At 39.5% G+C, this 72,089-nt stretch overlaps 1 long non-coding RNA gene across 1 annotated transcript; it reads left to right on the plus strand.

The window, feature by feature from the left end:
- Window positions 1-12,544: 12,544 nt before the first annotated feature.
- LOC143643714 (uncharacterized) lies at window positions 12,545-37,071 on the plus strand. Its single transcript, XR_013156343.1, has 3 exons — window positions 12,545-13,108; window positions 16,487-16,528; window positions 36,890-37,071. It is a non-coding gene; the product is annotated as an uncharacterized LOC143643714 (long non-coding RNA).
- The last annotated feature ends 35,018 nt before the right edge of the window (window positions 37,072-72,089 follow it).

Genomic DNA, 72,089 nt, shown 5'->3' on the forward strand with positions numbered 1-72,089 from the left:
CACCTACTTAAAACCATCCAGGGGCTTCCATCACCCTTCAGATAAGATGCAATCTGCTTAAGATGGCCTTTAAGGTCCGACATTGACCACATCTCTGATTCCATCTTCTCATCCCCCCCGCCCCCCTCGGTTCACTGTGCTCTGGCCACTCCAGCCGTTTGACTATATCTGAAAATCTTAAAATACATTTCTTGCATGGTAAATTTGCATTTACTGATCTCTCTCATTGGTATGCTCTTTTCCTAGATCCCCCAATGTCTTCTTCCTTCTAATAATTTTTTGGTAAAATATCACCTCTTTAGAGGAGCCTCCCCTGATTCTCTACCTGAAATATTTTCCTCACTGAATTGTGTCTCCCCAAAAGATATCTCCCCAAAAGTCCTATCTCCCAGCATCTGTGAATGTGATCTTATTTGGAAATAGTCTTTGCAGATGGGAGCAAGATAAGGATCTTGGGATGGGCTCATTCTGAATTTAAGGGAAGTCTTAAATCCATTTACTGGTGTCCTTAAAGGAGAAAACTGAAATTTTGACTCACAGATATGGAGACCCAGAGAAGACTGTGATGTGAAGATTGAGGCAGAGATTGGAGTGATGCATCAAGGAATACCAAGGACTGCTGGCAAGTACCAGCAGCTGGAGAGAGACATGGAAAGAATTCCCCCTCAGAGCCTCCAGGGAAATCAACCTGGCTGTTACTCTGATTTCAGACTGCAGGCTTCCTGTCCTATGAGAGAATACATTTCTCTTGTTTAAGTCACCAAGTTTATTATGGCAGCACTAGGAAATAATGCATTCATTTTCTCCTTACCTTGTTTTATTTTCTTCAAAATACTTGTAATAATCTGAAATGTTACTGTTATTTATGTGTTTACTTGTTTATTGTCTATTCCCTGACCAGAACGCGAGCTTCATAGAACAGGGGCTTTGTCTCGCTCACCCCTTTTCCTTCTACACCTGGAGTAGTTCATAGCACACAATAGGTACTCAATAAAGAAATAGTGTCAAAGCGCAACACTGGACTATTAGCATCAGCATCACCTGGGAAATTGTTAGAAATGCAAAATTGTAGGCTTTAACTAGGACCTACTGAACCAGAGAGTGGGACCCAGCCGTCTCTATTTTAAGTATTTTGATGCATGCTCAATTTTGAGAACCCTCTGACTTAAAATTGTGAAATGTTTTTAGGACTATTGTACTCCAATGGAAGCAAAATAGGAAGGTATATTTTAGAAAACTTAAATAGTTCAGACAACTTAAGGAAGAACTAACATTTATTACCATGTCACATTGCAAGTACTCAATAAATTGTGTCAGTAATAGCGCTTGAAGTAATATTATTACTGTATCATGTTGTAGGTGCTATATTTAATCCCCACAATAATTCTTTTTTGTGGGTACAAATGCTTTCATTCTTTATGTAAGTTTACTGAGGCTCAGACAGTTAAGTAATGCATCCCAGAGCCCCCAACAAGCAAAAGGCAGAAAGATTTCCTTATTTGCTTCTTTCCTTTTTCGAAGAGATCTAACTAAGGACAGATCACTGATGTGGCAGCAGATATGAAACGAAAACACATTTGGCATTTTCTGAACCAAATGCCAAGTTTCCACATTTGGAAATGATGAATGGTAGGTCTTGGCATCAAGGGAAACCTCAGAAAGAGAAGTAGATGCCCTTTTGTCTGGTGGAGACAATTCAGAGACACTGGTTCAAGCTGACCTTGAGGAGTCCCCTCTTCTTTTGCCTTAGAAGCAGGGGATACATTGAACTTTGAATGTGAGCTGAACAAAAGCTTGGCTTGGGCACGAGAAAGCATGAATAATTGTAGGCTCAGCAAATCACGTGGGTCACACTGCCTTCATGGAAGAGAACTGACATTTGATGGTGATGGAGAAGATGATGATGGAAATAGATAAATATATATACTTCTGAAGTCTATTCACAGTTGTTCTTGGAACTGCATATCCTGAACAGTTATAGACAAAACCCCAAACAGCAAACTCCTAAAATTATGCCACAGCAATATGGTCAATTTAATCCTGAATATTGATGGGGAGATTACATCAACTGGCTTTTCCAATTCCTCCTTATCCTTTCCTCTGACTTGAGTTTTCATAGCAGCATCAGTCCATTCCCCATTTCATAGTTATTTTATAATATGGAGGCAAGTATTCATGAAATGGATATGCTTTTAGGTCTCTAGTGTAGAGAAGGTCAGTATTTTATCAATGTCTATTTTAAGTTGACTTTATAGGTATACATTTATGAATGGAGGATTTTCCAAAGATTCAAGATAGTACTGTTAAAGTTCTGGCTTTGAGGCCACTAGCGCCCCAGAATTCAAAGGGTAAAGTCCAGGGACAAGAGCATTTATAGAAAACAAACTCACTGTGCTGGGAGTTACCAGAGAGAAGGAACTCTGCCTGAATCAGGTGTAGCCGTAGTCCCTAAGTGAATACCTAATACACAATAGGCATCTAATAAAGCTTCTTGGAAAGAATAGCTAGATGGTGAATGCACAACAGGATCACAACAAATACATTTTTCTTTTTTTTTTCTGGCTGCTCACAGGGACTTTAATAAGGCATGGGCTGTCTCTTGCTTCTTAGGCTTACCAGGGTTCTAACTGGTTCATACACCGTTGGATACTCTCCAGCCAAGCGGAGGCCAAGGCATGGGCTTTGTCCTTGAAACCACGGTGTCCTTCCTTGGTCAACTTCCAGAGGCAGGATCCAGGCCATGAACTGGCCCTTCCCTGCATGCTCACAGGTACTTTCTCAAAGCTTTCAAGGAAGCACAGGTCATGGCAAAATGTATTCTTCTGGCCCTCTGGAGCCATCTGGAAGCAGGGGAAATGTCTCCTAGTCACTCAGGGAAGAGGCAAACCACTTCTGTGAGGGTATTGCTCACGGGAGGTAGGAGGCAATGACTCCACCACTGTGACCTTGGAGCAATTGTAATCTTCCTTTTTGGGGAAGACTGAGGGGAGGGAAGTGGGCTTGTCAGAGCTTTCCAAGGGGGTACGCCGTGTTGACGTTTATCTGCATGCACAGGTTGGTTCAATGTCAGGACCGTCTTTGTCAGGAGTGGGTTTCTTCTCCAAAGGAAGTTTGGGGGACTCAACTAATCGGAGTCTGTATCTGGCAAGGCTCCGCTTTGCTAAGGTTGGATGGGTAGTAGTTAAAGCCAGAAGGATTTATTCTCATGTCCCAGTCCAGCGGCCCCGGGAGCTGGCCATGGAGGCTGGCCCAGAAGTTGAGATGTCAGAGTTTCAGGCCCACTTTTGGGAAGAGGAGAGTCTCACAACAAATATTTTTTTCACCGGATAATAGAAGGGAGGAAGAAAGGAAGCAAGAATGGACTCTCATGGTCTCTGTCATACAGTAGGCATTCAGCGAACATTTATTGCTTAAGAAAGAACTGAGAGCCTTAGAGGATGTCTAGTGAAGGTTTGAATAGATGTTTGAGAACAGAAGGCAGTCAAAGAATGACACAAGAATGAATAAACAATCAAATTTCCTGCCACATAACTGAGAGCCACAAGCTGAAATGGAAAGACACTGGGGTACTTCCTGAGAGCAGTATCCTCATGCTTTGAACGTCTTTTTTTTTTTTTTTTTTGGTAAGTCTTCGTGTACTCATCCAGCATTAACAGAAACTTCGGTTGTTCATTTACGCAGTAACAGCTTTATTTCTTTTCTCAACACTTCCCAGAGGCACGCAGACACTCATTTGGCCAAGCTCGCACATTAAGACAAGGGTAGAGTTCAGGCTTCTGACACATCCACATTCATTAGAACCACCAGAAAAGCCATTTCCCCCATCCTCCCACCCAAAATGCCTAAAGAGCGGCTCTGTTTGCGCACATAGATCCAGCGTGTCAGCCCACATGATGGAGTTCTGACACATTTGGTCCTTTTGGAGCCTGTGACATCATGAGCTTTTCTAGACATCTCTCTCCACTACCCAGATACCAAGGCCATGCAACCAACCCTGCTCAGCTCTCAAAGAGGACTATTGTGGAAAAGCTTTTCTGGAAAACAATAACACTTCATCTGTAACTGACATTTCCTTTAAAACTGAGATTCTATTCTCAGCTTGTTTTTAATTTTCTTTGGGTCAGGAGACTGCATGTCACTGAGATCCAAAATCTCTTCCTGTTTGGGAAGGAGGCATTTTCTGTTAGGGGCCTTCATTCTTAGGTATGTTAACCAAACCCATTGTGCCTAAGTTTCTTCATCTGTAATAAGGGGTTAATAATAACAAGTATTCTATAGGGTTGTTGTGAGGGTAAAAAGTTATGGTATGGACAAAAGTACAGTACCTGGCTCTTTGGAAATACTCAGGAATTCCAAGTTTTGCTGGCACAGTAGTCAAGCCTAGGAGAGCCCACTAATATTGTGGGGTTCCATATCCTGCAGAGTAGCCCTAGGAGGAGGGAAGGAAGGGTGATGAGGGGATGGGCTGAGTGGGTGGTTTGTGCTGTTTCAATTTTACCTGTCTAATAGTTTGGGCTCCATGTCAGAGCTTCTGCTTAAAACAAATGTTGAAAATTTATGGATCTAGCATATGCTTACATTTTCAGTAGTATTTCTACTATACCCTCTAGGACCCTCTATCTCATAGAGAGCTATAACCATAAGGCAAGAAAAAGCCCAAAGTTTACTTTCTTAGCAATTCTTTAAGTCTTCCAGAAAAAAACCTTTCAGAATCTGAGTTGTGAGGAGGCCAGAATCTAACATCAACCAATACCTTCAATTCTCTGCATGACTTTTTAAAATTTGTTATATAGAGATTCAAATGTGCACCTTACCAGGTAGATCAGAGGGCTGAATGAGAATGAAATAATGTGTGTGAAGCCCCAGTCCCATGGGCAGTCAGATCTTCCCCCATTTCCCCCAGTGAATATGTGCCCTTCTGTTTGCCTAGATTCCTTTTAGCTTGAGTATGCTAAATTCTTGGTTCTGAGCTTTTTTCTCTACATGAATGAAAACTTCTGTTTGAGCTCCAGTCCTGAAGGTCCAGTGGCTGGTCTTGTTTTTGATTGTCTTTTCAGGATCCTAACATTAGCCCTGTGAGTTAAGCAGAGAAAGTAACATTACGCTTCTTTTTCTATTAATAAAGCTGAATTTCAGGCAGGTTTCGGAGATGTGTCCAAGATCGTGAATCTCATGATGTCTGAGCTGGAATGTAAACTCCATGTTCCCTGCCCCACTCTGCAGCCTTTGGCCATCTCAATCGCTACCATCGTATAATCTCTCTCCCAGCATGGTGAGGTGCGTTTTCATATAAGATGATTTTATTAATCTCTCGATGGGTGGTAAAAATACTGGGGAGGGAGGTCACTCCACCTCGGTGGCTGCTTCAAAGGCCTGGCAATGTGTGGGAGGCAGAAGGAAGGGGTTGGAATGACATTCGGCCCCACACACCGTGAGAGTTGAGTAGGTGGGAGACGTTGGGATAAGTCAAGCGTAAAAGAAGAGCGAGATTTTCCAAGCACTGCCCTATATAAACACAGCCGTGACAGAGGGAAGGTTGCACACAAGGACACCCTTGAGGTCTCCTTGAGTTTTCGAGGGGAAGGGCTGAGTCACCATGGAAACACCATCACTTGCTCTCCCCCAGTACGTAGTCAAACAAGGTGTGACTCTAAAATAATGTGGCTGAGGCTTTCCAGTTCCAAGCCATTCACATATACATTCACAATCTACCCAAAGACTCCCCACCCTGACATTTGAGATTCTAAACGTCTGTTTTATTCTCACCCTGTAGGTTCTCTTAACCTGGAGCCTTACACCTTGATCTTTACCTTATTGGAAAACTTTCTCTTACCTTCACCTGTAAAATTTCAGCTGCAATTAACAGAAGATGCAACTTCAAGTGACTTAAACACTATGTATATAGGATATATACCTATTTTGTATATATTATGTGTATATATGTTATCTTAAATAACAAGACAGGAAGGGAAGAGATTGCAGGGTTGGTTAACGCAGGGGCTTAAAGTCAGTTAGCAGCTTTCCTCCATCTTTCTCTACTCTCATCTTTGAAGGGTATGTTTCACTTTTAGACTCATATTATTATAGTCCCAAGAAGGCTACCATTGCTTCAGCTTCACATTCTTAAATAGATGTATCCAAAGGCAGAAAAAGTGTTCCTTCTCCTTGTGATGTCTTCTTTTTTTTTTTTTTTTGTAATTAGGGAAGAAAGTCTTTTTACAGGTTCTCAGGAAGACATCCTCCTTCCCTTCCCTTCCCTTCTTTTCTTTCTTTCTTTTTTTTTTTTTGGTCACACTGTGCCTTGCTCTTGGCTAAAACAAGCTATGCTAACAAGAATAAAATTACTACCACCTGTATAGACTAATGAAGACTCATTCCCTGGAGTTGGAGCAAGAGGACAGGTCTGTCCAGAAGAAATAGCCAAATTAAATCAAGGATTGGTGGCATCGGGGTTTGATGGCAAGAAAAGAAGAGGAAAAAGGCTGTTGGGTAAGTGACCAAGAGAATATTTTGCAATATTACTCGTCTGCTTTGTAGATTAGGTAAATGTAAAGTAACACGCATAGTTCCTGGAAGAGAGTAGTCTCAATAAATGCTACCTCTTCTGCCCTTATTTTTATCCCATCTTCCATTTGTTATTCTCCAAGCTGGCTCATAGCCTTAACTCGTATTCTCCTTGCTTAAAAGGCCCTCTTTCTGTTACAATGCTACCAATACCTCAGGGCCCATTTCAAGTGTCAAATTTACAGCAATATCTTCCTTGAGTTCTCAATCCTCCAAAATATGTATCGTATCAATTTCTTATTTAAGGACTTATCATACTTTACCTTGCATTTATGTACTTCTGAGATCCCCCTAGCATGTGAACTCCTTGAGGCTTAGACCAGATGTCCTTAATCCCTAAAGACTCTGAATAACCGCCTCCTCCCATCAGACCTGACACATGGTAGGCACTTGGAAAATGTCTGTGAGATTGAATTGGATGCATTTTGTTCAAAGTCGCTGCCTCAACTCCATAATTCTAGAACTCCAGTATTGGCCAGAGCTTGTGACACGTTCTTTGGCTTGTACCAGTGGTAGCAAATCTCAGACCTCAGAGGATGGAGGGGCTTTTAACATCAATCAGATGTCATGTCAGTCCTTGTCTATCACAGTTAGTCAAACCAATGACTACAGGTTTCAGTGAAAAAGATGTGAGGCAGAGCAGCATAGTGATTGAGAAGAGTTCATGCTCTAAACCTCACAGACCTAGCTACTGAGTTCAAATTGCTCTACATTACTGAGCCTCTGTTTTGTCATCTGTAAAATGGGGATAATAATAGAACCTCCTTCATTGGGTGTTGTGATAATTAGTAGGATAACGTAAGTAAAGCCCTCACTGTAGGGCCTGACATGGAGTAAACACCTAATACATGTAGTGATTAAGCCATGTGATCATGATAACGAGTAATAGGAAGGTCTCAGACACTAATTTTGAAAGTCTTTCTCAGAGGGAAGTTTCAAACTGGCTTGATGGATGGTGTTATTAAATGACGATTTAGCCCCTGAAGGTATCTACCTGTGGTGGCTTGATTTTATGTGCCCCAGAAAAACATATTCTTACTCTTCATCCATTCTCCTGTGAAACCATTGTAAATAGGACATTTTGATGAAGTTACTTCAGTGAAGGTGTGTCCCACCTGCATCAGGATGGGTCTTACTACCCTGGAGACCTTACAGGAAAGGCCACAGAAAGAGAAGAAACAGGACTCCCAGTCAGAAGCTGAAAGTCAGCAGACTGCAGAAGAGAAAGAAGGCCCTGCCATGTGCATTGTCAGGTGATGGGAAAACCGAGGAACTCCGAAGATTGCCCACTAGCCAAAGATAAGACTCTGGAAGGAAGCAAGTCTTCTAGCCTCTGAAACCGTGAGCCAAAAAATTCCTGTTGCTAAACCATCCCATTGTATGGTACTTGTTTCAGAAGCTGAGAAACTAAAACATACCTTGATGCAGAGAATTCATTTGAACATCACAGTTTTGTCACATTGCCTTAACTAAGATTCTTATGGTATCCAGTTAAACAACCAAATACTCAAAGTAGCTTAAGCAAAATACGGTATTTATTTCAGAGATACCCAGGAGTGGGTACCCTAAAGAACCTGATAGCAGGAATATAACCAAGGATTGTGTGTCTATCTGTCACTGTGTCCCCTAGTATCTAATCACTGCTTCTCTCTGGGCATCTGCTCTGTTTTTATCCTTCCTGGATAAGAAGGGAAGCATACTGGCTGATGTGCCCACAACACTTGGATTTTCTGCTCCTCGGCTCTGGTCTCTAAAACTAAGTTGATGAATCTGAATTCCAATCACAAATTCCCAGGAAAATCGGATTGGCCCTGCTAGTCAGGTGCTCATCCTGGGTGACACTGGGATAGGAGCTTGTAGAACAAACATGACTGTTGAGAGTCTATCTGGTGGCACTTGAAGAAAGGGGGCTCATGTGGTTAGACAGATCTACCAACTGGTGTTCACAATAATAGTTTAACACTCAGGTTGGCTACTTTTAGTCATGGTTGCAACCCATAATCTCTTCTTAGCTGTCCAGGAGGGTCTCCCATTCAATAATCATAAATCCTGCCCAAGAAATTGGGTTAAGGGAAACTGCAGACCAAGTGGTCTCCTTCACGTTTCTTCTCAATCAAATTATTTCACATGTTCCAGATGCTATTCTCCTTTCAAGAGCCCAGAGTCTACTCTGGACAGGAAGAATGGTCCTTGGCAATGTTACAGACTGATGACAAATGACCTGTCATTACAACAACTCTGTAGACGTGTTTTGCCAGTACAAAAGGGCGGGGGGGGGGGGGGAAGCCACAAAAGGAGAAGAAGGAAAGGTCTTTAACATTTTGGTCACTGAAGTCTTATCATCCATCAGGATCTGGAATTCTGCCACCTACCCACTTGGCCATTTCTGGACTAGAAATGATGAAAATAAGTCACTGTGGTTTTTGGGTTTTTCAAAAATAGAAGAAAGATTTGGCTAAAATGTGGCTTGTCTGGGTTTCCAGATAGCTCTGCTTATACAGGGCCATGAAGACCCCAAGGTACATATTGTAAATATCATTAATATAGGTCACCAAAATCTCAAAGCTGTCAACCCCCATAGATCAGAGGAGGATCATTTTTCTTAGCTTTATCATGTTTTCTGATATAAATGCAGTAGATTATCACTCAAAAGAATTTACAGAAATGTATGACTTAGAAAATAAGAATTCTCCCATAATTTTGTTCCACAGATAAAACCACTGGAAGCCACTTGCTTGATATCTTTTCAGAGTTTCTTTATATGCTTATGCTAATAGAGGAAAAATCATATTTTTCTACATATGATTATTTTTACCTAAATGGATTAATACAGTAAGGTAGCTCTGCAAAACTTTTTAAACAACTTTTTGTTGTAGTAGCATATATACAACTCAAAACTTCCCATTTTAACCACTTTCAAGTGTGCAATTCAGTGATATGGATTACATTCACAACTTTGTGTTACTATCACCAATATCCATTACCCAAACTTTTTCTTTACCTTGAACAGAAACTCTGCAGTCATTATGCAATTCTTTTTTAAAAAACAATTTCTCCTGAACATTTTCCCCAGTCAGTACCTACAGCTCTCTCCCTCATTTTTGCAAATTTCACAGTTTTCCATTGTATGGACGCATCTTAATTTATTTATTCAGTCCCTACCAAAAGCTATTCAGGAAGTGAGGAAAATATGTACACTTCACATTTTTCCTCATTCTTCCTTTTTTGCTCCTGACAACTGTAACATTTTATTGGCAAAGGTGACTTTTGGATCACAAGTCACAAGTGGCTCGTGTGCACTCCAATAACTTCATGATTGCATTAAAATTATGTCTCTTACATATTTAGCGTGATGTTCAATTTTTGCTTTATTAATTCTCACCTTAAATAAATCACCTTGGAAATTAAATGGTAATAGAATGCTCACAGACCTACATAAATCTGAGAGGGATTTGAGAGCTGTAGATTTAGGGAGAATCTGGCAATGGGGTCAAAAAGTTCTTCCATAGTTTCTGCACTGCCTTTCAATTTTTTCCCCCTTGTTTGGTTTCCATGGGAATCAACGGTGTGTGGTATGTGTGTGTGTGTGTTTGTTATGCATGAGTGTGTGTGTATCAGAAAAGAAGGTTGGGCAAGGATGAACTCTCCCAGAGGAAATAGAGACATCCAGGTAGAATTTTGGAGTCACCAGGCAGTAGGAGAAGTGATAACAGTCAATTAGGACAAAACTTGGAAGCTTTTTCTGTGGTTTTCATGAATTTGGGAAATGGGTTCTTTTGCCGATGTGATGATGCTTTGGGGGTCTCTGACTAATTAAATGTCTCTGGGCCCCTCTGTAACAAATATTTTGACTTCTGAAAAACACACCATTGGTAAACCAGGATATTCTGCGAAAACTCTGACTGTCTTTATTATTCATTCCTTCCTTGAACCACACATGTTGGAAAAGAGCTTTGGTTAAGCTGGATCCTGGCTGCAAGGGGGTATGAGGTTGGGAAGTGTGACTGGAGAGGGGTGGGTAAGAAGCTAAAATGAATTCAAGGCATCTTGCTACTGCTTTCAAATTACTGTTGTCTGTAGTTATAGAAATGTTAGTTTGTGTTGCTTAAGAAGGGCAGCCTATTTTACAGAAGCTTTTATTCTTCAAGCGCTAATTTAAGCACAGCGTGGTTTCCTGAGTATAAATACAGATTTAGTGTGTACTCTACCCTACTCAATATACGATAGTGTATCTGCAAAAGCCACCTTGTCCTCAATTTCACATTGCAGGGAGCAGGCGAGAACAATCAGCTTCACAGCTCTGATATTCTTTGGGGACACGGACTTTTTTTAGGACCACAAACACCATTATACACGTTGTGATAATAAGCACAACTTTTTACATTAAATTGTCCCTTTAGAGTATATAGCCCCTTAAATCCATGATTTCATATATTCCTCTTTAGAAATCTCTGGGGGTAGACACAGATTATCACCCCCAGTCTTGCAAATGGGGAATTGAGAGGCAAATATTATGATAATTAGGAAACACGAACCCTGCAATCAAACAAAACTGGGTTCAAATCTCTGGGTCACCTTTGTGTGACCTTGAGCAAGTTATTGAATTTCTTTGCCCTTCAGGTTCCCTTTTCTATAAAGCAAGAGTAATAACTTCTACACTATAGGGATTATTGTGAGATTAAGTAAAATAAGGCATTCTTAACATTCAGTATAGTGCTTGGCACATAGGAAGCCCAGGACCTAGGAAGCTCTCAGCAAATGTAGAAATTATAAATATGTTCAAGGATACCAAGACGATAAGTTACGAAACAGGACTACAGTTTGAATATGATTCTGAACCACGTGTGTTTTTTACTACACCATACAGTGTGTCCCAAGACTTTTGGAGAAATGTATTCTCTCCTGTTACAACAATCTAGAATTACCACTTTGTGGGAGCTGCACATTTAAAATGGACTAATTTGGTCAACTTGAGCCTACTTCAAGAAAGAAAGAAGGCAAAATGAACTAACACATTCTGAGCTCTTATTATATGGCTGCTAAGTTTACAATACAATCTCATTTTATGACCACACTCTTTTGCTCATTAGAAAGACAATGAATAGGGGGCTCTGAAAGTAGCTAATTTCCCAAAGTCACAGAGCTGGATGAGGCAGATGAGATATCAAGCCCAGAGGTCTCCAACTCCAATGCCATCTTTCTACCCCTCTGGCTGAGGGCCTCACTAAAGGCATCTTCACGTTTTGGAGGGAGGCAAAATTGGGGCTGAGAAGATGTGGGCTGCATTTGGTTTGCCTGCCTGCTTAAAAGACTTCTTCCTCAGTCTGCCTCCATAGACTATTTCGGGGCTGCCATGTCACTTTAGTCTCCCTCAGAGAGCCCTAAAGAATGCAAAGGAAAAAAGAAACCCAAGGAAATCTATTATTGGCACTCGCCCTCAATTTGCTATTATGACGTCCATCTTGCAAATAAGTGTTTATATCCTTATAAGGTTCTCTGCATCAATTTAACTATGTTATCTCCCAGCAGACGATACAAAATGCAATCTTCATAGCATAAGGCAGAGAGAGGTGGGAGAATTTCTTGGCTGGGGAATGAGAGAGAAATTGAAAAGGGCCTACTATGCTGAGTCACGCTCAAACAGCTTACTATGGACCACATTCGGGTCTGAGCCAAGACGCAACATTCGCGAGTCAGTTACAGGTTGTGGCCACCGAGAGGTTCCTCTTTGGGAACACGTCTTCTGAAAAGAAGCTGCAGTGAGGAAAAAAGGGGGCAAAATGCCAACATCCTGAACATTTTAAGTTCATCACTTATATTTTTACACAGTTAAATCAAGCCCAAAAAACAGACAAAAGAAAATTATGTTTCCACCAGCTTCTCGCAAGCCTCCCCCAAAACAGGCTTGCCAGCCTGACGCGTTAGCTCTCCTCCATTTGACATCATAATAACACCAGCTAGCATTGCTGAGTGATGCTTGTGGGCTAAGCACTGGGCTCAGGGCATCAGATGCTTTTTCTCATTTAATCCTTGCAAAAACTCCATGGGGTAGATACATTTATCATTCCCATTTTGATATGAGAAAACTGATGCTTTGAGAACTTGCATAACTTTACCAAATTTCAGATCCAGAGAACTGCAGAGCCCTACATTGGAACCTAATGCTTTGGGACCTCCCAAACTCAATCGTAAACTGCTGTGTGCTACTACCTAGCCTCTATCTAAAGCCAAAAGGGGCAAGAACATTTTCAACTCAGGGATCCCAAAACTGGGTTATTATCCGAATAAACTGGTGAGCTTAAAATGAAACAAAAATCCCCATCTCCCCCCCCAAAAAACAACAACCATAAATCACTGGACCCACCCTGGAAGAACCTGATTCAGAAGAATTGCATTGGATCCCGAGAATTTACTTTTGCGTTCCCTTCCAGTGATTCTAATGGAAACTCAAGTTAGAGACCACAGATCTCACCTATTCCATTCATTTATGAAGCAACAGTTTAGAATAATAGCGACTTGCCCGTGGAAGTGGATTAAGTTGGTGGTAGGCCAGAACCCGACTTCTATTGCTCTCCCCATATTGCTGTATCTATCAGTTGAGTAAAGAGCTAGGAATAAATGTGATCAGACATAAACTCTGAACAGATTAGATGTGTTTTAGGTTGGTGCAGAGGAAACAGTGGGGCCGGGATATGAGCAAAGACCAGATTCATCAGGGAAGGCTTTTGGAAGGAAACAGATTTACATGCAACCATGTTCAGTAAACATGCCAGGTCCTCAGTTCACAGTAAGTAACATTTGGAGAAATAGGAATAAGGTATCAAATCAGGGGATATTCTCAGAAGAAGGAGAAGAATCCCTACGAGCATGGGGATGGGAGTGTTTTGTCAGGACAAGGAAAAATACCAATCTGAAGAGTCCACCAGATACAGTAGCACTCAGAGATGAGGACAAAGTATGTAATTTAATTAGACTACCTGCAGTGAGCATTTGCCATTTTGTTCACTGTCCAGAAAGAGCCCATAGAAGTCAGTGGAAGTTGAGAGCTAGATAGATCCTTGCTCTCCTTACCTTTGACAACTGGGGCATGGGTTGGCACTTGGACAATCAGATATTCCCAACCAGGTTATGCGTCTAATCAACTGACTCTTTTGAATTCACTTGGGTGATTGCAGCAGAGGTGTCCGGGGTCCAGGGGTGGCAGAGGTGGTGAGGCAGAGGTCGTATGCAGTGTCTAAGCAGATTGTTCCTGGGATGTGCCCTTGGCTGCAGACATCCCTTTACTCCTGCCCTTTGCTTGAACCACTGATTTGGGGAGCCATTCAATAGCCTGCTGACAAATTTCTTTGCTGCTTCACTTAGCCAGAGACAATTGATGTCTTTCAAAACCAAGACTCTTGACCTATATACCTCCCCACTCTGAAGCCTACTGCCTCTCTACTAGATTTTCTAAACAATTTTAAGTTCAACAGGTCACAATTTCTTCCCTGACAACGTTCGATGTAAGAAGCCTCTTTTAAAGCCTTCATCTTATTTAATTCTCATTTATGAAGTAGCTATCACCATTGCTCCCATTTTTAAAGATGAGGAAAATGAAGCTAATGAAATTAAGCAAGAGCGTTGGAGTTCAAATCCAGGCTCTGAGACCTTGGGCGAATCTTTCTTGGGTGAGTCTTAGGTTGTCTTTGAAAGGGAGAGAGGGACCACTTAATTCCCAGGATTGTTGGGAGGATAAGGTGCATGGCAAAATATCCTGGATATTATAAAACATAGCTTAAAAAAAATTATCATCTTTGTGACTTCTTCCCCCAGGGTGTCCCATGTATTTTAATTCCCTTAAAAACCATATTTCAAAGGAATAAAAATTGTAGTCTAAAAAATCACCAGTACTAAATGTCATCAAATCAAAATGTAAAAACTGGATAATTTTAAATGAATTTGGGTTTTGATTGCATTTTTTTAGACTGCATTTTAATTCTAGTTCTGGAAGTGGTTCATTTTGTTGTCCCTGATGGGACATATTTTTCTGAGTTGTAACTGTTATATAGAGACACTAGGCTGAAAGTATCTCTCTAGAAGAAGAGGAGCCAGTACCAACTCCAAAGAACTGGGTTTCCTATATTTTCCTGGGAATGTAGGAAAATTTTCTTTTAATGGGAAGGTTTGTGAGACCTGATCTACTGGAAGCAATAAAGCTATCACTTAGAATACTCATGTGCAACGAGGACTCCCAAAATTTCTCCCCCTGGATGAAATGCCAAGAGCCTAATAGGCAGATTAGGAACCTTGGGCCTTCCTTTAATGGAGGATGGAAGAAAATACTTTTCTGGGCTTGGTGATCTTTTCAGAAACTGTTCTGCATTACAGGTGGCTGATCCTATGTTGCCCATTTTCATTTAGAACCTAAGTGACTGATATTAGACTCTTCCGAGAAAGATGGGTATATTTGGCCTCTTTCATCTTCCCTTCATATCCAGAGCCGGGAACAACAGATTATCTGAGGTTAAGTGTCCATGGAAAACTCTTTTCTGCTACACTTCCACTCCCATTTTCTTTCTCATAGCCTTGGCATTACAGGCCATTCTGAGTACCTAATGTGAGCCCCAAATACGTTTTTAATCTGTAACCACACCTGTTCTTACTATTTTTTCCTTTCCCCCAATTCTCCAACCCTTTCTCACCATAAAATTTCAAAGGAAAAGGTATCATTCTTCTTATTTAGTGCTAACTTCTGTGCATGGTCTTGACCCAATCCTTTCCCAAGTGTTTCATATTCATCTCCTTTCACCCTCCCTTTCCTAACTCTTTATCTCTCTTTATAATCTCCCCAGACTATAAGTACATTGCAAGTTGTTCCTTTTTTAAAAATCCCGTCTTTTGACTATGTTCCTTTCCAGCTACGATCCTTCTACAAAGAGATGACTTTAGTTTCTTTACATCCGAACAACTGGGAAGAATTATCTCCACTCCTTGTTGCACTTCCTTCCTTCATTTATCTCCTAATAATTTTTTTCCTTCTGGCTCCTAATCCCACCACCCCATTGAAGCTGCTGTTGGTCAGTACAGTAATTGCCAGTGTGGTGACCCTGTAGCTCTTATCTGCCTGAAGACTGAAACATTTGGGTGTGATGACCTCTCCCCCCTCCTTGAACTCTCTTCCTTCTTTATTCTTCTGAGACCACTCTCCCCTGATTTCTGATTCCCCTCCCACTTCTATGGTCATCTTCCTTCACTTTCTTCTTTTCTTTCTCCAAACCCTTAAATGTTGGTATTGCTCACACGTGTCAGTTGACCACAAATCAATAGTCATTCCCCCTAAATTTTGTTCAGCACTTAGGCAGAGTCCTATTGATCTTAGTGAACAAATGCTCTTACCTCAGATCTGGGTATCCAGCATGGTTAGTCAAGCAGGAATGATAATCTTATTTTCCTTCATTAGTAATTTGCATATAAGCCAGTTTTAGCCAATGAGGCATAAGGATATATCTTCTGGAGAACTTCTGAGAATTATTTTTCCATGTGAAAAGACAAAAGCTCACAAAGTAAAAACCTTTGCTATTACTTCATATTCCTGCTATCAACATAGTTTAGTGAGGGAATGAAGTTTGGGTTGTGGCAGCCATTTTGGGACCATGAGGCAACAAACTTGGGGATGAAATGCCAATATACTGAAAATGGCATTAAGGAAAACAGAAAAAGCTTGGGTGCTCAATGACATAACTGAACTTTGGGCCAAACTCAGAACTACTCACTTCTACAATTCTTACTACACAATACTAATAAATGGCTTAAGTTAAGCCACTGTTATTTGGATTTTTGGCTACTTACAGCTGAATGCATCCTAAGTAATACTTAAGGACTTCAGTTTGCTCTGATTCTCTTATTTTCTCCCTTTATCTTTTTTTTTTTTTTTTTTTTTTAGGTATATGGTCTGGGAATCAAACCCACGTCTCCTGAATGGAAGGTGAGCATTCTACCACTGAACCACCCATGCACCCTTTATATTCTTTTTATGGGCACTCTTTTAACATCCATGACTTTGAGTATGTCTGTTACCCTGATGAGTCCCAAATGTACATCTCCAGCCAATGTGGGCACGATATGGTATACTGAGCATTTACTATATATCAGGGACTGTTATAGGTACTTCATACATTTTAGTTAATCTTTACAACAGTTATATGGGGACTGGTTCATTATATTCACCATTTTACAGGTGAAAAAACTAAGCCATAGACAGTTAACTAACTCACCAAAGTTTATAGAGCTATTATAAGACAAAGCCATGATCTGTAACCCATCAGTCTGACTCCAAAGCCTGAGTTCTTAACCACTGCACTCTGCCTCTCACTGTTAAAAAGCTCAAATACTAAAAAGTGTTTCTTTTCATAGAAGTACTATCTGACCCCTTGTTTATTTCACCTTGGTCAGCCATCATCTGCTTATTTAGGATGCTTCCTCTGCCTTTCTCCTGTCAACGCCTGAGAAGATGGAAGAAGCTCTAGTTCTCTCATCTCTTCAAATGGAAGAGCCACAATTACTAGAACAGTTCTTCATGTAATGGGTTTCCAGATTTCTCCCCAATCTGGCCATTGTCCTGTAGTCTAGAAACACCCTGGCTTGACTATATCCCTCTTCAAATAGGATGCTCCTCTCTGGACTTAGCACTACTCATATGTGTGTTCTGACTACACAGGGGCCAATAGGCCAATCACATTCCAGAAATCTCAAATTATGACATTTATGAATTATTGACCACTTACTATATACCAGACTTCATACTAGATATTTAAGATGCACCAAAGCTTCTCCAGTGTTTTGCTGACGTACTCTAAAGACAGAAAAAAAATGAACATGTATTTCTAAGGAACTAGGAGAATAGACCACATGGCAGTTCTCTGCTGTTTTTGAAAATTCTTTACCACTTTGAGCTTTAAAAATGTCAGCAAATTTGGCTTTCTGCTCAATAATAGATCCCTGTTTGGTTTAATATAAAAATAGGTTGTATGCGAGTTGCCACTGAGTAAAACAGACACACTGGGAATATGCCTTATATACATGGCTTCCCAAATTCCCAAGCATACTGCCAAATACTCCTAGGGATTTGCCAACCTAATCCGAGAAGTGTGGCCATACACTATCTTTATTACATACAACAACTGGGCAAGGAAAGCATATTTTGGAACAGCTCAAGAAACGGAGGCTCAGAGGTAACTTGCCCAAGTTCTCAAAGATAGTAAGCCAAACCTGGCTTTGAATCTAGCGCCAAGTCCTTTCTGCTACACTCCATGCTAGCATTGAAGAGAGTGCTTATGAGTGCATATGCGAGAATTCAAGAGGAGAATCCTGTATAGTATATGAACTCTGCAGTATACTCCTGCACACGACTGAGTCAGCATGACTCACAAATACGAACACTGCTCTTTAGCATCTGCTCTGAGGGTTGCTCCCTGTCTACCTGACCCACCTTTCCTCCACTGCTCCCTCCCTGACCATGAACCCCAGGCCTGAGTCCTTTTCTCTGTTCTGTGATTACAATTTCCACCCTGCCACTGTGACTGAGAGCTAGAGAGATGCAGAACATGCGAGTTGGACATGTTTATTTTAGATGCAGTCTCACTAGAACTCACTCTTCCTTTTTAACAAATGCTGAACGTGAGGCTCAGAGAGAAGAAGTGATAGAACAGAAAAAGAGTAAATGACAAGCTTGAAGTTATATCAGAGTCTCCTTGAACAATGACTAATCCAGCTAAGTCAGAAAAATAAGTCCGCACTGCCAAGGCTACAGCAGGACCCTTTGTCTCTACATTTATCCAAAAGAAATCCATTCTTTTCTAATGAGAGCTGGGGAAATGGGTTTGAAGCAAGGATGAGGTTCATTGACAGGGTAGAGAGAGGGTGGAAAGGATAAATATTTTTCTCCCTAGAGAGAATATAGAGAAGAAAGTAAAACAGATTAGGACAGTTCTCTCAGCCCCAGGCACTGTCGCAGCAGATACCCTTGATGACCAAGGAAGCCATGGAACTGATTGAAGCCCCATAGCTGATAGTCAGAAGTCTCTTCTTATAAAGCAGACAATAAAACAGAGACAGGGAAATGTTATAGGCCTGGGCCCTCACTTCCCTGCATCCCTTGGCAGTGTGTAAGCTGCACTGGCTTTGCCTGGTCACTGGCTTGGATTCAACAGCACTGCACATTTTCCATCACACCATCTTAGTTCCTGTTAGATGTCTGAAGGTCTTGAAATTATACCACTGAGAAAAGTCTTCCAGTCAGGGAACAGGACCAAGTATTAGGCCTCAGAAGTCAAACTTCCTTGGTTTGAATTCCCCTTCACCCTATAGCTGCAGAACCTTGGACAAGTTATCTGCCCTTTCTATAAAGTGGAGTTGATAACTAAGCCATCTGGGGTTCTGGTGAGGACCAAAGAAAATAATGCACACAAAGCTACTTATACATAGCAAGTGGCAATAAATGCCAGCCATTAGTAATATATAATTAATGAGTCACTTGCCTTTCCCAGATAGTATGAAGTGAAAATGGGAAATACATTTAAGGCCCATGTGATTTGGTACATAGTATAATACAAAAGCACTAAACTAGAAAGCTGTTCTGTTGTTGCCTTGCTGTCTGATCTTGGGCAAATATTGCTTCTCTCAGGTCTCTGTATTCCCATCTGTAAAATGAGAACTCACCAAAGTCCTTCTGTGGTTTACAGCTTATAGCCCCTGTTTTCATTAACACTGCAAACCATTAGGAATGTATTTGGAGAAATTAGAGTTAGCTATACATGCTGTTCAGTGCTAAGAACTTCCTTTTCTCTCGGCCTCTTCCTTGAGCAAGTTACATGAGTTATGGGGGCTGGTAAGACTGTGTGTGAGGCATGGGAGACATAAGAACATTCAATTCAAGAACAGAAATTTTTTGGGGAAAAATGTGTGAATGTATGTGTGTGTGTGTATTTTAAATTAGAAGTCCAACAGAGAGATGGGAAATGGAAATGGCCTTATTACCATGATCAGAACGTTGTGTCAGGCAGTTGTGACTAATTCACAGATAATGTGAGCTCCGGAGGTGAGTTTTCAGGAAATGGATTGGCAGATATGCTATTTTTACTGCCTCCCTCCTACCCTGGTTGGCCAGAGCCTCAGGTGAGCCTTGCTCATGGGCAGGTGGGGAATTTCCTTGAAGTACTGAATGTACAGATATGGCTTAAGTGTCTGTTTACGCCATAAAAAGAGAAGTAGATGAGCCACACAAAGAGTACCTGATGGGAAGAAGAACTTAAGCCTTTAGTGCCAAATTCAGATGCTGCAAATCTAGACTTTGTATTATCTCTTGGGTTTTTGTGCTCATCTTTTCTACCAGGGGTTCTGGGCAAATCTAGATTTTGTATTACCTCTTGGGTTTGTGTTGATCATTCTTTCTGTCAGGGGATCTGAGCAGCTCATTTCCTTTCTCCATAATTAGAGGTTCAGTAGGTATCTCCACATTAAGTAAGAGAGCTATCATGTGTTCATCAGGCCAATGAAAAGGGGAGAGACCCAATATACATTGGGAGCCAGTAAAGCACTACACACTAGGCTACTTTACTTACTCTTCTCATTAATCTTTATAACACCTGTGAGATGGGTATTATAGTCCTTGTTTCACAATTAATGAAACAGAGGTTCAGAGGGATTAAAGAGCTTGCCAAAATTTAAGCAGCTAAGAAGTGGCACCTGGCATTGGACGCAGATACATCTGATTTCAGAGTCTTCACTCTTTCTAGAAAACCAGGTCAACACCATCTTCTCAGCCAAGAGTCAAGAAATACATTTGTCTTGCTATCCATCCCCTACAACTCTTCATTCATTCCTTGTTTTCCAGTTTTATTACCTTTCTTGGTCTATAATGTAAGGCTGTTATTAAGAAGACTAAATTCAGTAAAAAAATATATTGAATATTTATCACGTGGCATGACTATGCAAGCCCTAGGAGCCTAAAATAAGCTTTTGACAAACCAAAGGCGAAAAAAAACACCAGGCCATGAATCAATAACTGTTATATAAATAATGAAATAAAAAAAGCCCAAGGTAATGTATTATATTTTACAGTGCAAATTCTTAGAGCTAGAATAGCAAATACATATCTGCATACCATAAGACCTATCCATAAGCCCAAGAGAGACATGACTAATTGATCACAGAACTCCTTCTCCTAGAATTTGAATGCAACCTCAAAATTCTTCTCAAGTCTTCCTCAAGAAGTGGCCACCAATTAATTTGGGGTCTTTTTGTCATCTATCTTAAGGGAAGCCATTCATTTGGACTTGAAGAAGCAGCAAAAATTTTATGGGAAAAGTTGTATTTGAAGAGGGATTTGATAAATGAGCAGTATTTTAGTGAGTAGGCAATGCATATTCAAAGGAAGTAGCATGAGCAAAGTTTTAGAAGTTGGGAGAGAAGAAATTTAGGAAGATTGAGTAATTTGTGTGTGTGTGTGTGTGTGTGCGTGTGTGTGTGTGTCTTGTGGGGTTCAGGAATGGGGACTAGTTGTGGGAAAAAGAGACTGGGAAGTTAGGTTGGACTAAGGTATTGAGGATATTGAAAGATCATGTTAAGATACCTGACTTTCTTTCCTACACCGTAAAGCAACATGTTCAGAAGTGCTTTTGAATAATACTTCTAACAGTAGGCTGTGGAAAGGGTGAAGGGAGTGAGGAAACAGGAGATGGAGGGCCACATGAGGTGCAAATATTTAAAAAAATTCTAGATGACAGAAAATAAGGGCCTGAATCAAAGCAGTGCCAATGGGGAAGAAAGGAAGTTACCACCTATATACCAAAGTACTCACGTTGTTCTGGGCTCTGGGATACAGCACTGAATAAGAGTCATATATAGTTTACATTGTAATGGGGTGATACAATAATAAGTAATTAACAAAGTTTACTTCCCTAACAACATGAAGATCAGGATTAATTCAGGCAGAGCTAAGTGTAGTGAAGAAAATGAAAAGAAGGTAAAGTGTTAAAGAAGTGACTGAAGAGGACAACTTTAGACTGGGTAGTCAGGGAAGATTCCTGGTGGAAGGTGTTTCAGTTTGCTAAAGCTGCCCAAATGCAATATACCACAAGGAATATGGATTGGCTTTTACAAAGGGGATTTATGAGGTTATGAATGTATAGTTCTAAGGTGATGAAAATGTCCAAATTAAGGCATCCAGAAAGATACCTTGACTCTGAAGAAAGGCCAATGGCAACGAGGTTCCTCTGTCATAAGGGAAGATGCATGGTGATGTATGCTGGACCTTCTCTCCAAAATGTCTGTGGGTTTCTGTGTGTCCTTGCTTGTTCTTCCTGGGGCATTTCTGTCTCTGAGTTCTCTCTAAAATATCTCCCCCTTAAAGGATTCCAGCAAGAGGATTAAGCCCCACCTTGAATGGGCGGGATCACATCTCCATGGAAACAACCTAATCGAAAAGTCCCACCTAACAATAAATTTTAAAAGAGCATGGCTTTTCTGGAGTGTGTAACAGTTTAAACCTGCACAGAGCAGATATTTGAGCTGATAGTTGAGTGACATGAAGGAATCAGCCATGAAAAGACCTGGGGATTCAAAGACCCTAAGATGGGAACATACTTATAGTGCTTCTAGGGCAGAAAAGAACAAGTGCGGCTGAAGCATTTTGCCAGTGAAAGGAAGGTGGCGTGGATAAGGGTGGAGAAGTAAGAGGTATTCAATTATTCCAAGCTACTCAAGAGTGGTATGCAGGGGGATGCCTTCACTGTTCTACATTTTGTAAAGACAATTTTGGTTACTCCTAGGTGAATAGATTGGGAATCAAATAGGTGGCTGTCTTAATAGTCCAGGTTGGAGCTGATGGTGTTTAACCTAACATGGAAAATGGAGATGAAGTGAAACATGCGGTTTCAGAATATATGCAGGAAGTAGATGTGATTGGAGTTGGTTCAAGATGAAATTTAGGGAGTGGCAAGGAAAAGAAAGAATTAAGAATGATTTCTAGGTTGGACGGTTGAAAAAAATGGGTGGATAAAAAGGAAAACAAAGGAGGACCTAGCTACTATGTCTATATCATGCTTTTTCTTGGACAAGTGTAACACTTGATACAATAGGAGAAGTTCTATGTCACCATCCTTGCTTTACAACTGGACCCTTGTGGATTACTCAGAGCTCAATAGGTATTACATCAAAAGCACAGAAGGAAATACTCAGAAAATGAGAATGACTTGATTCCATTCTCACACACTGGTAGGGGAGGGAACTTGGTTATAGTATTTCTGAAGAGCCATTTGGCAAAATGTATCGAGAGCCATAAAAATGTTTACACTCCATTGGCTAAGAAATTCCAAGGAATAGTTCCTAAGGCAATGCTCAGAGAAGAGCGTAACAATTATGAACATGTGTTAATGTCAACATTACTTATGATATGATAACAAATGGAAGCATCCTAAATGTCTGACGACAGATGATTGCTTAAAAAATTATAGCACATTCATATTATGTTATAGTAACCATTACAAAAACAAGAGTTTAGCAGAATAATTAATGACTTGAGAAAAATCCAAAAGCAAAATACACCACTATAATTTCAATTCTGTAAACAAGCATATATGTGATGATCTGGGGAATGTTTCATCTCAGCAGCTGGTATTAAAATTTCTCTGGGTTAAAGTACTGAAAACATTTGGAAGCTGTGCTTTGATAAGTTGCTGGGATGTGTGTGAGACCCCCTAGGGTATGCTAAAGTGATAAATTTTAGTCCCTAAACTTCCCTGCTTTCTCAAGAGGTACATCCTATTGATTGTAGGTGTTTTATATTGCTGAGCTGAAGATAAGGGAACTATGCAAGGCTGCGGGTAGAATTGTTTTGAGTAAGTGAGAGAGAGCAGTGAGGAAGCCAAGGCATTGTGCAGGAAAGGAGAAAGGAGAGAAAAAGGACATCGGTGAGGGGCAGCACAGCCAGAAGGGGCTTTGGCAAGGTGTTTATGTTCTTTTGTCAGGTTGTTTGCTGTGAGCTTTTTGTTTATATCCACTCTTTCATGTCCCTGAAGGTATATCTCCAGCAAATTCTCCATTTCTCACAAGTGAAAACAGGCATCTTTTAATGTCTATCAAGAGTCTATTTTATCTTCTGCTACTAATAACTCTTTGGTTTTCCCATGGGGAACCATCCATCCCTCCCTCCCAGTCCATGTGCTTCAGGTTATTATTGACTCCCTGCTCCCTCCAGTGCATTCCCACCGCCAATCTAACCCCCATTCAAGGGTGGGCACATGACTCAGGCTAGCAATGAGGTTATCATATACCCTTCCCTCTGTAAAAAGCAATTCAGAGATGGGCATGTGCACCAAGCAAAGAAACTGGAATTTGACTGTTGAAGGAATGGAATGCTCTCTTCCCCTAGATTTTGGAGGAGAAAGTGTGAGTTTATCAGCCAGAATTATGAGGACACAACCCTGAAGCTTTAGTCACTCTTCTTGTCACCACAAGGAGAGAGCCTGCCTATGAATGAAGCTAAACTAGAAATAAAGTCCCTAATCTAGGGCTGAGGAATGGACTGAGACTGTGATATAGCCATACCAGATGTCCATAACACTGGATTTTTTTTGAAGCATGTGTGTGTGTGGTGTTTTAAGAGATATATTATGAAAATAATACATAAGTATGAAATCTTCCAGATTTATGAAAATGTATAGCACTAGTATCATCAACGAACCTAAGAGATAAAAATCACTAATATGGTTGACACATTCTTTTTGACTTCTCTCAGATCACAATCTTGTCCCTTCCTCATGAACTTGGAGTTTATTTCGTTCAATCATCTTTTTCCAGTTATAGATATATGTATTCTTGAGCTATGTTTGTATGTATCATTGAATAATTATAATTAGATATACAAATGATATCGTGGTGTACGTGTTCTTTTGCAACTTGCTTTGTTTCACAACATTATACTTGTGAAAATTGTCTATGGGCCTAGGTATAATTGTCATTCACTCATTTTCTCTGCTGTATAGTATTTCATCATATGGCTATGCCACAGTTTTTTAATCCTTTCTTCTGTGGAAGGACATTTAGGTTGTTATCCTGAAAATTTCTGTCATCCAATGAATTCCCTTTCTGCCTAAGCCAGCTTGAGCTCAGTTTTGTTACTGGAAAGAGTTCTGACAAATACAAGAAAAGCTTTTGTGTATCCTATTAAAAGCTCAAAGAATGGAAGAAGGAGCAGCTGATGTCTGGATTGTAATTATGCATCTTGAAAAAACACTGGAATGAAATACACCAAAATGCTTGGTGGCAACACTGTGGATAATTTTTAAAAAATTGTTTTAAACTTTTCTCTGTTTTCCACAATAAATATGTATTATTATTGTAATCAGAAAAAGCTTTATAAATAATGAGTAAGAGACAGTCATTGCCAAATGCCTCCTCTAGGGTAAAAATGGCATGACTTCATCAGCAGAGTGAGAGGAAGGGAGCATTTCACAACATGCACCCCATAGCAAACATCGTGAAAATACCATTTAGATATTTCTCCAAAGAATCCTTTTTACTGTGCCACTTGACTCCCTAGGAGTAAAATCCCTTATTTATCCAGAAGTTCTGGGGTCTTGTAGTTGGGCACTCTTTGTTCAGACAGTCTTTTTATTTTTGCCTGGTTATATGTTTCACTGGAATCAGGAGAGGAGCCGACCAATTGGGATGCACCCAGTTTTTCTTCCTCCCTCAGAGCCTCAGAGTTCCTATTTTCCTTAAAAATGGATAGATTCTGAGCCCCCGGCTAGAATTCAGCCTTATGAGTCACTCTGCTTAACAGCACTAAAGCGAGGAAAAAATAACAACAAAAAAATACTATCAGTCTTTATATAGAGTGACTTGGAAGATGGTGCTGGAATGGAAGAGGCAATGAGAAATCGTTGTTCAAATTAGGGATAAGGCAGTTCAGATTTAGAATCTGCCAGCAAGAAAGGGCCCTAAAAGTGATCTAATCCAACCCCCTCATTTTACAGATACAAGAAGTAACTCAAAGAAAGAAAGGTGATTTGCCCAAGGTTACACACCTACCTTATGTAGGTTTTGAATTTGACTGTAGGTGTCTAGATGCTAAATTTGGTGATCTTTTTGCTCTATGATCTTAACTGAAGAGCAACAGTAAAGTTGTTGCTTTTGCTATCAGATATGCTGCTATCAACAGAATCCACAGTCAAAGATTCAGGTTGCTTTCCTTTTTTCATAGCAGGACAACTGCGTGGGCAACATACTCATACAAATGTTTCTATTTGTAATAGGAGCCATGGGTGCCAATCTAGACCTGCAGCATCCTTGGATGAGGAATACAGTAGACAGAACACTCACTGTGGTTTTTAGGACAAAAGTGGGTTTGAGTCTATAAGACTGATATTTAGTAACTTTGAAAATAAACTTCTTAAAACAATACAATTGAGAATACGAAAATTTTAAAAAGCTGACACTAGAAATTTCAAGTTCTAAGAGCTTTTTAATTTGGTATGTGACAAAAAGAGTAAGTAGGCGTCAGGGAATTAGTGAGAAACATTGTTTGGAAGACATTTCCAAACAAGATCCTAGGGCCAATAACTCTAAGTCCATCTCATAAACCTCGGCATCTTTGGGCAAGGGACATTAATACATCAAATGATAACTTAGGATCCTGGAGAATTCTGAACTAGTCATGCTTCTCAGACTCAGAGCAACTATATGCTATTATTAAGCAAACAAGACAAACGTTTTGCAAAGAGTTTAAATATTTTTTTTAGAACAAAACTGTGTTTGGATTTTCACCTAAGATAACCAGAATATGAAATTAACTACACGGCCCTATTCCTTTTCCTGATACTTATAAGTAATTTGTGTTCTCCTAAACACAAAATGGTAGAAGTCAAAATTATACAAACAGCGGGGGGTGTGTGTGTGTGTGTGTGACAGCTTTTAATGTTTTTGCCACTAGATTTGGAAAAATGGATCTGTATAGATAGAAATTCTCTAATGAGCAAATGCACTCACCATCCTACACCATTTTCTCAGAAGCATAAATGTTCATTTATCCACTTAGGCAAAATTTTAAATGAGTCACCAAGAACAAAAACCAGGGAGAAGGAATGCCTGGGATTGTAGAGCAGAAGCAAGAGCAAATATCTATAAAATTGAGCCAGGCTACTTCAGAAGAGCATTCAAAAGGAATAGGAGGAAGATTCAATAGTGAACAGGTGGATGGGGCATCAATGGACTAAAGGAGGGGTAAGCCAGAAGTTATGCTGTGGTACAGAACCCAAAAATCAGGACAAAGAATGGGAAAGTTCTTGATTCTTAAAATGATTTTCGATGAAGTACTAGTAAGGGGCTAATACATACTTTTGTAAAAGATTTTTGCTGATTGCTCTAAATAGCTCTGAACTCACATTTATTGTGCACCTACCAAGTCCTAGGGTCTCAGAGATGGCAAATATATTTCATGTGCAGTGCCAACTTTGGGTGATCCAAAGTGACTGCCTGGGTGTTTAATGAAAAAGAACGGTGCATGGGCTCAGCTGGAAAGAGGCATTGATCAATTAGTGATGGCTGCCAAAGGTATAGAAGGAGGGAGTAGCAGCATAAGTGACAGACATGTGATATTGCTGCCCTAACTACCCATGAATAGCCAACAATGTGAGAGATAGCCCATAAAAGAAACCCTTCTGATTTGCCTGCTACTATAGATGAAAAAACGACTTGGACATAGTCCCTACCTTTGGGGAGCTTTTAATCTAGTGAGAAAGATAAGACCCATGCATAATTAATTCTAATTCAGTGTACCTTATGATGTGGTACACCAACACACAGAATGTTACAAAATGAGAAGAGATGGAAGGAATTAATTTGGGAGAGTTGGGGAGGATTCATGGAGAATGGGACATTTGGTTTGGGTCTGGATTAAACAGTCCACCATATAGAGAAATAGGAAATAGGCATTCTAGGTAGTAGGAGAAGCATGTATAAGATACAGATAAATAGAAAAGCTTAGTATACTTGAATAGATTAGTGACATTGTAGTATATAGTGAATGGGGAAAATAGCAGGAAATGAAGGTCCAGTGGTAATTTGAGCCCATATTGTGAAGAATCTTGTAATGTCCCTGTTCTAGTTTGCTAGTTGCCGGAATGCAATATACCAGAAACAGAATGGCTTTTAAAAAGGAGAGTTTAATAAGTTGCTAGTTTACAGTTCTAAGGCCAAGAAAATATCTCAATTAAAAGAAGTCTATGGAAATGTCCAATCTAAGGCATCCAGTGAAAGATACCTTGGTTCAAGAAATCCAATGAAGTTCAGGGTTTCTCTCTCATCTGGAAAGGCACATGGCAAACGTGGTCAGGGTTCCTCTCTCGGCTGGAAGGGCACATGGTGAACACAGCATCATCTGCTAGCTTTCTCTCCTGGCTTCCATTTCATGAAGATCCCCGGGAGGCGTCTTCCTTCTTTATCTCCAAAGGTCACTGGCTGGTGGACTCTCTGCTTTGTAGTGCTGCAGCATTCTCTGCTCTCTTGAATCTCCCATTCTCCAAAACATTTCCTCTTTTATAGGACTCCAATAAACCAATCAAGATCCACCCAAATGGGTGGAGGCATGTCATCACCTAATCCAGTTTAACGACTACTCTTGACTAAATCACATCATCCAGGGAGATGATCTGATTATAGTTTCAAACATACAATATTGAATAGGGATTATTCTACCTTTATGAAATGGGATTTTGATTAAAACATGGCTTTTCTAGGGGGCATACTTTCTTTCAAACCAGCACAGTCCCATTATTAAATTTAGACTTTTTCTTGTAAGTAGTGGGATCCTCTGAGAGTTTTTAACAACTGAGTACTTGATGAGTTCAGCAGCAATGTGGAGGGTAAAGTGAAAGTGGAAGAGAAATTCTGTAAGACAGGAAAAGCAAGTCCTACAAAATAATGCATCCTTCATGCAAAAGACACAAAATAATATGTCCTACATGTAGATGATTATCTGGCATCACCAGGTAAAGTGTCAACAGAGTAGGCTTATGAATAATGAAATAGAAATTAATATTTATTGAGTACTTACACCATATTAGAATTTGTGTGAAATATTTTTCATGCATGAATTCATTCAGAAAACATTTTATGAGTCCCTACTATGCACTGACTATGCTATAGGCTCTGAGTAAAATGAAGAAAATCTCAGCTCTCCTGGGGCTTGCATCCTAGTGAAAAGAGACATTAAAATACAATGGATGCATAATTTGCCAGGGAATGAGATGTGCTTTGAAGAAACCTGAAGTCAGATAAGGGAGTATTTTAGAGAAAATAGTTGAGAAAACATATCTCTTCAGTAAGGAGGACCTAAGAAAATACCTGCAGATTTTCAAGAGAAGATTATTTGAGATGGAAGGAGGGTTAAGTGGAAGACATGGAAACAGAAATATGCTTTGTGTCTTAGAGAATTAGGAGGGCAGAGTGGTTAAAACAGAAGGGAGGGGTAACAGGGATTAAGCTCCTATAAATGGCAGGGGCCAGGTCTTCTCCAGCCTCATAGATAAGAACAAACATGAGCTCATTTACTTTTCACAACTGTGCTGGTTTGAAAGGAAGTATGCCCCCTAAGAAAAGCCATGTTTTAATATAAATCCCATTTCATAAAGGTAGAATAATCCTTATTCAATACTATATATTTGAAACTGTAATGAGATCATCTCCCTGGTTGATGTGATTTAGTAAAGAATGGTTGTTAAACTGGATTAGGGGATGACATGTCTCCACCCATTTGAGTGGGCCTTGATTGGTTTACTGGAGTCCTATAAAAGAGGAAACATTTTGGAGAAAAAGATTCAGAGAGAGCAGAGAATGCTGCAACACTACAAAGCAGAGAGTCCACCAGCCAGCGACCTTTGGAGATGAAGAAGGAAGATGCCTCCCGGGGAGCTTCATGAAATAGGAAGCCAGGAGAGAAAGCTAGCAGATGACGCCATGTTTGCCATGTGCCCTTCCAGCTGAGAGAGAAGCCCTGACTGTGTTCGCCATGTGCCTTCGCACTTGAAAGAGAAACCCTGAACTTCATCAGCCTTCTTGAACCAAGGTATCTTTCCCTAGATGCCTTTGATTGGACATTTCTTTAGACATGTTTTAATTGGGACATTTTCTTGGCCTTAGAACTGTAAACTTGCAACTCATTAAATTCTCCCTTTTAAAAGCCATTCCGTTTCTGGTATATTGCATTCCAGCAGCTAGCAAACTAGAACAACAACAATCCTATGAGTAGCCCTATAATTCCCATTTTACGGTACAGGAAATCATCCCAGAGAAGTCTAGTGACTTGTTGCAGGACATATGGCTAGAAAACGATAGATCCAATTTGGGATACAGATTAATCTGATTCCATAGCCTATGTTTAAAACCACTCCTTCCCACTAATGTTCTTTATTCAACATGAAACCACCTCCCACATCAATTGCCACATCGCTTACTAAAATTTTACCCATCCCTCATCACTTATCTCATGAGCCAGCTTCTTGGTGAAGCCCACCTTAATCACTCCAGAGAGGTGTGTTCCCTCTGTCTGCGGAGGTCTTGTAGAATTGGACTGATGACCTGTTTGATACTATTGTCATTCACTGTCTAGCTTGATGGTTACCTGTGGATGTGTCTTTGGTACCTCTTCCTCAAATCACCAGCACTTTTAGCTTCCTGGAAGACAGGAAACATTTTGAAGCAAATATGGTGTACAGAAAGAACTTCAGACTTTGTATTCAAGAGGCCTGACTTTCCAATTAGGTTCTACTACATTTAACTGTAACTCTAAAGGAATCTGTTAAATTTTCTGAGCCTCATTTCTCTCCTCTGAAATGCTGCTGTGACTCCTTAATCCTCTCTGCCACACTGGCTAACCTTCCAGTATTCTCCATCTCATTGATTGGTGCCCCATTCAGTTGCTCAAGACCAAAACCCAAGAAACAACCTTGACAGCTACCTCTCCCATTGCACCTGCACATTCCTCCTTCACACTTAGCACAGATGGAATTAAATAACCACTGGAGCAATTAAATACTAATGTTGCTCTTCCTCACTAGACTCTGAACTCACTGAAGACAGGCTTTCATTTGTCTTGCTCATTTGTATCTTCAGCTTTTAGCAAAGGTTCTGGCACATAGAAGAAGATCCTATAATGTAGCTGTTCTCAATCAAACTCAGTGCATCCATTTATTAATAAATATTTCATAATACACCCTTCCCTACCCTTAAATAAAATTCATGGATAAACTAATCCACCAAAACTCATAGCCTTAAAAAAATCCATTATAATGTAACGGGGTGATAAAGGATAATTAAAAGGGAAGTAAAATAATAATACCTAATAAAATAATAGGTACTTCAGTATGCAATTACTTGTGCACAAGCACACTAGAAGGCATTATGGAAAAGTCAGAAACTTGTACCTCTGCATAGAATTTCCAGGAATGTGAATGTAGATTCATATAGGTTTCTGTCTTAAAACCATGAATGATGTCATCTTTTAGGATATACACACACACACAAATAGTGAACAACCCTTGGTAAAGTTAATTTTTTTTAAAGTGCAACTTAGTCGATTTACATGGAAATTGTATTCCTGGAAAATTCAGAGTATATTAAATACTTGCACAATAGACTTTGCATACATGCAAAAGGGAGTTAATTTTACACTCAAATACATACAAAAAGATTTTCTTCCTTCCCTATAGGAATAATGAGTGGGAAATGGGAAATGTAAAATGGAAGTTTTACATTGGTCAGGAGTGTCTCACATATTGCAGGGTATCTAGAGCCCCTCATCCTTGTCTAATAAATGTTGGTATTACTCTCCCAAATCACTGTGACAACCAAAAATGTTGCCACAATTTTCTAAAACTTTACCCCAGGATCGGTACTGTCCCTATTGAGAACTCTTTTTATAAGTCATGATTTCTGAATCACAAAAATACTTAATGTTTTAACTTACTGTGCAGCTTTAAAAAATCTTGTCCAAAAGAATAGGATATGAAAAGGGAACACTTTTATAAGACAGCAGATTTCCATCATACGAGTTCCTTGAGTATTCCTTGCTAAATCTAAGTTGAAAGCATACAATAGGGCAGCAAATATGGGCAACTGCGTATTTTACTAGGTGTAAAATATGTAGGTATATTGGTATTCTCATATTGCAAAAGTAAGAATTAACTGCTGCCTAGCTGCTAGGACTGCGCTAAGGCTGCAGGACAGAGAGGGAAATGCAACAGAGTCCCCATAAAGCAGTTAGCCCAGCAAGGGACAAAGTATTGAAAAAGGAATGGAACTTATTCAACTGTCTGGCAGTTAGCAGAGCTCATAAAAAATGACTTCCCTTAAAAACAGTTTTACAGTGTAGTGTTTTTATTAAAAATCCTAGTTTTTCTCCTGAGACAATCATTCTGCTGGAGCAACAAGCAGATACAAAGAAGAGTGGGTGACATCCAAGAAAATGACTTTGGACCTATAATATATGTCTCCTACACAATAAGCACTGTCACTTCATGTAAACTGGTGAGAGTGGGATAAGAAACTTGTTATTATAGAATCTCTCGAACACTTCTCTGTTCTACAGACAATCTCAAAAGAAAAAAAATCACAACCGTATCAAAACGGAAACAGATTGCTGGATTCAGCAGGAAGGTTGGCAGGCAGTGAACTTTTCTGTTAAGAAAGCATGCCTACAACACACTTTCTATTTTTTTTTTTTTTTTTTTTTGCATGGGCAGGCACGAGGAATCAAACCTAGGTCTCTGGCATGGCAGGTGAGAACTCTGCCTGCTGAGCCACCATGGCCCACCCCTGAGCCACTGTGGCCTACCCTCCAATACTTTTTCTACCATTGAAGTTGATGCATGTGTAGACTCTCTCAGTAGGGATCCTGCTAAGGGGTACAGTGATTGAGTAACAGAGTGGGTCTGTGGTAGCCACTATTGTAAATCTACGGTTCCTTAGGTGAAATCAGGTGCATTCACTTACTCACATCCCAAATATTTACTGAGCACCTATTAGGAGCCAGGCACTGTTTAGGTGCTAAGTTATAGCAGTGAACAAGGTAGACAGAGTTATGCTCCCCAGCATTTCCATGACACAAAATAGGTATATAGATAAGTCAATATATATGCCAATATCCGATAGTGAGAGGCAATTAAAAAAAAACAAACAAAGCAAAGTAATGTGATTGGATATAGGATGGGGAGCTATTTGTCTGCAGTGGTCAGGGAAACTCTTCACTAAATTGTCAGGGACCATTTCTTGCTGAGGTGGTGACCTAGTAACTGAGATCTGAATGATGGGAACAGTATTCACTTAACCAGCGTTGTCATCTCAAAGCATGTGGGACCCATCCAGGTGGGCTCCTTAATTCCTAATAGAACTGGAGAGTATGCAGAAGTTACCTCTGTTTCTTTCCTAACTCAATAAATATCATTCGACAGTTCTAGGAGACCATGCAAAAAAAACTCAGGACTGGAAACCTGAATACTAGTGCTGATATCCCCTGATAATAGGCTGTGTGGCCTTCAGCAGGTCATCAATCCTACTGGGTTTACTCATCTGTAAATGAGGACAGACTGTAAGGTCCACAAGGGAGGAATTGTTCTTAGCCATCTCTCCAGCACACAGCACACCATGTCCAGCAAAGCTGAGTGGTCGCTAATAGCTATTACTGTTGCTTTTTAAATTATTAGCTGATAGTTAAGATCCCCCCCCCCATTATTCCAGTTCTTTACATCAATTTCTTTGTAATATTACAAGAAGTAACAAAAAAAAAAACCTATTTCAGACTCTGCTACCACTGGCCCTACTCCATGGAGGCAAGTCCCACCTCCTTTCTGGGCCTCATTTCCCCGTATTCAGGAAAGGAGGAAGTTAGACCATCTCAGGAATTCATCCTGACTCTAAAATTACAGATTTTTAATTGAGTTTTGCAAATAAAATTGTATTTCAAATACACTAGGGGGACCCCGTGGCGAATTTAAAAATAATTAAGTAGTGAAATTCTTTCCCAAAGCAAAACGTATCATTTTTTTTTTATATACTGTTCTGCCAGGTTGGGTCTTATTGCATGAGAATGGACTTTTTTTTTAGAGGGAGATGCACCAGAGTTTCAAATAATCCCCATTGCTCGTTTCTGCTGAGATGTCAGGGGTCGTTTCTTGGCTCGAACATAAGGCTCCAGCCTATTAGCGAGAGATGTGAGCACAGGAACTTGATGCTGTCCTGGACACTGCAGTCTGCTTTGGGAATGGACATTAGTGGGGGAGGGGAAATGGTTGGAAGTTCTGTCAGCGTTACCGTTAAGTCATTTCCAGGTGGGGGAAGACCCAGAAGGTACACCTTTTCTCAATAGTGGAATCGTGGGCAGGGAGCTTTTTTTTTCTTTTGATTCTTTTTCTTAAAACAAAAAGAGACAGAGAGAGAAAGAAGGTAAATGAAATGAAATAATAATAATAAAGAAGAAGTAGCTAACATTTATTAAGCACATCCTGTGTTACAACTCTTTGCGGCAGGTGCTACTATGTTGCCCATTTCATGGATGAGGAAACTGTGCCATCTCAATTTAAATCTCATGGAGAATGACCAACTATTGCAAGTTTAGAGGAGAATGAATGGGAGCAAAAAGAAGGATGGTGGTAGGAATGGGAGATGGTTAATCTGGAGATTGGTTGCTGGGTCATGGTATGGATTGGAAAGGTCCCAAACTGGAAATCAGGACACCTGAGTCCTAGCTTTTCTACTGACACAGCTGTCGAATGCAGAGCTTTACCCTTTCCTCAAGGTGATGCAAAGATTAAAACAAGACTGTGTGTAGGGGACTAGCATGAGCTAGTCATTGTCTCCAGTGTTCAGGGAAGGTCTTCCATGCACACTGGTTTCCTTGCCTGACCGCAAGCCAATTGTTGCCTATTTTTTGTCCTTCTGTGCCCTACACTGTTTCTTCCCATGTTCTACTCAAACCTACTCTGATCTGGAACCCGAGGACCACAAGGAAGGTTTCTAGTCATTCCTCTAAATCAGATCTCAAAATGGTGACCCAAAGGCTTATCAACCTACAGAGGTGTTTTGTCTGGTCTAAATGGTATTTATATAAAAAGTGTGAATTAGTTTTCAGCATCTGACTTTGGGGTTTCATAAACAGTATAGTTTTGACTTTTCTTAAAAGATTAGAACATTTGGCAACACTGGGCCTTCTCCTACCCACCAACAATTGGCTAGCCTTGATTTGGCATGGATGGTCTCCAAACAACAAGTTTAAACTGCTCCCTCCTGCATTATACTCATTTGAATTACAGGTCTGACCTTTGTAGCCATTTGACTCTGTGACCCTCTGCTTAAGTATGAGGTGGTTGGGGGAGAAGGGGAATTAGAACTGTTTGTTGGGTGGTCAATTTATGATATTATGCAGGACATGACTCCTAGGAGTGTAAATCTCCCTGGCAGCATGGGACATGACTCCTGGGGATGCGCCTGGATCTGGCATCATGGGATTGAGAAAGCCTTCTTGACCAAAAGGGGGAAGAGAAAAATGAGACAAAATAAAGGTTCAGTGGCTGAGAGATTTCAAATAGTTGAGAGGTCATTCTGGAGGTTAATCTTAAGCATTATATAGATAGCCCTTTTAAGTTTTTAGTGTATTAAAATAGCTAGAAGGAAATATCCAAAATCGTTAAACCGTAAACCAGTAGCCTTGATTCTTGAAGATGATTGCTTAACGATATTAATTTTACTGTGTGACTGTGATTGTGAAAACCTTGTGACTGATATTCCCTTTATCCAGTGTATGAACAGATGAGTAAGGAAATAAAGACAAAAAATAAGTAAATAATGGGGGAGGATAGGGATATGGGATGTTCCAGGTGTTCTTTTTTTATATTTATATTTATTTTTATTCTTATTTTAATTTTTTTGAGTAATGAATATGTTCAAAATTGATTAGGTTGTGAATGTACAACTATATGATACTGTGAACCACTGACAGTGTACTTTCGGTGATTATACGGTATATGCACATAACTCAATAAAATTGCATAAAATTTATAATATCAGCCTCACTAACTTAGATACAAAGGGTGAGAAAAGGTTTCCTAGAAGAAGTGATGTTTGTGCTGGGTTCTGAAGGGTGAGTTAACTCTGGGGAAGGGGTGAGGTGGGGCCAGAAGAGTGAGACCATAGAGGTCCATGGAAGAACAGTGTGAGAGAACGTGGCAGTAAATTTTGCCAGGTCTGGTAAAATCTTAGATAAAATTTGATGAAGGGAAAGGCTGAAGAATTAAGGCTGAGCTTGATGACGAAAGGCAGTCAAATGAATTTTAGTCTGAATTAAAAGTATAAGAATTTAGATATCATTTCAGTAGAATATGTAAGTGTGCAATAGTGATCATTTATGGTATCTGGGCATTCAATATAGCATGTCTCAATTGTGAGCTCATAAGTAATGGGGACTGAGTTCCCACAATCTCTTTTGAAATTGATTTATCCTTCCTTGAAAAATAAAATTTAAGAGTTTTGATGATGATGATGATCACAGCAATGAAGAAAGCTAATGCTTACTGAGCACTTATCATATTCCAGACACTGTTCTAAGTGGTTTACATCTATTAAGTCTTCTAAGCCACTCAATGAGTTAAGTGCTATTAATATCCCATTCTGCAGATGAAGCAAACTGAGTCACAGAGGTGTTATCTTGACCAAATCAGTGTAGAGTGGCTCAGCCAGGACAGAGCAAAGCTCGTTGGTGTTTTCAAATCCTTCTTTTTCTCCCTGTGAGTGGGCCATGCCACCTGTTTATATTGTGTTTGACCCAGCAGAAATTAATCCTAACTGCCCTGGGCTCTATGGCTAGCATGTCAAATAGTCATCAGGGGACAGAAATGAGAGCTGGTTGGTGCTCTCTAGGAAGAACAGCCTGAAAGTAAGGATCTGGTCAGGAGAAATCAGCATGTCAATGTAGATGCTTTATTAAAATCCCAGCCTTAGTTTCTGGCCCAATAAAATGTATTGCTTAGAACCTAATCAGAGCTATTGTACCTCTGACGTGCTGTGGCTGATAATGGACTCAAGTCAGTTTAGGTCATTGATTTCAGCTTAACCCTTCATTGTGCCCCCTCCAACCCAAGAATCTTATATTAAATGCCTACCATACGCTGTGTTTAAGTAATTGGGGCTTGCCAGATGAATAAAATGCCAGCCTTGCTTTTGAGGAAACCAGGTAGTGATTTTTGTCTTTTGGTTTTCTTTTCAATCTAATGGTTACCTCTTTGTGTTCTCCTTGGAGCAGATACTAGAGGATCCACATTGTCAGAGTTGGCCTAAACGCCTGGTGTGATGAAGAGAACATGGGGTTGGAAGTCAGGCAATCAAGTCTCTAATCTGGGCTCTGCCAGTTATTCACAGAAGAGTCCCTTGATACACTTGCCAAGTGCAACTGAAGTTTAACTATCGTGAACTTATATTTTTAACTCTAAGTAACATAAAAGTCTTTCAAAAAAGATTTGTACTCATTTATACTGTTCCCAATAATTTTCCTGACAGGAAGAAAATTTGGATGTAAATATTTGAAAGCTGGAATTAATTGAGCAGCTTATTCATCTAAATTCTGACCATTTAGTGAAGATTCTCACTCATAGGTATATTCACTGTAACTGGTCAAAGTCCAACCAGTTCAAATTGTCTATGAGATGCTATCTTCTTGTTAGCCTTACACAAAATATTAAGACTAAATATTTTATCTCAATTCTAATACTGTCTTCAAATGTACTGAGTGCCTAATAGAGGATTTAAAAAGAGGTCAGTGGAGTCCCTTTAATGATTAGAAACCCTTCATTCTAAGGATGATTTGGGGTGTGGTGGTTTGGAGCTCTATATACCCCAGAAAAACATGTTCTTAAATTTCATCCATCCCTGTGGTGTTCCTACTAAAAGTAGGAACTTTTAGTGAGACTGCTTCAGTTAAGGTTTGACCCACCTCAATTAGGATGGGTCTTAATCTTATTACCGGAGTTCTTTATAAGTGGAACATATTCAGGCATTAGAGAGAAAGTTACAGAGGAAGAAACTAGAAGTTGAACAAAATGGAACCTGGAAGAAGATCAAGAAGTGTTGCTGTGAAAAAAGAGCCAAGGATCACAGGCAGTCAGCCCCAGAATGCCAGTCTTCAGAAAGAAAGCATCACCTTGATGACACCTTGATACGGACTTTTTCCCAGCCTCAAATCATGAGTAAATAACTTTCCAGTGTTTAACCTGGCCTATTTCATGGTATTTGTTTGAGCAGCCTAGGAAACTAAAACATTGGGCAAATACAACTAAACTGCTGAAGCAATCAGGATTACCTCATTAGCTCAGAGAGCCAGAGCTGGGGACCAACCCCCTGTTGGGACCCCCATTGTGGACCCCAGAGTGTGGCTTTCATGGGCGACCTCTAGGCCAAGCCGTTCTGGGTTCCTCAGAACAGGAAAGAGATGATCAAGGAAGTTTGTGAGTAGCAACATTTAAGAAGATCCCAGAAAGCAACCAGATGGTGGACACTTGGGAGGAAAGATATTTAGTACCCCAGAAAGCCAGCTCTTCCCCCAGGCTTCCTCCAGGCTACTGCGAACAGAGTTAGCTGTGGCAGGGTGCAGAGTATGAAGTCCCAGGGACAGGGTTGAGACCATCTCAAGCAGGGTCACTCTTAATATGTCACTTTGCATCTGTTTGGAAGGCATTTCATTAATTCATTCATTAACACATTTATTTGTATTTCAACACAGATTTGTTAAATACTGACTACTGTTGGGTACAGGAAATATTAAAGCCAGCCTAAAAGGGGAAAGATGGCAACAACAAAAACAGGAAAACAATTTGCATCCTGAGGGAAGTCAAGATTGCAGAGGTGAGGGATTAAAACAAGGAAAGTATGGCAGTGCCACTCTATATGATATTAATTCGGTGTACAGCCACTGAATTTTTGCCCCAATAACATGTATTTTTTTCTATTTCAAATTTAATACATATTCATTGCAGAAAATTTGAAAGCTAGGAAAAGCAGAGGATAAGAATTAAGAATATCATATAAACTCACTGTGAGAGGTAAGTACTTCCAGCTTTTAGGTACAGCCACCTCCCCTCACCCCCATTTCCCTCCTTCCCCAGCCTCTGTGGTAATATGCTAGTCCCCCACTAGTTGGAGATGGGGACATTCTTTCAGGGAATGGCTTTGCTCTGGATTTAGCAACAATAGCTAGTCTTAGATAGAGTTCTAATTAAAAGAACCCGAACTGGAATCAGAGAGAGTGGCATGCCACTGTAAAGAGTCTAGATTTTACCATGAGTGATATCAGGAGTTGTTTGCAGAGTTTTGAGCAGAGGAAATAACAGGCTCTGACAACTGATTTAAAAGAATTTATCTAACTGCTATGTAGATACCGGTTAACAGTCTACTGCAGAACTCCAGGCAAAACCTCAGATTAGTGGTTTAGTCTCTCTGATTGCAGTAGGCTGAATAATGGCCCTCGAAAGATATCCACATCCTGTCCCTGGAACCTGTAAATGTTACCCTATAAAGAAAAGAGTCTTTGAAGATGTGATAAGGGTCTAAAATGGGAAGATTGTCCTGGATTATCCTGGGAGGGCCTCAATGCAATCACAGGTGTCCTTATAAGAGAGAAACAGAGGGAGATTCAAACCAGGTGGAAGAGAAGACTCCTGTACTGAAGAGAAGTTCATGTGAATTGCAGTTATGTAGCCACAAGTCAATAAATCCTGACAGCCACCAGAAGCTGGAAGAGGTGCAGAGCTAGTTCTCCCGTAAAGTCTTTAGAGAAAGTTTGGGGTGACTGGCACCTTGATGTCAATCTAATGGTATGGTTTTGAATACCAGAACTGTGAGAGTATAAATTTCTGTTGTTTTAAGTACCCAATTTGTGGTACTTGTAATAGTATATGTAAAAGTAATATAGATTTTGGTACTAGAAGTGGGGTGGGGGAGGGCTGCTGGAAAAATTCCTGAAAATGTGAAAGTGGGTTTGGAATTGGATAATGGGTAGAGACTGGAAGGATTTTGAGGCTCATAATAGAAAAAGCCTAGATAGTCTTAAGGAGATTGTTGGTAGAAATTTGGACATTAAAAGTGCTTCCGAAGGGCGGTGCAATGGTGGCTCAGTGGCAGAGTTTTTGCCTGCCATGCTGGGAACCCGAGTTCAATTCCTGGAGCTTGCCTATTTCAAAATAAAGAAAAGTGTTTCTGAAAGCTAAAAACAGTAATTCCAGCTACAATCTTTAGATCACCCTTGTAGTGTGTTAATGGGTCCATTTTTCCTGGAATAGCTTAAACTGAAGCAGTTTCCCCTGTTTCGGAGATTTTGTGGGTAATTTTCATTTGGCTATTGTTTGGAAAAGATGGGCTATTTGGATAGATAGGAAGTATAGTTTTTCCATAAAACAGATGTTTATTTTGTATTAAAAATATCACTGTACTTCTTTTACACCATTTTCATACATGTGGTGATATTAATGCTGAACTGTAAAATTCAGGAATTCAAATATGACCCTGGAATGCCAAAAAAAAAAACAAAAAAAGAAATGAGTGCTTCTGATTACGGCTTAGAAGGAAAGAGCATGGAAGAAAAAATCTATATTGTCTTAGAGAATACATTTATCATCATAAATAGGACATTTGTAGAAATATGAACTTTGAAGGAGTTTCTTGTGAGGGATCTGGAGAAAATGAGGAAAATATTATTGGAAACTGGAGGATAGGTGATCCTTAGTACATAGAGGCTGAAAACTTAGCTGATTTGCATTTTAAAACTGTGTGGAAAGCAGAAACTAGAAACAACAGAATTTGGATATTTAGCTGAGCAGATTTCCCACCCCCCTCAAAAAAAGTATTGAAGGTGTGGCCTGGTTTATTCTTGCAGCTTACAGTAAAATGTAAGAGGAAAGAGATAAATTGGGGGAAAAGCTATTAAGCAAAAATGAACAAAGACTTGATGGTTTGGAAAATTCTCAGTCTATCCAGGTTGCAAAATATGCTAAAATTAGGAGATTCTCTGTTACGAGAGCATGTTCTGGAGAGAAGGCGAAGGGTGTGTCTGGACAGCATTTTGTTAGTGCTGAAGACGTAGACTAGTGACTCATAAGTTTTTTGAGAATGTTATGTCAGCAGAAACACTGCCAGCTTGGACTGAAAGGGTAAGAGACAGGATGAAATGAAAGAAGGCTGACAGACTTCCAAAATTCTACAGGCAGAAAACAGGTTGATAAGAATTCTCACCTGCAAACATATGGTACCCTACCCTTGATGGACTCCAACCAACATCCTTCATGAAAGAGTGACTATAAGCAGATATGATGGATGTTCAGAAGGCATGTAGGAGAATCTTCCTTCAGGTTTGGGAACATAAAGACTGAACATAAGAGTTCTAGATTTGGTGCTACTTCAAAGGTGTTAATCTTCTGTACTCACCAATTCTTATATCACATTCTTTTTTAAAAATATTTTATTGAGAAATTATCCACACACATACAGCCTAGTCACATTACACAATCAATGACTCACAATACCATCACATAGCTGTGTATTCTTCACCATGATCATTTTGAGAACATTTGCATCAGTCCAGAAAAAGAAATAAAAAGAAAATAAAAAAAAACAACACTCATACATCCCATACTCCTTACTCTTCCCTCTCATTGACTCACAGTATTTCTTTTTTTTCCTTGTGAACTATTTTAATATTGTTATATGTGTTACATTTTCTTGAGTTTTAAAATATAAATGACCATCTATTTTCAACACCTTGCAATATTGACATTCCTTTCTTATATCCCATTCTTGCCCGAAGAGATGTCTGTACAATACTCCTAGCCAACCACAAATCTTGCCCCCCTACGCTTTTCACCAAGGAAAAATGATTTCTAATGCTCCTCTGCTGCTTAACAAGTCCTCTAGCTTTCCCTTTGGAGTATAAACTACTGATATGGCTCCTTATCAAATGCTAACTGACTGATTCTTGAATGTGGGTTCTCTTTAAGGCACTTCATTTGTTTTACTATGCACTCCTAATTGTTTAATACCTATATGTATGTCATCATGTCTGTGCTGATATATTTTTAAGTAAACTACATATCATAAATGAATAGTAAACTATGCTTCAGCAATTTGCTACACTTTGTATCTCAGTTTCACCACCTGTGAATGGTCCATGAGGGAAATGTCTCATACAATCACTCTGCAATAGTCTCTGAACAATGCCTATCGTGCGTCTGGAAGACCCTGAGATGATCTTTCATGTGCAAGTGATTTAATAATGAAGTGTTCTAAGAAGATATCGGTGAGGGAATGGGAAAAGCTGTATAGGGAGTGGGATAAAGCTGAGAAAGCATATGATTTCATGAAAGTTCCAAAGCAGTCTAATCCCACAGGTGGAATCTTCAGTCTAATCTCACAGGTTAATTCTGGATTATGCCTCATCCCAACCTGAAGCACAGTTGCTGGGCTCCAGCAGCCTGAGGGAAATCCACCTGAAAATTATCATCAGTGCAGCTGTTGAGTGGTGAGCACACTGAATAAAGTCAAGGGGAAGGACACACAGAGATGGCAGGAAGGATCTGTGGATATCTGGGCAGAGCACTGGCTATCTGCTTAGTGGTGACCCGCAAGTATTGTTCCTGGACCAGTAACTGTCTGGGGATTATTATGGGTCTGCAATGAAATAAAATGCAGAAATTGAGAGTAAACACTTAGAAAATTTTAGCGCACGCTGACAGAGTAATTTTATGTCTGTTGAATCTAATAATAATACAAACGTAGGCTTCATATTGTTTCATTTTCCTAGTAATTCATTTTAATTGAATTTTGCAGAAGAATTTGCCTGTGATCTATTAGGAAATAGAACCCTGGTCTTTAACCAGAAATATTGGACTATAGTATGCAGGAAAATATAGCTTTATTAGAATGGAAGCCATTCATTCATTCACTCATTCATCTTGGAAAGAAATATTTTTTGAATTCCTGTTATGAACGAGGCATCTTTCCAAGTTCAGCAATGAATCTTTGTTCATCTTACACTTTAGTGAGGGAGAAAGATGATAAACAAATATACAGGTAAAAAATATTAATAGAAGGGGCAATCAATCCCATAAAGAAAAATAAAGCAACAGAAGAGAAGAGGAATTGTAGGATGGGCAGTTTTTAAAGGGTGGCTTTATCTGTTATTTATTGCTGCATAGCACATGGTCACAAATTTAATAGCTTGAAGATGTATATTTATTATCTCACAGTTTCTGCAGGCCAGAGTATGGACATAGCTTAGTTGGGTACACTGCTTAGGGTCTCATAACATTGCAAGCAAAGCATCAGAATGGGCTGTGTTCCCATCTGGAGGGTCAGTGGGAACAATTGGTCCCAAGCTCACTCAGGTTGTTAGTAGTATTAACTTCCGTGTTCCTGACTTTGGTTTCTTGCTGGCTGTTGGGTGGAGAACACCTCAGCTCCTTAAGACCACCCTTAGCAACTGGACTTAATGGGTCTCTTAACATAGCCATTTACTCTGTCAAAGCCAGCAAGGGAGAAAGTTTCTAGAGTGAGTCTTATGGAAATAGAGTCTTCTATAGTGAAGCATAATCATAGGAATGACATCCCATCACCTTTGCTCTATTCCATTGGTTAGAAACAAATCATAGGGTTTGCTTATGCTCAAGGAGAGGGGATTACACAAAGGTATGAACACCAGAGGTGGGCATCATGGGGCCACATTAGAATCTCTCCCCTACAGTGGTCAATGAAGTCCTCATATAGGGTCAAAGAAGGCTCAAATAAGATAATATTTGTATAATGATCTGAATGAAGCAAGTGGGCAAACCATACAGGTATATGGTAAAAGGTTGATTTTTAAGCAAAGGGAATGATAGATTTAAAGGCACTGAACCCATACTTGCTTGGTGGTCAAGGAAAGCAAGGTCTCAGTGTAGCTGGAGCAAAGTGAGCAGAAGGAAGAGTGATGGATGAGGTCAAAAGGATGGGGGAAGTTGGGGCATGTAGGGCTTTATAAGCCATTGTAAGGGTTTTGGACTCCACTTTGAATGAGATAAGGCCATTGAAGTGATTCTGCAGAGGCGAGGCAAGAGCTGAAGTATTCTGGCTTCTGTATGGAATACAGGCTCTGTGTGGAGGCAGCAAAAGCCAGTACAGGAAGACCTGTTAGGATTCTACTCAATATTTGAGACAAAAATGGTGGTTTCTAGAGAGGTAAAAGTGGCAATGGTGAAGAATGATCAGATTATGAATATAATCAGAAGGGAATGTTAATGGGATTTGCTGAATTGTTGGATATATGGCAGAAGAGAAAGAGAGGAGTTAGGATGACTCCCAGGTTTTTGACCCTGAGCAAGTAAAAAATGAAGTCACTATTGACTGAAATGAGGAAGATGGTAAGGGGGACAGATTTTTGTATTTTCTGACCTTGTTTTGGCTGTTTAATTTTTAAATTTTTATTTTGCATACCAATAGTTTAAAGCATTAAATTGTTAGAAAATTCTATATTAAGAACAGCATCTTTATACTGCTCCTCCTATTTCTTTCTCCCACAGAGAGATTATTTTTTCCATAATTTGCCACTTCTTTTTTTAACTTTTTATTTTGAAATACTATCAAAGTTACAGGACAGTTACAAAAATAATACAAGCCTTATACAGAGAACTACGACATACACCACTATCTCCCCCTGCTCTGCTGCCCAGATCCACCAATTTTAGCATTTTTCCTCATTATTTTATCAATCTGTCCATATATCCATCTCTCTGTCTGCCTATCTATTTTCTGAACACTTAATGTAGGTTGTATACATCATACTCTTTGAACACTTAATACTGCATGCAAATTTCCTAAGAACAAGCGTATTCACTCGTATAACTACCCTAAGTGCAGTTATCAAGTTCAAGAAATTTAACATTGATGTAAAGCTTATTGTCTACATTCCAATTTTTTAATATGTCCTAATAATGTCTCTTTGAGCCTTTTCTCCTGCCTTGCTAGATCCCATCCAGGATCATGTGTCATATTTAATCATCATTTTCCCTTTAGTTTCTTAGTTTTCTTCCTTCCTTCCATCTATCCTTCCTTCCTTTCCTTTTCCTTCCTTCCTTCCTTCCTTCCTTCCTTCCTTCCTTCCTTCCCTCCCTCCCTCCCTCCCTCCCTCCTTCCTTCCTTCCTTCCTTCCTTCCTGTGAACACATATACACCACACATTTTCTCATCTTATCCACTCCCAAGTGTACATTCAATGGAAATAATCACATTCACCATATTGTCGTACCCTCACCAACTTCCATTACTGAAGCTTCCCCATCTTCCCAAGCAGATGCATCCATTATGCATTAATTCCCCATTTCCCATGTCTTCTACTCCCTGCCCCTGGCAACCTGTACTCTAATTTCTGTCTCTGTGTGCATGTATATTCTCTGACATTTTATTTATAGTTAATACAGGGCTTAAATTTAACATGATAAATCTATAACAAACCCATTTGCCTTGGTACAAACTTAACATCAGTAGTATACACAAACTATGTTCCTATATCCCTCTGTCCTCCCACCTTAAAGCAGCTCTTGTCACAAATCACATTTTTATATATTATGAGTCCCGAACCACTGATTTATCATTACATTTTGTGCATTTGCATTTTAGATCCTGTAAGAAGTAAAAACTGGAGTTACAAACCAGAAATGCAAAAATACTAGCATTTATATTTATCCATGGCGTTACTTTCACTGGGGATAATTATTTCTTCATGCAGCTTTCAATCTATCATCTCTTGTCCTTTCTCTTCAACTTCCAGAGCTGTCTTTAGCATCTCCTTGTAGAGCTGATCTAGTGGTGATGAACTCCCTCATCTTTTGTTTATCTGGAAATATCGTAATCTCTCCCTCATTTTTTGGGGGGGGCGGGGCAGAGTGCATGATCCAGGACTCAAACCCGGGCCTCCCGATGGAAGGTGAGAGCATTCTACCAATGAACCACCCGTGTACCTCTTCCTCATTATTGAAAGACAGTTTTGCCGGATATAGAAGTCTTGGTTGGCTTTTTTTTTTTTTTTTTTTTTTTTTTTTGCTTTTAGCACATAAAATATGTCATCCACTGCATTCTTGCCTCCATAGTTTCCAATTAGAAATTGGCACCTAATCTTATTGAGGCTTCCTTGTACATGACACATTGTTTCTCTCCTTTGGCTCTCAGAACTCTATCTCTCGTACTGGACAGTCTGATTATAATGTGCTGTGGCATAGGTCTATTTGGGTTTATACTGTTTTGAGTTCATTGAACATCTAGCATATATATTTTCATGTCTTTCATTAAATTTAGGAAATTTTCAGTTATTATTTCTTTGGATATTTCCTCTGTCCCTTTCTCTCTTTCCCTTCTGGGACTCTCACAATGTGTATATTGGCATGCCTGGTGGTGTCCCACAGCTTCATCAGGCTTTGTTCACTTTTCTTCATTGTTTCTTCTTTCTGCTCCTCAGACAACTTTTTCAATTGGCTTATTGACATATTCACTGATTCTTTCCTCTGAAAGCTCCAATCTGCTATTGCTCTACTCTAGAGAATTTTAAATTTCTGTTCTGTGGTCTTCAGCTCTGTTTGGTTTCTCTTCATAATTTCCATTGTCTATTCATATTTACTTTATGGCCATCTATCATGTTTTCCTTTAACTTCTTGAGCATATTTAGGACCATCTTTTCAGTAATTCACAATATCATCACATAGTTGCATATTCATCATCATGATCATTTCTTGGAACATTTTCATCTATTCAGAAAAAGAAAGAAAAAGAAAGAAAAAAATTCATACATACCATACCCCCCTCCCCCTCACCGATCACCAGCATTTCACTCTACATTTATTTTAACATTTGTTCCCCCTATTATTCATCTTTATTAGGACCATCTTTTAAGTCTTTATCTGGTCGGTCCCAGGTCTGGTCTTCCTCATCAATGGTTTCTGATGCTTTAATTGTTTCCATTAATCACTTCCTATTTCTTTTTATGTTCTACAATAATTTGTTGAGACCCAGATATTTTGATCTTTTAATGCATTATCAGTGTAATTTTTGACTCCAAAGCATCTGTTCTTTAAGTTTGTATTAGCTAGTTCTGACAGAGTTTTCTTGAATGTCAGGAACTAACAACAACAGCAAGAAAAAGGTAAAAAAAAAGAAAACACCTTTCCCAGTCTTTTCAGATTAACTGTTTTCTGGAGCTTTGAGAAAGGCGGTGTTTCAGCTTGCTAAAGCTGCCAAAAATCAATATACCAGAAATGGGCTGGCTTTTAACAAGGGGGATTTATTAGGTTATAAGTTACAATTCTAAGACCATGAAAAATGTCCAAATTAAGGTATTAGCAAGAGGATACTTTCTCTGAAGAAAGGCTGCTGCATCTGGGATACTTCTGTCATATGGAAAGGCACATGGCCGACATTTGCTGGTCCTTCTCTCCTGGGTTTCATTGCTTTCAGGTTCTGGCTTCAGTGGCTCTTTCAGCTTCTGTGGGTCCTTGTTGCCTCTCCAGATGTTTTCTTTTCTCTACTCTCTCCCATTAAGGACTCCAGTAAACAGGATTAAGCCTTAGATTGAATTGGGTGGGTCAATCTCAATTGAAACAACCTAACCAAAATGTCCCACCCACAATAAATCTGTCCCCACAAGAATGAATTAAAAGAACATGGCTTCAAACTAGCACAGGTGGTCTGCCAGTTCTTGTTGGTTGTCCATAACTTCTGTGGGGGGATGGAGTCCTAAAGCATTTCACTCCATCATCTTGACTGAAATGCTGCTACTGCTTCGTATTTACTTATTAATTTTATTTTCTTGAATAAATGCTGCTACCTGCATTTCAGCTTCTTTTGTTTTGCCCTCTCTTGCCTAAACACTTGGATCTCTGCATTTGCCTAGTAATGGTCTCAATAAACAAGTAACAGTTTTGAAGAGGGATTCCTCTAAAGGGATACAGAAGTATGGTTTTACACACTCTAAATTTGATTTGCCTGTTTGTCAGGCACATAGCTGTCAAGTAAGAGGTAGGATCTATGATACAGGAATTCATAGGCAAGGTTTGGGCTAGAGAGAAAAATTTGGTACTATTTAGATGATATTTAGTACTACAAGACTCCATGAGGTGGCTAAAGAGTCAATGTTGATAGAAAAGTTTGAAAATTGAACCCTGAGTCAGTTTAAAAGTCAGGGAGATGAGAAGAATCTAGCAAAGGAGATTGAGAAAGAGTGACTACTGAAATAAGAGGAAAAATAATAACCTCTTCACAGAAGCCAAGTTCTAGAAGATTGCCAAAAAAGAGTGTAAGTCTTCTAAGTCAAGTAAGATGAGGAATGAGAATTGACCATTGTCTTTAGCCACATGGAAGTTATTGGTGATCTTAACCGGAGTTACAGTAGTTATATAAGCCAGTTTGGAATAGTTTCAATGGAAAACAGAAAGGATGAACTTGTAGAGTAAATACGGTCAACTTTTTTGAGAAATTATAAGTGGGAGGAGAGAAATAGGTGATATCTGTAGGAGCATATGAGTCAAAAGAAGATTATTTTTGAAGATGGAAGATATTAAATCATGTTTGTATGCTGATGAATATGAACCTGTACAGTGGGATAATTTGAAAGTGCAGGAGATGGAAGGGAAGGGACAGTAGGTGGACTGTGGACTGGGTATGCAGAGGGGAAAGAAACAGCAATGCTTCATAGAGTTTAGGGGAGGATATAATGAGATACTCTCTATAAGACACCAAAATGGTATCCAAAATGTTGTAGTTGTTCAAGCAGTAAAAGTGCCTGTTATTATTATTATATAGCATCCTGGGGTGAGGGAGAGGGTAAAAGCAATCCTCAAATTCAGAAAATCTGAGATTGAGATTACAAACAAGTAAAAGTGGCCTGGCTTGGTATTAAGAGAGATCAGAAAGTCTGGGTTCTCCAATTGGGAGAACAAGGAAACAGGAGACTACTGTGCCCAATGCAAATAGTCCTTACCTGGGTATCTAATCTTTCTCCATCAGTAACTTGCTGCATAATAATAAGCAAGTCCATGAAGTACTTTACCTCACTTTTATATTTTCCAAGAGTCTACTAATACCCATTCTCTTGACTTGAAAGTTTATTTCTAGAATGCTAGAAAGACTAAGCAGGAAAAAGCACTTTACAACAGCTTACTACAAACAAGCGTTGTTTTCAAGATGTTTTTCCAATAGCAGAGAAGTGTGTATTCCATACTTCCTGGGATTAGAAAAAACAATTACCATACTGTATACAACAGTTACTTGAGTTGGAAGGGAGGGGAGAGGGATCAGGAGTTAAACAGCAATTAAGGGAACAAAGGTCAGCTGGATGGTAATTATAGGCAGTTAGGGAGGGAATTAGAGCCCAAGAGGTGCTAATTGCATGGACCATTTAGACAAGGGCGGGGTTCCTTGAGGGGAACAAAAGGAGGGCTGATTACCTGCTAAAAATAAAGGCTGCCTCTCTGAGCCAGTGGCTCACAAGTCTGGCGAAGAACCAAGCAGCCTGAGGCTGTGTGATCCACGCTCCAGTGCCTGTACTGCTTCTAGTGGAGGCAGGGCCTGCTTTCACCCTTCCCCAAGTTCTTGCACTAGGTCTGGGTACTCCTAGTTCCATAGGAGGTGGAGGGTTGGACATAGAGTCAGAATCAGGGCATCCCTCATTCAGTGTAATCACCCTAGAGGCATTGCCCTGCAAGAGGGTGCCAACCAAAAGGGCCAGAGTGGCTGAAATCTAGGCCACCCTTTGCTTTTCCCGCCAGTGCCCTGAAGCGGGACCATGGCTGCAAGGAGGACTGGGTTCCTTTTTCTGATTTGCATTGTCACTATATGGACTGCCTTAGTTTTTTAGACCCTGCAGGAAGGCTGGTTTAGCTTTTCCAGGGGTTGGAACTGCAAACTTTATTACTCTTATCACCTTACAGAACCATTGCTGCCCATTGAGGCTAATGGGAGGGGTTGCAAGACATGGTAGAGGTCAGAGCATATTCTTCATGCTCATGCTCAGAGCATATTCTTCTAGCCCTGCCAAGGTTTTCCTCCTTCTGTTGCATTTATACCCATTGTGAAGCTTCCTAGGGGATCTGCTTTCAAATGCCAGCATGGATGACTTATCTTTTTTATGAAGATTCTTTTTTATGGTGGGTAAAATAGACTATCAAATATTGAAGTCTATGTGTGCTTTGTTTGATATTTTTGTCCTTTTTTTCCCTCTTCGTAGTTGTTATCTATTGCTGCATAACAAATGATCCTAAAACTTAGTGGTTTGAAACAACAATTAATATTTATTGTCCTTCAGTTTCTATAGGTCAGGAATTCAGGAGCAATTTAGCTGGGTGGTTTTGACTCAGGGTCTGTCGTGGGATGACAGTCCAGATGTTGTATGAGCTGCACTCATCTGGAGGCTTGATGGAGACAGAGGGTCTACTTCCACCATGGCTTGCTCACATTGCTGGCAAGTTGGTGGTGGCTGTTGGTGGGAGGTCTTGGTTCCTCTTCATGGATGTCTTCCCACAGGGCTAAGTGAGTATTTTCATGACACAGTAGCTGACTTCCTCCAGAACAAGCAACCCAAGATATCAAGGTGGAAATGACAATGTGTTTTTGTTGTTGTTGTTTGTTTGCTTTGCCTTAGCCTTGGAAGTCATACATCACACACTGAGGCTTCTGTAATATTGTATTGTGCATCATCCCTGATTCAAAAAGGTGTGAACAACAGGAGATGGAGATTATTGAGGGTCATCTTGGAAACTGACAACCACATTCTTTAAAACAAAAAAATACATCTTGATGCTTGTTGCATAGTTATTAACTTGGCAATAGCTTTCTTTCTCAGGACCTCATTTGATCTTCAAGCAACCTATAAGCAGATAGAGATGGGTATGCGTTCCTTCATTCATTTACTCATTCATTCAAAAGTATTTAAGTCCCTACTAAATGCTCAACACTGTTCTAGACACCTAATTGATGAAGAACTCTGGCCCAGAAGTCCTGTAACTTGACTAAGCTTGGGTGGCAGAGTGAGTGGCTGTTGCATGCTAGATCCTGGGGTACAGAGGTGGATGGTATTCCTGCCTTCACGAATTGAGGTCTAGTGGGGGAATCTTACAGATAAGACATATATACACAGACACAGAGCCAGTAATTGTGGTAAATACTAAAATGCTAAAGGAAACAGCAAAGGAGTTCCAAGCCTGGTCACTCCTAGCTGGAGTCAAGGATAGGGGCATGCACTGAGAAATCAATGAAGAAAAGGATTGAGAGTTGACTTGATAAGATGGAAATTTTTGCTGAGCTTGATAAGAGGAAGTCCAAAATGAAAATGGAATCTTTCTGGTTGAAGTCAGAAATTGGATGGGACTGAGTTTGTTCAGTGGTAGCGGTAGGGGCCTGGAGCCAAATTAGCGTACTCTTTACACACTCACACACCCCTTAACTCAGAGGTGCTCCCCAAGGCCCTGTCTGCTAATGTGACTTATCAATGAGTGGAATTCTCCCTAGGGCCTCTCTCTTGGCTTAGGCACATGAGACTTGTATTGGGATATTGCAAGTGCTTCCTGAAACTTTCATGTTTAGATTTCATGTGTGCGTATCCTGACACTGTAATCTCTCAAGGGCCAGAATCATGACATCTTGCCTCATCCTTTTGCTCCCTTGTTCTCTGAGCTTTCAGTAAAGATACTTGAGTTTTCCTATTACTGACTACCTCACTTAGAGAGGCAATAAGACACGGTGGTTCAGGAGATAGGCCCCTGTGGCCAAATTGCCTGTGTTCAAATATCAGCCCTCCATCTATAGACTGTTTAAATTTACCCAAGCTCCTTAACTTCTCTGAGCCTCAGTTTCCACATCTATAATATGGGAACAATGATGGGTTTCATCTTGATGATTAAATGTTTTAAAACGTGTAAATCCTTAGAATAGTTCCTGGCATGTGGGAAATGCTCAAAATGCATTAGTTATTGCTTACCCTTACATTAGCTGCATTTGGTTAGTACAAAACGATCTCATTGGCTCCTTTATGGCATCGATCTGATACTGCTCATTTAAGAGCAGCTTTCCAGAGGATAAGGAGATGAGGGATTTGGGGAGGCACTGGAGAAAAGAAACACAATATCAAATGTACATGAGATACACACTGATTCCCGGAAATATTAGAATGAGAAAATGTGGATTTCTAATTGAGGAAATGCAGCACATAAACATTTAAGCAGCTTGTCTTCACCTTTCCCAGCTGGGGCACATCTGCAGCTGGAGGCCAGGGTGGGGTATTAGGGGGCCTTCAGAGACAAGGAACAACACAGTCCCATTTTGGGGGGTTGGGGAAAGAGTAGAAATGTTTGTTATTGAGATATAATTTACACGTAGTCAAATACCCAAATCTTATGTGTACAACACAAGCCCATATTTAAAGTTATAGATGCTCCAGCCACAATATTTGAAGCAAACCTGTGTCTGCATATAATTACATTGAAATTTGGAACAAATATGTATAGACTTTACATTTATTCTGAAAAAAATTCCCTTTACTCCCTTTGTCAAAGCATTTTTTGGGAGTTGGAGGGGAAAGAGAACTCCTACTTATTCAACAACTGTTATGAACTAAGTATTTATTCATAACCATATATTTTTTTCATTTAAGACTTGCCACAGCACTGTGAATTGGATAGTAAGACTCCATTTTAGAGATGAGGAAACTGATGCTCAAATTATATGATGGGCCCCCAAATCACAGACTGTTTTGTGGTTCTGAGTTGAACCTAGAACTGTTCAGCTGCAGATTACCATGTTCTTTTCCTTTTACTTTAATTATACTTTACCTTAATTAAATCAAGCTCTTACCTTGAAGACACCCAATTCAATTTCTTTCAACCTATTAGGACTAACTTGAGGACCTCCTCTGTGCCCAGTACTGTGCCCAGAAGAAGATGACTGAGATGCCATTTAAAAAAAAAATTGCTATTGGCAAATTGGAATGAGAACAGAGGAAATTAACCAAGAAGTTAAGTCATGTTAGCTTGGTCTAATCTTTTCTGGACTTGGAAGGAGGGAGTATGGATAGAATAAAATATCATGAAGAAGCATAGTAGAAATTCAGGACTGTTTGTTTGAATAGATAAGGCTTGTTATGGTGGGGGGTGGGGCAGGGAGACAGATAGACAAAGAACAAAATGCTGCCTGATGTTGGTCCTACAACTCAGCAGAGGCCAGGGTTCTCATACGGGACCAATATGTCTCCCAGACCACACTGTCAGGGGAGCCTAAAATTCCACTCTACTCATTCCTCTGTGCTTGCAAGGCTGTGGAGCTTCATCCATCTCTCCTATCAAACTTGAATACTTATAGAAGGGATGACATCTGAAAAGCTATTAATTAGCAAAGTCACATAAGAACCATGCAGGAATGGGTCTCAGAAGTGGGAGGAGCCAATGAGATGGACGAACAAGATATTCACAGAAGGGTTAGTGAAGGAGGTGGGGATGGATAAGTTTTTTATAACTGTATCTTTCCAGAGCCCAGACTGTGGTCCAGTGTGAGTCCAGGTTACCATTACGACTTTGGTCTTCTGGGGCCTGAACTTTCATTTTGATTTTCAAGAGAAAGTGACCTCTCTGTTTTGATAATATTCAAGAACATACTCCACATCATACATGCACATACACATCCTGTGGGTATAAGTCTAAGAAACTATTGCCTAACACAAGGTCATGGAGATGCTTCTCCACATTTTCTTCTAGGAGTTTGATAGTTATAGCTCTTATATTTAGATCTTTGATCCATTTTCAATTGATTTCTGTGTGTTGTATGAGGCGGGTAACCTGTGCTTTTTGCTAAGAGGGATCCAGTTTTCCCAGCACCATTTGATGAGGAAACTATTCATTCCCAGTTGAGTGATCTTTGCCACCTTGTCAAAAATCAGTTATCCATAAATGTGAGGGTTGATTTCTGAGGCCTTAATTTTATTCCATTGGTCTATGGATCTGTCCTTGTGCCAGTACCATGCAGTTTTTATTAGTCTGACCTTGTAATAAGTTTTAAACTCATGAATTGTAAGTCCTCCAACTTCATTCATTTTCAAGATGGCTTTGGTTATTTGGGGTCCCTTATTTTTCCATATAAATGTGATGATGGGGTTTCCCAGTTCTGCCAAGAAGGTTATTGGAATTTTGATTGGGATTGCATTGAATCTGTAAATCACTTTGAGTAGAATTGATATTTTACCAATGTTTAGTCTTCCAGTCCAAGAACATGGAATGCTTTTTTATTTATTTAGGTCTTCTTTGATTCCTTTTAGCAATGTTTTATAGTTTTCTGTGTACAAGTCCTTTACATCCTTGGTTAGATTTATTCCTATATAGTTGATTTATTTAGTTGCTATTGTGAGTGGAATTTTTTCTTGATTTCTTCTTCCAATATTTCATTGCTTGTGTATAGAAATACCACTGATTTTTGGGAGTTGATGTACCCCACTACTTTGCTGAATTCATTTCTTAGCTCTAGGAGCTTTTTGTGGATTTTTCAGGATTTTTTGGAATATGGGTGGTGTTGGCCTGTTATAGTGAATAAGGAGTATTCCCTTCTATTCCATTTTTTGGAAGAGTTTGAGCAGAATTGGAGTTAAGACTTCTTGGAATGTTTGGTAGCATTCCCCTGTGAAGCCATCTGGTCTTGGACTTTTTTTTGTTCAGAGATTTTTGATTACTGTTTCAATCTTTTAACCATTGATTGGTTTGCTGTGATTTTTTATTTCTTCTTGGGTCAATGTAGGTAGTTTGCATGTTTCTAAGAATTTGTACAGTTCATATAAGTTCTCTAATTTATTAGCATACAGTTTTTTATGATATCCTTTTATAATCCTTTTTATTTCAGCAAGGTTGGTAGTAATGTCCCTCTTTATATATCTGATTTTCATTATTTTTATCCTCTCTCCTTTTCTCTTTGTCACTCTAGCTAATGGTTTATCAATTCTATTGATATTTTCAAAGAACCAGCTTTTGATTTTGTTGATTCTCTAATTGATAATTTTCATTTTTTATTTCATTTATCTCCACTCTAATTTTTGTTATTTCCTTCCTTCTACTCACTTCGTGTTTAACTTACTCTTCTTTTTCTAGTTCTTCCAATTTTGAGGTTAGGTCTCTGATTTCAAGTCTTTCTTAATGTAAGAATTTAGAGCTATAAATTTCCTTCTCATCACTGCCATTGCTGCATCCTATAAGTTTTGGTATGTTGTATTTTCATTTGCCTCAGTTTTGCTCCTGATTTCTTCTTTAACACATTGGTTGTTAAAGAATATATTATTTAATGTCCATGTATTTGTGAGTTTTCTATTTCTTCCTCTGTCATTGATTTCTAGCTTTGTTCCATTGTGGTTAGAGAATATTCATTGTATGACTTTGATTTTTTTTTAAATTTATTGAGACTTGTTTTGTGATGCAACATATCCTAGAGAATGATCCATGAACACCTGAAAAAGATGTGTATTCTGTCTTAGTGGGGTGAAGTGTTCTATATACGCCCGTTAGGTCTTGGATGTATATACTTACAAATTTTGCTAAGTTTGGGAAGCTTTCTGTCATTAGTTCTTTGAATATTCCTCATTACCCTTTTCTCTCCTTCTGGGACTCCCATAAGTGTGCATACTGGTGTACTTGAAGATGTCTGTGCTGGTTTGAATCTGTTATGTACTCTAGAAAAAACCGTGCTCTTTTAAACCAATCTTGTGAGACTAGAAATTTTGATTAGATTAACTCCATAGAGATGTGACCTCTGCCCATTCAAAGTGAGTCTTACTCTGCTTACTGGAGTCCTTTAAGAGCAGATGCTTCAAGAAAGAAAACACCCCAGCAGAAGCCAAGAGGATCCACAGAATCTGAGAGAGCCCTTTTAAAGCTAACCAAGCAGAGAAGGGCCAGCAGGCATCACCATCTGCCTTCCCATGAGACAGAGGAATCCAGACACAGTCAGCCTTTTTTCAGTTAAGGTATCCTCTTGTGATGCTTAATTTGGTCATTTCCATGGATTTAAAATTGTAACTTGTAACTTAATGTATCCCCTTTGAAAAAGCCAGTTCATTTCTGGTATATTGAATTCCAGAAGCTTTAGCAAACTGAAACAGATTTTGATACCAGAGAAGTGGGGTGCTGTGATTGGCAAATACCAAAAGTGCTGGAACAGCTTCTTAAATGGATAAGGGGAAGATGCTGGAAGAATTGAGAGGAATTTGATAGAGAAAGCCTACAAAGCTTTGAAGAGACGGATGGTAGAAATATGGACTCTAAGGGTAATTCTGATGAGGACTTAGACAGAAATGAGGAATGCGTCATTGCAAACTGGTAGAAAACAACCTTTGCTTTAAAATGACAGAGAATTTGGCAAAATTAAGTGCTAGTGTTGGATGGAAGGTAGAATTTGAAAGCAACAAGTTGGATACTGAGCTGAAGAATCTCCAAACTAAATGTGGAAAATTCATCCTGGCTCCTCCTTGCAGCTTATAGTAAAATGTGAGAAGAAAGGGGTGAGCTGAGAACTGAACTCTTGGGTCCAAAGAAACCAGAAACTGATAGTTTGGAAAATTCTGAGCTTTTTTAAAATGAGTCCCCAGAGAATAGTGCCCAACGTGAGGCTTTAACCAAACATGAAAGCAGCCATCCATTTCAGAAAAAACCAGGATAAGAAATGGAGTTATTCAAAAGAATTTGTGGAACGTTCTATTGTCTGATGAATTTGACCCCTGTATGCTGAATACCAAGCCAACAAATATTTTGTGAGGTTTGTATAAATGAAACCACTGCCAGTACCAGTCTGAACTAAAAGGGACAGATTGAAGGGAAAATGACTTCAAAGGGAGAACTATGGAATCTAAGGTCTGGAGTCAAGAAATCTCAGGCCAGGAGAGCAGACCCACCCATACATGTGGAGAGGGTAAGTTTTCCTGGAGGCAGAGGGTGAGTCTTCTACCTCATTTTTCAGGAAAAAATGTGGCTCCTCAGCACTCATAGAAGATGAAGCACATTCCCTACAGATTGGGGAGAGCTTGGTCACCACTCCACTGTTCTGAAGGGGTTGAGCATGTGTCTCAGAGATGGCAGAGAGTCTGGGTGCTACTCAGATGCTTGGGGAGGGTGGGGCCAAGAACAAGGTAGTCTCCCAATGTTGTAATCCTCATTCCTGTTCTGCAGAGAACAGGACCACTGCATAAACCCTTGGAAAGGGTGGGACTGCCACTCTCTCAAGTCCTGAAGAATTCTGTAAATGAATCTTAGAATTTTAAGTCTAATAGAGTTTGCCCTGTGTGTTTTTGGAAATGTTTGGGTCCATGACCCAATTTTTCCCTATGGAAATGGTAATGTTTATCCTATGACTGTCCATTCTTTGTACAATGGCAGCAGATAACTTGTTCTGAGTCTCACATATCCACAGGCAGAGGAGAATTTTGCCTTAGGACAGACCATGCCTGTAGCTGATTTTGATGAGACTTGTACTGTTTTTTTACTTTGTATTGCATCTGTATTGTTACTGAAATGGTTTAAGGCTTTTGCAACAATGCAATGGAATGAATGTATTTTGTACATGGAAAGAATGTGTCTTTTGGGGGTCCAGAGGGTAGAATGTGCTGGTTTGAATCTGTTAGGCAATCTAGAAAGGCCATGTTCTTTTAATCTAATCTTGTTGGGGGAGACCTATTTTGTTCAGTAAGACTTTTTGATTAGGTTGATTCCATGAAGATGTGATCTTGCCCATTCAAGATGGGTCTTAATCTGCTTACTGGGGTTGTTTCAGAGCAGATACTTGAAGAAAGAAAGCACCAGCTGAAGCCAGAAGAATCAACAGGAGCTAAGAGAGCCATTTTGAAACCAACCCAGGAGAGGAGGGCTAGCAGACATCACCATCTACCTTCCCATGTGACAGAGGAACCCGGACACAATCAGCCTTTCTTCACTGAAGGCATACTCTTGCTGATTCCTAAATTTAGACATTCCATGGCCTTAGAATTGTAACTTGTAACTTGACACATCCTCTTTGAAAAAGTCAATTAATTTCTGGCATATTGCATTCTGGCAGCATTAGAAAGCCAAAATAAAGTCCCAGAGGTGTCTTAGCCTATTTTTGCTTTTTTAATTCCCTGCTCCTCAGCCTGACTTATTTCTAGGGTCTTATCTTCAAGTTCACTAATTCTTTCTTTTGCCAGATCAGGTAACTCAGCCCAGCCCTGAGGTTTTATTTTTAAATCCACTTCACTTATTCAGCTGCCCATATCCATGTCTCACCAGAGTTCAGGAATTGTCAAGAGACCTGGGTGAAATCTCATGGTGGCTATATTCTCTGATCAGACTCCAACAGTAAATTGAGAAGCCACATGCCCTGGCAGTCAAGCATTAGAAATGCAGCCATCTGGTACTGTTTGTAAAGCTTTCCTCACTGAAGAATAGTTACCTACTATCTAGAAAATAAGACATTGTAGAGGATTGAATAATGGCCCCCCAAAATATGCCCAAATCCTAACTGCCAGAACCTATGAAGATTAATTTATTTGGAAAAAAAGTCTTTGCAGATATAATTAAGTTAAGGATTTCATATGATATCATTTTCTATTTAGGATAGTCTGTAAATCCAAAGACTGGTGTCTCTATAAAACAAAAAGGATAGGGAGCTCTGATGTACAGAAGCACATCATGTAATAATGATGATGGAGTGATGCATCAGCATGCCAAGGAATACCAAGCATTACTTGCAGCCTGTAGAAGCTAAGTGAGAGACTTGGAAGCATCCAACCCTTTCAAACACTTGATTCTGGACTTCTGGCCTCCAGTACTGTGAGAGAGAATCAAGTACTATGTTTTAAGCCACAGAAATTCTGGTAATTTGACATAGCAGCCTGAGGAAAATAATATGGAGGATTAATGAAATTTTGCTACTGTTGTGAAATAAGCAAGAGACCAGTAATTAGGATAAAAGCATTCTAACTTTACAAAGTATGACAGAGTTGTAATATGGAATCTGCTCCAGACTCTGAAAGGGCTACATTTGCACTGCATGGTCCAGTCTTTCTGGGATTTCATCTATTGGATAATATGTGGACCACAGACTCAAGGGGATCTGGATAAGCTAAAGGCATAATAATCCATTATTTGACATTTTTATGATACAGTTAACTAACTCTCTTTTATTTGGATAATAATGTTGCAATGGCACACCCCAAAATATTTTTAAAGTATTTTATTTGATATTTCAGAAAAGCATTAGTCATAATAAAAATCAGAACTTTTAAAATCTAATTTTTTTTTATTATCAAACCAAAACAAGATACAAACATGAACATTCTTAACATACACACATTCTGTGTATGGTGTACAATCAATGGCTCACAATATCATCACATAGTAATACCTTCATCACTATGATAATTTTTTAGAACATTTGCATCACTCCAGAAAAAGAAATAAAAAGAAAAGCAAAAAAACTCACACATACCATACCCTTTACCCCTGCTGCTCATTGACCACTAGTATTTCCATCTACTCAGTATATTTTAACCTTTGTTCCCCCTATTTTTTTCTATACCCCTTACCACTCCCTTTCATTATTCACTAGTATTTCAATTTACTTAATCTATTTTAACATTTTTTCCTCTATTATTTATTTATTAGATAAAAGGAGCATCAGACACAAAGTTTGAACAATCACATGGTCACATTGCAAATGTATATCATTATACAGTCATCTTTAAGAAACATGGCTACTGGAACACAGCTCTACAGTTTCAGGCACTTCCCTCTAGCTTCTTTAACACACCTTAAACTAAAAAGGGGCTATCTATAAAATGTGTAAGAATAACCTGCGGGGTAATCTCTCAGCTCTGTTTGAAATCTCTCAGCCACTGACAATTTATTTTGTCTCATTTCTCTTTTCCCCCTTTCAGTCGAGAAGGTTTTCTCAATTCCTTGATGCTGAGTCCCAACTCATTCTAGGATTTCCGTTCCACGTAGCCAGGGATGTTTACAACCCAAAAATCAGAACTCTTTTATGTTCCTTCTATTCATCATAGATGAATGAATATAAGTCCCCACAAATAAGAAGTTATTCTCTATTATCCTAGTGAGAAAATCCACAAGAAAGTTTTGTTTTCCAATTTGAATAGTCACACATAGATATATAAGATGAATAATCAAATCTATGAAATTGTATCTAATGTATTAATTTAGTTACAGAAACATATTTGTAAATCACGTATAAATAGTTTATTTATGCCTTTTATTTCTTATATCACAAAACAATCTTATTCAAACTCTTCAGAAGTATCTTTGATATCATTCTGTTATCACTGGAGTGACTTAAAGATTTAACACCCAAAAAGTTCATTTCCAGAGAACATCTTTTGTATTTCTATATGAGTTATTGGAGATGGAACACTTATTAAATCCTTATACGACATGGCCACTCAATATTTTACCTTTAGCCCACAAGGAGCCATAATGATAGCATTTTTCAAAGGTATGTATTTGCAATTTCCACAATATTAACACATATTAAAATGATCTTTAAAAAGCTTGTTTACAAAAATATCCAACATTTGGAATTCTGGGCTCAAACCCATAATAATTAGTAATCTTATGTTAAATTTCTTTGTCTCAAATACTGTATGGTCTCACTGATATGAACTGACATTAGTGAATAAACTTGGAATATTTCATTGGTAACAGAGACCAGCGGGAGATAGAAATAGTAAAGTATTGGGTAATTGGAGCTGAAGGAATACAGATTGTACAACAGGACTGAATATAAAAACTCAGAAATGGACAGCACAATACTACCTAACTGTAATACAATTATGCTAAAACACTGAATGAAGCTGAATGTGAGAATGATAGAGAGAGGAGGGCTGGGGGCATAAATGAAATCACAAAGAAAGATAGACAATAAAGATCGAGATGGTATAATCTAGGAATGCCTATATTGTGTAATGATAGTGACTAAATGTACAAATTTTAAAAATGTTTTTGCATGAGGAAGAACAAAGGGATGTCATTACTGCAGGGTGCTGAAAATAGATGGTAATTAATATTTTAAAATTTCATCTTATGTGTGAGACTAAAGCAAAAAATGTTTATTTGGTACAAAATTTATATTTTGACTGGTGCATCTCCTAATATAACTTATATAGATAGTTGGTTGAACACCATAAGTACTTGGAACTTTGGGTAAGACATGAGATTTTGTTGGTTTGTCCGGAGTGATGCCCTGATGAATCCCAGAGTGATTTGAACAGTGAATAAAAAAGTATTTGCAAAGTTTCCTTTGGGGAATGGTGAGAATGGGGAGAAATTCAACTTCCCCAAGTTGAATTCTTGATATTCTCACAAGCAGTGTAGACAACCAAAGCTATAGGCTGAGCCCCCAGTATTGGGGTTTGTTCATATGAAACTTAAACCCGCAAAGGATAGGACAAGCCTACTTAAAATTAGGCCTAAGAGTCACCCCCAAGAGAGCCTCTTTTGTTGCTCAGATGTGGCTTCTCTCTCCAGCCAACACAACAAGCAAACTCATCACCCTCCCCCTGTCTATGTGGGACATGACTCCCAGGGGTGCAGACCTTCCTGGCAACGTGGGTCAGAAATCCTAAAATGAGCTGAGACTCAGCATCAAGGGATTGAGAAAAACCCTAGAATGAGCTGAGACTCAGCATCAAGGGATTGAGAAAACCTTCTTGACCAAAAGGGAGAAGAGTGAAATGAGACAAAGTGTCAATGGTGGAAAGATTCCAAACAGAGTCGAGAGGTTATCCTGGAGGTTATTCTTACACATTAAGTAGATATCACCTTGTTATTCAAGATGTAATGGAGAGGCTGGAGGGAACTGCCTGAAAATATAGAGCTGTGTTCCAGTAGCCATGTTTCTTGAGGATGATTGAATAATGATATAGCTTTCACAATGTGACTGTGTGGTTGTGAAAACCTTGTGTCTGATGCTCCTTTTATCTACCTTGTCAACAGACAAGTAGGACATATGGAATAAAAATAAATAATAGGTGGAACAAATGTTAAAATAAATTTAGTTTGAAATGCTAGCAATCAAGGAAAGGGAGGGGTAAGGGGTATGGTATGTATAAATTTTTTTTCTGTTTTCATTTTATTTCTTTTTCTGAATAGATGCAAATGTTCCAAGAAATGATTATGATGATGAATATGCAACTATGTGATGATATTGTGAATTACTGATTATATATGTAGAACGGAATGATCAAAATAGAAATGTTTGCATTTGCTTTGCATTTTTTGGCATATAAAAAATAAAATAAAATAAATAATAATAATAATGAATTTCTTTGTCTCCATTTTTATTAATTCTGTCAGGTAATCTTTGTAAGTATCCTGAACCAACATTAATCAAATCAATTCTAAGCTGTTATATCTTCCCCAACAGTACCCCTTTGTTCAAAATAAAGAATTTTTTTTAAGGAAAAGAAAGAGAAAGAGGATTCTCTCCTTTCTAAAGATTAATTTTGGTGGGAAAGCATTGCCATACAAATCATATATACAAATAGTATATAAAATAATATTCTAATATCTTACCTTTATTTTGAATTATTTATGAAGGCGAGTAGTATTTTGGGTTTCTAGATATCTTTCTTCAATAGCTATCCCATCCAAAGTCTGGACTGAGTCAGCAATTATCCAGTATTTGTGTTAACACACACAGAGGTTGGGTAGGCCGGTGGGGAGAGCTTCTAGGACATGTGAGCGTGTTGGGTCATGTACAAGATGAGTAAGTAGAGGAAGGACTACAAAGAGAAGCAGAAGAATGGAGGAGACGAGCTGGGACAAGCAATGAGGAGGAAGCATGGAATGTGGCTTGTGAGAAGAGCCACGGTTCTTGATCCTCTATTTGTGGGCTCCATGAAGCACAGGATTACTGCATCTCCTGAACTTGAGAGTCTGTGGAATTGCTTGCTCTATTCTTATAATACAATGCATCCCACCCGATTTTCTGAATCAGACCGAATGCGACTAAGCTTTCATTAAGAGTCTCTCAACTAAGGTTTCCTCCATTCTTAGGCCTCCATTTATTTATCTAACAGGGAATGTCGGTATTCCTCATGTCACAGGCCACTGTGAAGATCAAATGAGGTAGGATATTTAAAAGTGTTTTGGAAAGTAGAGAATGTTTCATTAAGCATATATAAGGAATTTAGTTATTGCAGTCTCTATAATTGCTCAGTTGTTCCTCAAAGTAATGGTAGATTTAGGGAAAGTTGCAGAAGTCTACCCACCTCAGCTAACTGCCCTCTCATGTGTCCCATGTCATGAGACTCTGCTAGTTTTAGTCATGCTTCATGTGTTATTCTCTCTAATGAGCTGAGCATGATGCCCACTCCTTGAAAGCCTTCTGACTCGGCTGCATTTCAGCATGGATTATTCCAGACCCACACAAGTCTGGCTGCAGCCTACCCAGGGCAAAGCTATTCCCTTCCTCAAGTTTCTCAGTTTCTGCCCCAGTATCTTGGCTCTTCTAGAGGCCTACAAAATATTCTGCTGTGACATTCTATCAAGGCAGTCCTCCATATTATAAACCTTTCCAGAAATCTCCTCTTGTCAAAATTTATCTGATCTCCAAGCCTGCTTTGTGTTGGTAATCTGAGCAACATGACTGTACAACCCCTGTAACGATGTTATTTTCTTTTTGTTTTTAAAGAATTTGTTATTTACTTTCTGATTCTAAAAGAAACTTAGAAAATATATAAAAAAAAACCTCTTGTTAACATTAAAAATGTAGAGGTAACCATTATTAATACTTTGGTGTTTACTTTCTTATTTTTATGTATTTCTTAAATGTAATTTACACATATAGTTTATAACCATTTTATGCTGTCCCTCCCTTTTCTTATGCCATGAAATATTCTTGAAAAATATTACTCATGTTTGCATGATAATCCATTATTTGACTTTTCCATAATATCGTTAACCACTCTCTGTTATTTGGATAATATTGCAATGACTATCCCTGTGTCTTTAAGCATAACTGTTAGCATATCTGATTATTTTCTTAGAATAGAGCAATATATGTGTATGTATGTGCATGTATGTTTGCATGTATGTATGAATATATATATTAGAATATATATATGTGAGTGTATGAATATATATATATATAGAGAGAGAGAGCGTGACAGAGACACAAGGAGACAATAAGCATTTTAAGGCTGTTGATGCATGTGGTAGAAATTTTGCTATTTTTTGCTATTTTTTTCCAGTATATATATAATATTTATATTTTTTGCAGTAACTCTCTGAATTTCCCTTTAGGAAATTCAAACCACACTCTCAGCCCATGTGTTTCATGAGGCTAACTCTACTCTTAATATATGACCTTAGGCCTTGTTCAGCAGGGGTATTATTTCCCCGATCATAATGATTTGTTTAGTTTTGAGCATGTGATACAAGATGAGACATTTATGTCCAGTTAGAGGCAAGCATGGAAAAGGAACTGGGATGTCTCCTTCTTGCTGGATGTGGAACTGGGAGAAGTGGAAGACTGTTGCTGCTAGGGACCACCGAGAAAGCTTGTCTGAGAGGGAGTCAACAAGGAGCAGCCAAAGAGCGATGGAGAAAGAGAATCTAGTTCCCAAGAACATTGCTCGGGCCCCTAAATCAAACTCTGCTGAAAGTACCCCCTGCTTTTTTTAGTGATGTAAACCAACTTCTCTTTTGCCATAAGCCAGTTTGTTTTGGGTTTTCTATCATTTGGATAAATGTATTTACAGAAACCCTTAGGGAGATTGGCACTTAAACCCAAAGGAGTGCTTCTAAAAGCATGACTCTTTGAATCTCCTTTGAAGGGCGGATAGATGGGGAGGTACCCTCAAATCAAGGTGATAGGTTGCTGTTTTTTGCTCATTTGAAGGGCCAGATCTGGACCTTGTTAGAAAAAGAAACCCTTCCCTTTGCTCTTAAAATGGCCCCTAATGACTTACAGGAAGCTGGCAGTTCTCCCAGACTGAGCAGATAAAGAAGGGGCAAGTGCAGCAGTGTGGAGGTGGATGGACAGATGGCATCGACTTATACTTATTAAGGTTACAACTCACAGCCAGAAAGCTCCAGCTAGCTTAGGGCTGATTAGAGTTTCTCTGGTGAGTTTGTATTTGTCAACATCCCTGAAAAAGTCATGGCCCTGGTTATAGAAAAAGTGAGCTCCCGAGAATGCTACCAAACCAGCACAAGAAGAAAACTACATGAAACATGTTTAGTCCCCATGAAAAGATGCTTTGGGGTGCTTGCTAGTCCATATCATAGTTTGTTGGCCTACAACCATTCTGTATTTTGATCAAAAGCTTGACCCACTGTGGAGACTGCGACATGATAAAAATCCATCCAATTAATTACCAAAATCTCTAAGTTCCTTTCAAATGTCAGAAGCCACTGTTTAAATTCTGGGTGTGTGAATGGAAAATGCTGGTTCTCAATGACCTCACTGTAAAGAACCAGGCTGATAGGGAAGAAGACAACAGGTTATATCCCAGAATATATTTCAGAAAAGAGGGTGTATCTACTTGTTGTCTGGTACTGAGCTCATTTATTTAAAAAGAAAAAGAAAGACAGAGAAAGAAAGAAAAACTTGAAAACCTACCATATGCTATACACTTTTTCTTTTGAAAACAAAGCAATGAAAAGGACAGACAGCATCCTTACTCTCAGTAAGTACAGGATGCTATAACAGCACTGTATTAGTTAGGGTTCTCTAGAGAAACAGAATCAACAGGGAACACTTGCAAATATAAAATTTATAAAAGTGTCTCACGTGACCGTAGGAACGCAGAGTCCAAAATCCACAGGGCAGCCTGCGAAGCCGATGACTCCAATGGATGGCCTGGATGAACTCCACAGGAGAGGCTCGCCAGCCAAAGCAGGAATGCAACCTGTCTCCTCTGAGTCCTCCTTAAAAGGCTTCCCATGATTGCATTTAGCATCACTAATTGCAGAAGACACTCCCCTTTGACTGATTACAAATGGAATCAGCTGTGGATGTAGCTAACGTGATCATGACCTAATCCTATGAAATGTCCTCATTGCAACAGACAGGCCAACACTTGCCCAATCAGATGAACAGGTACCACAACTTGGCCAAGTTGACACCTGTCCCTAACCATGACAAGCACCTTGGAGGGCACCTAACCCATCCTTTGGGCTGGTGACCATAGATGACTTTCTGAAAGAGATGAACTAAGGAAAAAAGAAGGGGCAGTGAGAGAATCAGGCTGCAGAAGGAACTTCAAAGCCCAGAAGCAACAGAGAGAAAAGGCAAATTTGAGGAACTGCAAGTATTTCCCTAAGGTTGGACCAGAACGTGCAAGGGAGAATGATAGGAGATAAGTGTGGGTCAAATCTGAAAGGACCTTGTGAGCTGTCAAAACATTCGGATTTTATTTTGAGGGCAGTAAAAATGTTTAAGTAGGGTAGTGACTCTTTCTTAAATTAGGGTTTTTCTTTTTAATGCCAGAAAGGAAATCAGTTGTTTTAAGATTTTTTAGACTTTTCCTTCTTTCATTACCTGGATTAAGCATCATTTACACTAGGGAAAATGTTAAGGCAAAGAAATAGACTATAAACAGTAAATATGAAAGAGTGCTCTAGCCAATTTGAATTATGGGTTTCCCCTTGTTTTCCATGATGCTACCTGCTGTCCTTCCATTTTTTTCAATGATTTTTTTTATTGAGATATAATCATCCAAAGTGTACAGTTATTCACAATATCATCACAAAGCTGTGCATTCATTATTACTATCGATTTTTGAACGTTTTCATTACTCCAAAAACAGTAAAAATAAAAGTAAAAGCAAAAAGAATACCCAAAACATCCCATGCCCCATCCCCCCATTGTTTATTTATTTATTTTTTGTCTTTTTTTTCTTACTCATCTGTCTATATACTAAATAAAGGGAATGCCAGTCACAAAGTTCTCATATTCGCTTTTCACATTTCACCTTAAAATCACTATTTTTTTTTTTACCTTCAGTTTTATATGGGTAAATCCAGAAAGCAAAAAAAGGTGAAATGATTAAAAGCTCTATAGTTAATTCAATCATCTTCATGAATCAAGATTACTGGATTACAGTTCAACAGTTTCAGGCATTTTCTTCTAGCAAATACACAAAAAATGGAAAAGGGATATCTATATATTACATAAGAATAAAGTCCAAAATGACCTCTAGACTCTGTTTGAAATCTCTCAGCCACTGAAACTTTATTTTTGTTTCATTTGTCTCCCCCTTTTTGACCAAGAAGTCTTTCTTACTCCCATGATGCCAGGGCCAGGCTAATCCCCAGGAGTCATGCCCCATATTGCCAGAGAGACTAATATCCCTGGAAGTCAGGTCCCAAGTAGGGGAGAGGGCAGTGAGCTCATCTACGGAGTTAGTTTAGAGAAAGAGTCCACATCTGAGCAACAAAAGAGGTTTCCTGGGGATGGCTCTTAGGCATAATTATAAGTAGGCTTAGGTTCGCCTTTGTAGGAATAAGTTTCACATGGGAAAGCCCCAAGATTGAGGGCCTGTCCCTCCAAATTGGCAGTTCCCATTTCTTGTAAGAATATCAGATCTTCCCCAGGTGGAGAAGTTTAATATTTCCACCTTTTTCCCCCAGGCTTTCAAGAGGACTTTGCAAATATTTTTTAATCTTCTGCCAGGTTTACTCTGGGATGTATTGGCGCATGACACCAACCTGTACAAACCAACACTATCTCCCTATTCATGGCTCCTGGTTGGAATCCTTAGCTAGTACTAGGATCTTGAAAAATGCACACAAAAAATACAATACCAAAAATTAGGAAAGAAGCTGGAAAGCTTCCTAGAGATATTGAATATGATCTTAAAGCAAAGAATACTCAACCTCTATTTTAATGCATTTATTGGAGAACCAATCTGAAAGCACTTCTGGGGAAAGCCCTATTAGCAGTTATCACTATTTTTTACCTTCAGTCTTATATGAGATAATCCAGAAAGCAAATTTATTATTTCATTTAATTTCCAAAACTGAGGTCAGGATTATTCTTCTCATTTGTTAGATAAGGAAATTGGCTCACACTGACTTTCCCAAAGTCACAGAGCTTTTTAGAGGTAGATACTGGATTGGGATCCACGTGCCCTGGCTCAGAGTTTGGTAGTGATTCCTAGAAATGCCGAAAATCAGGTGGTATGAATCAAGGGTTGCAAAAACAGGGTGGAGGTGGTCTTTAGCCTAAAGAAGAGAGGACTCGTTTTAAACATTCATGTTGTCATTCATTCAATAAATTGAGTATCTAAAATGTGTTCGGTTCTCCAGCTAGTGATGAAGAAAACAGAAATGACCCCTGCTAATTGACACTTACAGTTTGGAGAAGAGATGGGCATTTAACAAGAAAATAACCCTTTTGTGTTTGCTCAGTATCCCTTCCTTTTAGAGACGGTACCTCATTCTTTCCTTGGTGGGGCATGACATTTCTCAAGTATTGCCCTTGCTGACTTCCCTGCGTACCCAGTGAACCAACTGTGGGAATCTGGCCCAGACTCCTGACTTGCCTTTGGAGATTCATAGGAGCCTAATCATGTGATCTAAGACAGGTCAATTAGATCATGCTGATGGATTTTGTGGGAGCTGTTGGGGAAGAAACATGCTCTCTTTTCTCAGGGATCTTGGTCTGTAAGGGGGTATAATACTGGAAGAGACCATTTTTGTCATCATATTGGAAAAAAGATCTGCTTCAAAATATACAAAGCTGACACAGAAAAAGGCAGAAATTAGGAGATGATGAAAGAGTCCCGGAAGCTTCTTGTGAACTCTTGTATCTAAAGATGCTTTTCAAGTTGGATGGGGCAATGGATTCCTTTTTATGGATTTGGTTCATTTATATTGGATTTCTGTCCAATTGATCCAGAAATAATTATGTAATTACAAGTTGTGATATGCTCAAAGAAGGAAACAAATGTGAGGCTATGGAAGATAATGATCCATAGGACATGGTTCATATGAGGTTGTCAGGAAAGTCCTTTCTGGGAAGATTGAAGAGGAATAGATTTTAGCAAAGTCCAAAGTGGGGGCAAAGACTTAGCAGAAAGAAGAGCACATTGGAAGACCCAGAGAAGAAAAATAGCAGTTGCGAGTATTTGAAGAGCTGTTTAATAGAATGGAATGTATTTGTTTTGGATGCCAATGGGTAGAAGTTATAGAAGGTCAGGTATAGATTAAAGAATAAGGAACTTTCTAGCAGTAAAAAAAACCCATGTTTTTCCTGTCACTGGAGGATCTAAGAAGAGCCTGCATGTTTACAAATCAAAGGTGTTTTAAAGGAAATTAAATTACTAGATGAGGGATGGATGATATTCATTTCTGTATTGACTCAATTAAATAGTTTTTGAGCTCCTGCAATATGCCAGGTATAATACTTGCTTATAATGATAATATGCAATCCCAGAGTTCAAAGAACTGACAGTCTAGTGGGGGATACTGATAACTAACTTGCTAATTCCATTATAGTATGGTGAGGGACAGAGTATGCATAAGTACAGCATCCTTTGTGAACACACAGAGGACACCTTACTCAGGAATGACCTCTAAGATCAGTTCCAGTTCTGCAAAACTAGGATTCTAAAACTTGGATAAGAGTTCTTGTGAAGCCTGTGATTAGGATCCAAAAACAAGTGCATATCATAGATATTAGCATCTGTTCCCAGGATAATGGATTTTCTATAGGAATTAGGGCCAGACCTTACTTTGAGGCAGCGCTTTATCAATCACAGATGGCATATATGCTTCTTATGCTTAGAGATGTAATGTGTCCATTTATCATGATACTCTTGAATAAATACTATTAACAAAAATAAAATAGCTAACATTGATTGAATACCAACTGTGTGTCAGGCATTGCGCTTAAGGAGTCTCCTGCTTTATGTCATAAATACTCACAACCAACAATTGGGCCAGGCCTTGGTCGTGTCCTTGAAGAAAAAAGCAATCCATTAATACAACCCCTCTTTGCCCATGAAACAGAGAAAAAACATGGCTCCTTAACCAAGATAATAAAGTGAAAATATTATTATCCAATCATTAGCATAGAATTTCTTGCCTATGTTTGGGAAAACAATTTGAAAAGCTGCATGGACTATATGGTACTGGGGATGTGGAGCACAAGGGATAATAGGAGACCTCACAATAAAAGGAGATGGTTAAACTGTTCTGCAAAAGGGAATCAGAGAAATTTTTGTTTTGGTTCTGTATTTTCAAAGGTCGGGGGAGGGCAGGGAGAACAGAGTTGCAGATAGAAGGGAAGAGTCAGAGAAAAGGTCTTTGGAAATGTCCCTAATCATTGGCATTTTAAAAATGGAAGATGCAAAAATCTGAGAGAGCAGAATTTGTGACTGGGTCCATGTTGTGTAAAATAGAGACACCACGAATGGAAATGGAAGTCCAAAGATGGGCATGATAATACACGCCCTCCAGGTATCTGCAGAAACCCAGGGAAGTGCTTGGAATTTCTACAGAACATGAAATGGGCAGTTTTGGATCAGTCCTTTTTGGATCTCAGGGAACAAGGAGGAATGACCCTTCCCATGACTTCTGGGTAATACCTGGCTTATTCTAGACTGAATGTCTTAAATGTTACACTTCTGAGAATGAATTATATCATAACAGGTTCTCCTTCAGCAACCCCCTCCCCCAAGTGAGATCCTTGGAAACAACCAGTTCTTTGGAGCACCTGACATAGAAGGGGTTAGATGCATGCTTGTTCGGGGACATATGCCCTTCCCCTATGGGCAGAGGAGATATGAATCAGCTTCAAGCCACTAACAAGTTACAAGCTCCTCGACAAAGGATTGCATCCGTGCTGGGAATTGTGATAATGAGGCTGCCGGGGGCCTCTGGGCTGAGCCAGCTGCTAAGGACACAGGCCCTGCCCAGCTCCTACCTTGTGTGGGCTTTAACTGGAAACAGGGACATGGAAGCTCATTAACGAGGACCGATTTTAAAAAATAACATCATCATCTCTAATCAGGCAGTGGCTAGGGGTCAGATCCCTCTTAACAGGAATGTGGGCCTGGAAGGCAGGCTGGGGCAGGCGTGATAGGGCACGAAGAGGCAGCTGTAGCCAGCTGCTGCTGAGCGACACTTTCGGTGACCCTCACCCACCTCTGCTGGCACTGCGCTTGAAAGCCTAATTAGAAGCCCCCCATGGTGCATTCGGTTCCTCGGGAAACACTGCCAACCAGTCCCACCAGCCTTACAGGAAAGATGAGATGTGCTCAGTCCTGGGCTCTGGTAGGGAAAGCCGTGGCTGGCAGAGAGTAAGTAGCCGAGAACGCCATCTCACCCACGCAGGCCTGACTCTGCCAACAGCTCTGGGCCTGTGCTTCCGGAACTTCTGATGGGAATGCTGAGAATGGATGAGGGGAAGGCCCAGACTTCCTCCCCACACAGACACTGCTTATTGGAAGGATGTTGGCGCAAACCACACTGCTGGCTGTCCCACACTTCCCCTCAGCTCAATTAAGACAGTAATCGGTATTTCTTAATTGCTACTCCCGCTCCATCTCCTGCCCCTCCTCCTCTCTCTTGTCCACTGCAGTGTAGTACCAGGAGACGGCTGTCCTCAGGGACGGGCCTGGGAAGAGAAGGGAAGTGGCTTCTGTAGGCTTTAAGGGCTCCACGACTGGTAGGGAAACACTGCAGAAATAGCTCTTTACTCAGAACACTCCCTGGTTGAGCTCAGATCCAAATCTGAGGTCTCCCTCCAGCAACAGGGGTGACAAACAGTCCATCACTTGGTTTTATCTCCACTTTGTTTTGTTCTCCTATTTCTAATTTTAGCTTCCCTCAACCTGATTCTCATTTTTTCATTTCATTTTTTTTTTTAAGAAAAGTTGCAGGTTTACAGAAAAATCCTGCAGAAAACCCAGAGTTCCCTTATAGTTTTCCCCATTAACACTTGGTAATAGTGTTAGTGCCTTTGCTGCAATTGATGAAACAGTATTATTATAATTATACTATTAACTCTGGTCCATAGTTTGCATTAGGGTTTACTTTGGTTTACTTTGTGTTTTACAGTCCTATGGTTTTTTTTAACAATTTATTCTAGAAATATATATACAACTTAAGATTTCCCCTTTTAATCACATTCAAATATATAATTCAGTAGTGTTAATTACATTCACAATGTTGTGCTATTGTCACCACCATCTATTACCAAAGCTTTTCCATCAACCTAAATGAAACTCTGAACCGGTCGAGAATTAACTTCGCATTCCCTACTCACTCATCACTCCTCCCTCCAATACCTCTGGTAGCTTATATTTTCATTTCTGACTCTTTTTTGCTTATTCTAACTATTTCTTAGGAGTGAGATCATGCAACACTTGACCTGTTGCGTCCGTCTTATTTCACTCAACATGATGTCTTCAAGGTTGGTCCATAT

This window comes from Tamandua tetradactyla, chromosome 8 (assembly GCF_023851605.1).
Source record: "Tamandua tetradactyla isolate mTamTet1 chromosome 8, mTamTet1.pri, whole genome shotgun sequence".
In the NCBI taxonomy this organism is placed as follows: domain Eukaryota; kingdom Metazoa; phylum Chordata; class Mammalia; order Pilosa; family Myrmecophagidae; genus Tamandua; species Tamandua tetradactyla.